Here is a 72,089-nt window from a genome sequence, read left to right on the forward strand (position 1 = left end):
CATGCATGTAAACTCAGGATTAACATTGAATGAATCAGTGTTAGGATTATTAATATTACATACTGGAATAGTCATTTAAAAATCGAAACGAAGAAGGATGTCTCAGTGGCAGTTGAAGTAGGTGCACCCTAAAAGTAAACAGCACAAGACAGGGAACTCCTAATATTATACAAAAAAATATAAAAGAAACCACAAAATTGGAGACATGAGCCTCAAATTCCACTTAGGTAAAATGTGAGTCCCTCCCCTGTTTCCCAGGTCTGTCAAGAGGCATTTCAGATGTCATCTGAACTCATTCTAGAAATGGGTGGCGGCGGCGGCATATTGCCCATATCAACAACTGCCATTGCATCTATCAGTCTGGAAAGGGTTCTAATGCTTTAGGATTTCAGTGAAGCATGGTCAGAGTCATTATCTCCAAATGGGGAAAAAAACATGGAACAATGGCGAACCTTCCCAGGAGGGGCCGGCCTACAAAAATTACCCCAGGAGTACAGCAATGACTCATCAAGTAGGTCACAAAGGAACCCAAGACAACATCTAAAGGACTGCAGGCATCGCTTGCCAGTGTTCATGGCTCAACAATAAGGAAGAGACTGGGCAGCAATGGCATCCATGGCAGAGTTCCAAGGCGAACACCAAAAAGAACAGGAGGTCTTGTCTTATTATTGAAAATAATAATAATAATCTGAATGATTCCCAAGACTTCTGGGAGCATATTCTATGGACTGACGAGATGAAAGTTGAACTTTGTGGAAGGTGTGTGTCTCGTTACATCTGGTGCAAATGTAACACAGCATTTCAGAAAAGGAACATCATACCAACAGTCAAACATGTTGGTAGTAGTGTGATGGTTGCTTCTTCAGTACCTGAACAACTTGCCGTGATTGATGGAACTATGAATTGTGCTCTTTCGCAGAAAATCCCGAAGGACAATGTTCGACCATCAGTTGGTTGGTTCAAGTTGGAGCACACTTCGGTTTGGCAGCAGGGCAATGATCCAAAACACATCAGCAAGGCAACTTCTAAATGGCTTAAAAAAGAAGAAGAAAAAAAAAGGTTTTGTCGTGGCCTAGTTAAAGACCGGACTTGAATCATGCTGTGGCATGACCTTAAAAAGACAGTTCACGCTTGAAAAACCCTTCACTTTTGCTATATTAAAAGTATTCTGCCTCGGAAGAGTGGGCCAAAATATCTCCACAAAGATGCAAAAGACTCATTACATGTTATAGAAAACGCTTGATTTCAGTTGCTGCTGCTGAGGGTAGTCCAACCAGTTATTAGACTTAGGGGCCATTAACATTATAAACTGCATTTTATGATTACTTGGGTTATCCAATTGTCTGATATTTAAATTTGTTAGATGATCTTAAACATTAAACTGTGGAAACGCTGCATAAAAAAACAAAAAACTGAGAAAGGGGCAAACTTTTTCATGGGACTGTAGCAACATCTAAAAACAACCTCCATTATGTTGAAACTTTATTCAATATAAATTCAATATAACTTTAATCCACAGCAACCATTCCACGTCCATTATAATTCCATCCATTAAAAACCAATGAGATGTTGAGGCGTCTGTATCCTCTTTGGAATCCACACCTATGAGTTGTAATAGTAACATAATGAAGTACAGTACAAGGTAAACCAAGTAAGTTCAACAAATCCCCAGGTGGGGACACTGTTGTGCTACAATATTTTAGGGTGGCGGCCTCTCGACAGGAAGTAACGGGAGTTAAACACACAACCCGACAGGATTTTAGAGTAAGAGTATGATTACAGTAATACGCACAGGTTCAGTATAACACTGGACAAGAACTTGTGGATTTTATGAACTGGCGAGATTCATACCAAGACAGGTGACCCCGCACAGCTGGTATGGTGGATGCCTTTATTTGAAAGCATGAATTAATGTTTTCCCCGCTTGTATTTCTCTCTAGTTTTCTTTAACTTTTTTTTTTTTTTTTTTAAATTACAGTTTTGGTATCATCAGGCTCAGATGCTCAGGTAGCCAGCATAGAACATTAAGGGTAACAAATTTGACTTTGTTTCCTGTGTGCATGCTATCTACTTGTCCATCATTTTGCAATTGCATGGTTATTTTTTTATGTTTATGTTACCTATGGTACCGAGAGCGTTTATTGTACTATTCTTTACACTGTTGGCTTCAGATAGTCTCCATCATACTGAAGCCCCCCCCCCCCAAAAAAAAAAAAAAAAAAAAAAAAAAAGAACCCTGTAATTTCCAGTTTTATATGCTGTAATCATGAAGAAGGAGAAATTATCTATACAGGTTGGTCAGACAGAGGGCTAAAGATGGCAAGGATGTGCAGCAGGTTTGGGTAATTGAGGATAGAGATGGAACTGTGTTGACTGGTGCCTTTGAGGAGTTGATGAATAAGGAAAATGAGAGAGAAGGAAGAGTAGAAGAGGCAAGTGTGGTGGACCAGGAAGTGACAATTATTAGTAAGGGGGAAGTTAGAAAGGCATTAAAGAGGATGAAAAATGGAAAGGCAGTTGGCCCTGATGACATTCCTGTGGAGGTCTGGAATCATCTAGGAGAGGTGGCTGTGGAGTTTTTGACCAGGTTGTTAAAAAAATAATTCTAGCCGGTGAGAAGATGCCTGAGAAATGGAGGAAAAGTGTGTTGGTGCCCATTTTTAAGAACAAGGGTGTGTGGGAACGATAGAGGAATAAAGTTGATGAATGAAGTTATGGGAAAGAGTAGTGGAGGCTAGACTCAGGACAGAAGTATTTGTGAGCAACAGTATGGTTTCATACATAGAAAGAGTACCACAGATGCATTATTTGCCTTGAGGATGTTGATCGAAAAGTGCAGAGAAGGTATGAAGGACCCCTCCTGGCAGCCGTCACCTTATCGTGGTGGAGGGATTTGTGTGTTCCAGTGATGCCCCTGGTAGGGTCACCCATGGCAAATAGGTCCTAGGTGAGGGACCAGATAAAGCATGGCTAAAAGACTTCTATGATGAAAAATATTAATGGTTTGAGGTTTCCCTTGCCGGGGCCCCCCTCTGGAGCCAGCCCTGAAGGTGGTGCTCAAAGACGAGCGCCTGTTAGCCGGGCCTGCACCCATGGGGCCCAGCCAGGCACAGCCCAAAAGTATAATGTGGGTCCCCCTTCCCATGGGCTCATCACCTGTGGGAGGGGCCATAGGGGTCAGGTGCCATGTGAGCTGAGCGGTGGCCGAAAGCAGGGTCGTGTCATCGGACTTGCAGCCACATGTCTTGGACACTCGGGTGAAGAGAGGGGCGGAGCTGTCAACTGATCAGCACCTGGTGGTGAGATTGGCTCCGATGGTGGGAGAAGATGCCTGTCCGATGTGGCAGGCCCAAACGTATTGTGAGGGTCTGCTGGGAACGTCTGTCAGAATCCCCTGTCAGAAGGGAGTTTCAACTCCCACTTCCGACAGAACTTTGCTCATGTTCCGGGGGAGGCGGGGGACATCGAGTCCGAGTGGACCATGTTCCGCGCCTCCATTGCTGAGGCGGCCGACTGGAGCTGTGGCCGTAAGGTGGTCGGTGCCTGTCGTGGCGGCAATCCCCGAACCCGTTGGTGTACACCAACAGTAAGGGATGCCGTCAAGCTGAAGAAGGAGTCCTATTGGACCTTTTTGGCCTATGGGACTCCTGAGGCAGCTGATGGGATCACACTCCTCAGCCTCCCTGGTAAGGTGTATTCAGGGGTGCTGGAGAGGAGGGTCCGTCAGGAAGTCAAATCTCCGATTCAGGAGGAGCAGTGTGGTTTTCTTCCTGGCCGTGGAACATTGGAACAGCTCTACACCCTCGGCAGGATCCTCGAGGGTGCATGGGAGTTTGTCCAACCAGTCTACATGTGTTTTGTGGACTTGGAGAAGTGACCCTCGGGTAGTCCTGTGGGGGTGGCTTCGGGAGTATGGGGTACCGAACTCCCTGATATGGGCTGTTCTGTCCCTGTACGACTGATGTCAGAGTTTGGTCCGCATTGCCGGCAGTAAGTTGGACTTGTTTCCGGTGAGGGTTGGACTCCGCCAAGACTGCCCTTTGTCACCGATTCTGTTCATAAATTTTATGGACAGAATTTCAAGTTGCAGCCACGCCGTAGAGGGGGTCCGGTTCGGTGGCCTCAATATTGCATCTCTGGATTTTGCAGATGATATGGTTCTGTTGGCTTCATCAAGCCGTGATCTGAGTGTGAAGCGGCTGGGATGAGAATCGGCACCTCTGAATCTGAGACCATGGTCCTCAGTCGGAAAAGGGTGGCGTGCCCTCTCCGGGTCGGGGATGAGATCCTGCCCCAAGTGGAGGAGTTCAAGTATCTTGGGGTCTTGTTCACAAGTGAGGGAAGAATGGAACGGGAGATCGACAGGCGGTTCGAGGCAGCGTCTGGTTGGAAATGTGCTTTCTGATTAATTAAATATGATATTAAAGTTTAACTTGGCATTGTGGATAATTGTTACTAAAAATGTTTTGAAACTCAATGGAAGAGAAAGTAAGTGACATATTCGTTATACATAGCTGACATCTTCAGCATCTTCTTTGCCATTGTGTTTTGATCACCATTTTTTTTTTTTTTTTCATTAGGTTATTAGTTAATTTTCTGCCATTACAGTCAGCTTACACTCACGATTCATTGACCCACCTGATTTGTGATATTACTGTGTCTGTCTCATTGTATTCTTTCCTATGTTACTGCAAGCAAACAAAGCCTTTCAGGACCTTCTCTGAGCCTACTGCTGTCAGATTTTAGACTAGCAATGTGGTCACAACTTCAGTGTATCGCTTTTTATACCCACCTAGGGTGGGACTTCACAGTAAGTCAGAAATGGTTTTCAGTGTAGGGGTGATATTGTAACATGGAACAGGGCATGCTGAAAGCCTCATGTTGTAACAGGTTATTTTCCTTGCCCAAAAATGTTTACTAAAACTAGGCAACCTACTTGGCATGTACCTGGAGTACCGGTATATTGTATGGAGGATTTTGTTTACATTTTCAGGAACAAAGTGCCTTTTATTTATGTTATGTTCAGTGACAGTTTTGTTGATACGTATTAATTCCTAAGGGAATATTTTAATTATTGATGTTAAATTACTAAAGAATGTAAATATTTTATTATTGTTAAAATAATTGTTTTTTTTTTTAAGGGCGATTTTATTTAATTTTTAACCAATGTCTTTGTCATTTGCTTTTTCTTTTTATTGAAGGGGGGAGAGAAAATCTGCATCTTATCAATATAACTGACTTCTATTCCGTGTTTATAGCACTTTGTCGGGTGAGAAACCTATTTTGTATTAATAAGTCTTTGCTGTATCTGGTCTTGTGGGTACTGTAATTGTGTTGTCAGCAGTGCGACAGATTGCAACTCTTGTGATTACAAAGTCTTTTTGACATTCCTGACAGTGGTTATAATGACAATCTAGACAGCAGGCAGAGTTACAACCCTGATCTGTTTATCTGGAGTTTCCATTTAGTTAGAATCATTATTCAGACAAAGAAAAGCTTTAACTGCCAGTTGCAGCTTGCAGTTCCATCTGTTTTGTGCTATTGCTATATCTGCTCCGACCTGCTATGCAATTTAGGTTTCAACCATTGAAGAGCATTGCAGGAAAGGGGAATGTAAACAAATATACGGAAATGCGCACAGGAATGCAAATGCATATTGCCACTATGTTAACTGCACACACAAATACACATGAGCATAATGAGTGTGGCAAAGAGCAACAGAGCCAGTTTCAAGAATGTTGTTTTCAACCACAGGTGGTTCTACTTTATCCTCTCAGCCCATTCCTAGCCCACCTTCCCTCATCACCCCATCTATGTTGTACACTCTTTGCTTGGCTTCTTCTCCCTTTATCTGCCTCCTGTCTACCAATTTCTAACTCCTCTTGTGCATTTCAGGTTCAAGTTGCAGGTTGCAATTTCCCCTCCTTTCCCCTCCCCCTCTTGTACACAAACCCCTTCAGAACCCGCCCCCATGTTTACATTCCCTTCTCCATATTTGAGCAGCTCAAGGCCTTTGCACATGCTTTTTTTCTCATGTTGATGTTCTTTTGTTCTTTTGACTCGTGTGCAGCATGAGCTTGTTTACCTGTTTAATTCAGTATGTGATGGTGTTTGAATGCTAGATAGATGATCACCCTTTAACCTCACTCTACCCCAGAGACAAAAAAGCACAAGTGCCTACTTACTCTTACTCTCTATCTGTGTCAACTGGGACAGGATGCAGGGGGAGGAAAAGGGAAGCAGAGGAAGGGACTCAGCTATCTAAGCAGGCCCTTTTCAAAACGGTGGTCCCGGTGAAGGCGGAGATTAATTGGGACGGAGGAGGCAAGGAAGAAGCGTAGTCGGGACATGGGTGGGGGAGAGACGGACAGGAGGGACTGGGGGTGGTCTGTTGGCACCTTAAGAGTAAGTTCTATGCTTGTTTTCCTGTGTTGACTGCCTGCGAGTCAGAAAGGACGATAGAGGAGGAGGACAGAGCAGGTACTCTGAATCATTGCATCTCCCTTGCAATCTCAACTTTTTTTCTTGTCCTTGCATCGTTTTCCTTCCAGCTTGTCATCCTCTGTTCCTGTTTCATGAACTGTGAGGAAAAGATCAAGCAGTAACTGTATTGTTCTACTCTGTCTGCAGAGGGAATAGTGAACGTTTTCTCCTGATTGCAGGTATAGTAGGCTGCTTTTCATAGTGTTGATGACAATTTCCTATGTGGTGTGTCTGTTATTGTATTTGTAATATAACATTTGATCCTGTAACAGATGTTCAAAATCAACTTTTGAATGTACTGTGTTATATCTGTATATGGGCACATCTAAAAGCGATAGACCTATTAGACCAGCTGTGAGAGCTTACCATGCATGTCTGGAATTTATTGGCTCTTTGGACTTAAGAGGCCGTGCTCATGTAGTCCTGGTATGCACTGTATGCATTGCTGCAAGAAGTACATGGCACACTCTTACAAACTCTAAGCGCAAAAACATTCATCAGAAAACAACATGATTGGTATTTTCCTTTCTAGCGTATTTCAATCAAAAAGCGTATTGTGTTGAGCGAGTCTGTTAAAGTATCACAGTAAGCGTGAGTGTAACTGACTGACTGTGGTTTCTGTTCGTGTGAATAATCAACAATCAGTTTGGTCTGACCTCAGGCAGATTTCTGTGACAGACATGTTATTTGCGTGACACACACATGCATGTGCGTGCCACCTTACACCCCTTATCTACTTGTAGTGTGTAAAGGGAGATGGCAATGATTCAACATTTCTTTGCTTATGTTTGCTTGTCATAATTAATCATTAACAACAGTGATGCAAGGCATAAAGAAACAATATAAAATTAACTGCAAAGCATGCTCTTTTTTTCCCTCAAGTTCGATGCTTACATTTTTACAGTAGAGTCTGTATCTTTATAGCTGATACTGAACTCGAAAAAAAATCGGAACCTTATACTGTAGTATATATTTCCCAGGGACCAAAAGTAGAGGTAGGATTTAAAAGTCGAGTGTCGAGGGTACAAAAGCAATACATATGAGGGTTGACCAAGTGAGCCAAGTAAGTCAATGGTGCAATTGTGTACTTTTTATTTATATTGACTTCAGTTTCGTTTTTAGCAGCCACTGTGATTTGTTTTATGTCGTGATCACAGTTTATTTGTATAAAAACAAAAAAAAAGATTTTCACATTACTCATGCCAAAAATGTCTTCCTGGATCTGCACCAAAATATCATAAGTTCTTCCTTGCTCCAGACTTACTCTTACATAAACTTTAGTGTAAATAATTTATAAGTAGATTTTGCATGATCCTGCTCACAAACAAACAAATCAAATCAAATGAAACACATGCTTTCTTGGGTGTAATAATGCATGAACCTTACAAATTTCAGGCATATGCCAAAGATGCTAATTTAAATTATGAAGGTCTAAAACATCATTGGAATGTATTTATTAGTATTTATTTATCCATTCATTCATTCACTCATGCATGTATTTAGGGTGAACCCGCATTTATCGCATTGGATACATTCCAAATATGCCCGGAATAGGTAAATATTTGTGATATAGAGATTATAGAAATTATTTAAATTTTAACAGTCCCACACAGTTTCAATACATCTAAACTTATTAAAACACACTTTTTAAAGTATTCCTTTCTCTTCCTGTTCTCACTGTCTTACCCACTCAATCCTCCAAATAATGACCCGCGATTTAGCAGGGGAACACTGTATTCCCCAAAACGAGTACCATAACATCATTGGACTGGATTCACTTCTGATCACCTCTTTGAACACTGCAATGAAAGAAATTATTGTGTCTTCACAGCTAAACACCTACAGCTCATGCCCCAGAATGACACTCGTTTGTCAGAGCGAGGAAAAGGAGTGATGACGAAGAATCTTCCCTTCTCTTGCTCCAGTGACCAAATGCCATCTCCCAGCATTCATTCAGGCCTTTGTGTTTCGTTCTAAAGGTGGACTAGCAGCACAAGACACAGCTAAATAATTATTTCTCAGCCTCTACCAGTGGTCATGACTGAGCTGGCTACATGTGAAAGAACAAAGGAGGGGGTGTCTAAAGATGAGTCTTGCTTGGGACAAACTATGACTGGAGAGCGTTCATCTAGCGAAAGGGAGACTGATATATTGGAAGATGAGGATGATGTAGCAGCTCCTTTTTCAGACACGCCATGTAGCAGTAATATTTGCTCCCTTTCAACTGAGAATCTTCCCGAAGGCTCGATACTGTCCCATGCTGACTTTACTAACGGTTGGATTCAACAGCAAACAGAATCCAAAAATAACTTGGTATCCAATGGAGAATACAGCTCAGGTAAATTGAATGAGAAGCCATCACCATCGGTGGCTCCTTATACACCAACCAGAGGACACTGCAATAGGCTAGAGGTGCAGAGAGGTGGACTGGAAGAGGCTAACGCTTGCAGTGTTTCACAAAACTCCGATATTTTAGACACTATACAGTCAATACATTGCACAAATGCATCATCTGGCCAAGAAGCAGAGTTAGCTTCATTATCTATAGAAATAGATGACTCAATAGAGCAGTTGAACCAACTGGTTCTGGATTTGGACCCCACCTTTGTTCCTGTTCCTACTGGCTGTCCCCCCCTGTCACGGTCCACCACCTTCAAAAGCAGTGGCCTCAGAGATAAAAGAAATACCCATCTGACTGGTAAGACATTTCTTACTTTCTCACTCTATGTAGAGGACATTAGATTAGCTTATATAGTAAGTCTATCACATTTAGATATATGGGTGGGTCACCCAGTTAGTACCCTGCTTTGACCTTTACTCAATACTCACTAACACCTATAGCCAAGAAGGGTACCAAATAGGAGTTGAACAACTTCAGATTTTTTGTTGTTGACGTGGAGGTCATCCAATCACTTTCAGATGCTTGCTCATCTAACCACATTCAAATACCTTCGTGGCCTAGCAGACAGTATTGTAAAACTCTTAACACCAAGTCACATAACACAACTGCAAGATTGTTACTCTCTGCAGTGTATAATACTAGCAAATAATTAAACAAAATATAGAAGGGAATGCTTTACAATAATATATTGTAGCAAGTTGTGTTACGTGGATTGTTGCACGTTTTATAAGATCTGACTGTCTATGAGACAATGAAGGTGTCCGAGTGTGATTAGTGATTGGATGGTTGAATCGGGGGTTGGGGTGATGCCAAGGAAGAAGAAGAAGCTGCGGAATGAAGGCTTGAGCAAAAAACTAGTTGTTGACGACAATAACCGTTCATAACGGTCAAGTTATTGATCAACTAATGGTTGTCCTGGTTTTGTTGTCGAAGCAGAGGCTTCAGTATATTGTCTGTTTTTTCACTGTTACGGGAGAGCGTTTGGTGAATTCACTGATGGGTGACAAGAATTTAGGCTGATCCTCAGCTTGTGATAGCGATAGCCTTTTCAGATGGGCGTTCATAGCACTTGTGCTTTTGTTATATTTCAGGATAGACTTGCATATGCTTGATGCACCGCTGCTAGTTTGCTTCGCTGAGCGACCACCTGTTGATTTCAGTGAGGCATCCGTTTGTTAATTACAAAAGACGTGATTGGCGATGAATCGACTTCAAGCTATAATTGTCATTGTCATTTGTTAATTAAAAGCATCAGTTCAACCCCAAGTACTGTATAGCACGTACAACTGCTTCTGCTGGTTATAAAGAGCTAACAATATTTGTGCTGTAAGAGACATATTACACACACATCTTATTTTGTTAAAAAGGAAGAGCCTCCTTGAGCCGTCACCTTATCGTGGTGGAGGGGTATGTTTTTCCCAATGATCCTAGGAGCTAAGTTGTCTGGGGTTTTATGCCCCTGGCAGGGTCACCCATGGCAAACAGGCCCTAGGAGAGGGACTAGACAAAGCACGGCTCCAAAGATCTCAATTATGTTTAAAAATACAGGAGGATGTTTTGCCTTGCCCGGACGCGAGTCAATGGGGCCCCCCTCTGGAGCTAGGCCTGGAGGTGGGGCTCGAAGGCGAGGGCCTGGTGGCCGGGCCTACATATGCGGTACCCGGCTGGGCACAGCCCAAAAGAGTAACGTGGTTTCCCCTTTCCATGGGCTTATCACCTGTGGGAGGGGCCATAGGTGTCGGGTGCAGTGTGAGCTGGCAGGGACCTTGGCAATTCAATCCCCGGCTACAGAAGCTGGCTCTAGGGATGTGGAATGTCACCTCTCTGGCAGGGAAGGAGCCCAAGCTGGTGTGTGAGGTCAAGAAGTTCTGTCTAGATATAGTCGGGCTTGCCTCCACACACAGCTTGGGCTCTGGTACCAGTCCTCTTGAGAGGGGTTGGACTCTCTTCCAGTATGAACTTGCCCACGGTGAGAGGCGCCGAGCAGGTGAGGGTATACTTATTGCCCCCCGGCTCCGTGCCTGTACATTGGGGTATCCTCCCTCCGCACTACTGTTTTGTGCCTATGCACAAAACAGTAGTGCAGAGTACCCACCCTTTTTGGCGTCCTTGGAGGGGGTGCTGGAGTGCGCTCCCACTGGGGACTCAATTGTTCTGCTGGGGGACTTCAATGCTCATGTGGGCAATCACAGTTAGACCTGGAGGGGCGTGATTGGGAGGAATGGAACCCCGGTCAGAACCCGAGTGGTGGTCTGTTATTGGACTTCTGTGCTCATCACGGATTGTCCATAACGAACGAATGTTCAAGCATAAGGATGTCCATACATGCACTTGACACCAGGACACTTAAGGTTGCAGTTCGATGATCAACTTTCTGGTCATGTCATCGGCCTTGGAGGCGCATGTCTTGGACACTGGGTGAAGAGAGGGGCGGAGCTGTCAACTGATTACCACCTGGCGGTGACCTGGCTCCGATGGTGGGGGAAGATGCCGGTCCGACCTAGCAGGCCCAAACGTATTGTGAGGGTCTGCTGGGAACGTCTGGCAGAATCCCCTGTCAGAAGGAGTTTAACTCCCACCTCCGACAGAACTTTCCTCATGTTCCGGGATAGGCGGGGAACATTGACTCCAAGTGGACCATGTTCTGCGCCTCCATTGCTGAGGCGGCCGACTGGAACTTTGGCCGTAAGGTGGTCAGTGCTGGTCGTGGCGGCTGGTGGGTACCGGCTGGCCAAGCGGAATGCAGCTTTAGTGGTCGTTGAGGCAAAATCTCAGGCAAGGGAGGAGTTCAGTGAGGCGACGTCTGGGCGGCTTCAAGGAAATTCTGGTTCACCATATGGCGTCTCAGGAGGGGGAAGCAGTGCACCATCAACACTGTGTATAGCTTGGATGGGGCGCTGCTGACCTCGACTTGGGACATTGTGAGTCGGTGGAGAGAATACTTCGAAGACCGCCTCAATTCCCCCAACACGCCTTCCCATGAGGAAGCAGAGTCTAGGGTCTCTCTGGCTATCTCTGGGGTTGAGATCACCGAGGTGGTTAAAAAAGCTCCTCTGTGGCAAGGCACCGGGGATGGATGAGATTCACCCGGAGTTCCTAAAAGCTCTGGATGTTGTGGGGCTGTCCTGGTTGACCCGCCTCCGCAACATCGCGTGGGGATCGGGGACAGTGCCTCTGGATTGGCAGACTGGGGTGGTGGTGTCCGTTTTTAAAAAGGGGGACCGAAGGGTCTGTTCCAACTACAGGGGGATCACACTCCTTAGACACCCTGGTAAGGTCTTTTCAGGGGTGCTGCAGAGGAGGGTCCATTGGGAAGTTGAATCTCAGATTCAGCAGGAGTAGTGTGGTTTTTATCGTGGTCGTGGAACAGTTGACCAGCTCTTGACCCTCAGCAGCGTCCTCGAGGGTACATGGGAGTTCGCCCAACCAGTCCGTTACAGATGATTTTGTTATATTGAAGCTATATCCACCCATAGTACTGTACAATACAAAAATTATTGTTTTGCACCTTTTTTCATGGACTAAAATTCCCATTAGAGGACAAATTTATGATCAATACACATTAAAAAAAGCTTGAAAATGTTTGAAAAGTTTTTGATTTTATCCAAACTTACCACGCTGGTGTGCTTGATGGTGACATTGTTGGGTAAATTCATTTTCTACGTGAACTAGTTCAAAGTTCAGTTCACTGTTCCAAAATTTAACTCGCTCAGCTCATAGTTCCTAATAATTTTTTTTTAACTAAGTTCACCGTTCCAAAACCTTTACGAGTCTGTAGTCCTTTTTTTCACCCTATACTCTAAAAAACATGAAGACTTTTGTCTTCATGTCAAGTCTGGCAACAAGACTTTTGTCTAGGCGTGTCCCGACCCGATCTTTGAGATCGGAAATTGGTCCGATGTCAGCAAGAAAAATGAGTATTATATCGGCTCTGACTAGCTCTATAATCTCTGATTTTTCCATTCTTATACAATCAGTCCATTCCATGCTCCGCTTCAGCACTTCTATGCAGCAGCGCCCGGACAGCATGCAGAGCCCACGTGATCACAACAACATGCTGCTAAGGTGCTTACATAGTCGCAAGGAGTGAATGTTGCTTGCTTGAAGTCGTGTATTGACACTCCAGTTTAAGTTCACTGTAAAAGTAAAGTCACATACAAAAAGAATGACACCTATTGAATGTTCAAATACATCACAGCCTTCGTTTCTTTCTTCGTTTTTATTCACAAAAATTGCTAGCTCAAAGCTAATACACAATGAATGAAAAACACCATTGACGAGCTAATGAAAAGTGGCATTGAATTCAGAATCAGAATCAGAATCATCTTTATTTTTCCAATTATGTCCAAAAAACACACACGGAATTTTTCTCCGGTAGTTGGAGCCGCTCTAGTACGACAACTACTACAACTCCAACAACAATTTAGGGCACTTATCTCTCAAAATAATGAAAATTGATAAATAAAAGCTTCATAACCACAAAGAAACAGTTAATATAACAACACTCTCTGGTATGTAGTCTTCAAACTCTGTGAAAAACGAGTTGTAATAACAATATTCGATAGTGACTTCTACTGACTTTGTTACTGCAAGTGTATATCTCATTGCGTGTATCACACTGCCCCTCACAGGCCAAGACATGCACAGCAGGAACAGTGATCGTCAATAAAACTAAACCCCAGTTGCATCAAGAAGTCCAATAGTGTATTGTCGTACAGGTGGAGAAAGCAAGGGATGTTCCACCATAAACTGACAGTAAAATAAATAACTGAATTGAGCTTTCTTATTTTGCACTTTGAAAGTATAATTTGTATTTATTATTTGTTGAGATAATTTGTTGTGGTTTTCTAATTTATTTGTTATTTAATCTAGTCACATGTAGAATATGCATACTGTATTTTTAAGTTAAGCAGTGATTATGTTCCAATTTAAATATATATTTGTGTTACTGGTTTTATTGAAGTTATTTTTCAGGATTTCCCAATATAATTTTGTATTCATTTTATTCAGAAGACTCTATATTGTCCACAGGTGTGAATGTGAGTGCTAATAGTTGTTTGTTTCTATGTGCCCTGCGATTGGCTGGCAGCTGGTTCAGGGTGTACCCCGCCTCCCGCTAAAGATAGCTGGGATAGGCTCCAGCAGCCGCGACCCTAGTGAGGATAAGCGGTAAAGATAATGGATGGATGGATTTATTTTATTCAATTGTAGCACATACTTATTTTTAAAGTAACTTTATGTAACCTGTTGGTTAATAATAAATGGGTCAGGTTTTCTCATACTTACAGTTGCTGGTTATTGTTCTCTGTTTGAGTGATATCACTTCATCAAGCCTTTTCTAACATTCCATACTAAAAAAAAACAAGTAAAGCATGTATGATTATTGCTAATATCGGACCGATATCGGTATTGGCCAAAATTCAAGGCTGCAATATTGGTATCGGATGTGAAGGGAAAAAGTTGGATCGGGACATCCCTAACTTTTGTCCTTAATGTGCAAACAAAAACATGCAATACAGTATGACAAGAACGATGGTGAAAGGACATTGATAACTTTGGCTTTGGCCTCTGGCTAACTATATTAACAAAACATTTGATCTTATCTAGTCTAATATTACAAAACAAAATAATTGGTGGCCAACAACAGTTGTGAGGACCGGGGTTCAAATCCCAGCCCCGCCTGTGTGGAGTTTGCATGTTCTCCCCGTGCTTGCGTGGGTTTTCTCCGGGCACTCCGGTTTCCTCCCACGTCCCAAAAACATGCCCAATGATAGCTGGGATAGGCTCCAGCACGCCCGCGACCCTCGTGAGGAGAAGCGGCTCAGAAAATTGATGGATGGATGGAAGAAAGAACACTTTCTTTTGCATTTACGGAGTGTCCCTGAAAGCACCTCGCGCATGTAAACATGAATAGCAGCCGCACTTAATCGGTTGCCAAATACGGCGTTTTACCCTGACATATGAAGTCTTGTATGTAGTGCATTCAGATGTGTTTTATCCTGGAAGTTCCTAACAAAACCTGGCACTCTCAAATGAAAATTAACTTCAGTTCGAAAACCGTTCACAGACGCCAGAATGAGAGGCATTCTCAATCACGTGCATCAGGCAGAAATGATCTACTGTAAGTTCAATTCACATTCGCCCAAAATATGAACAAGTTCATTAACTTCCGTTCATTGAACTCGTTCGGGTACAACATTGGTTGTCGGAGTCATCGGCGAGTGGAGGAGTGCCTCCTATTTCCAAATCCGTTGCCATAGACAAACAGCTTGACAAAAAACTGTTACTGTACCAAAAATAGGAGGTTCCAGACTCCAGAGACCTGTGTGTCATATTCCTCTTAAACAGCGCCGCCATGCTGCTCTATCTCTGCGCAGAGCTCTATGCGACAATAGATAGAACTCCAGCCATCATGGCTGCCACGTCAATTCAACATGGCTGTCATATTTCAATGCATTTGATGGAATGTCACCACATTCATGATGGCCTGTTTGGTGGATCTAGTCATATTGTATGTCTGTGACACGGAAATACGTGTGTCGCAGTCTCTGCCTATATTGCACCACAGCACCAGTAAACAACAGCAGCCAATTCTGGAAGTAACAGACTTTATCAAAGCCAGTTTAACTGACAACTGGACACATGTACTGTCCAGACAATCTGTTACTTCCGATATCTGTTAAATCAAGGTTCTGCTTTATAGCGCTTTTCTACCTTCAAGGTATTCAAAGCACTTTAATACTTGTCTCCTCATTCACTTACTGATGACACAGGATCAGGAGCCACTGGGGGTTCAGTATCTTACTCAAGGACACTTGGACATAGTCACAGGGGCTCAGGATCAAACCTTCAACCATTTGTATTGGGGGACAATCACTCTACCACTTATTTTTCCTATGGTTAGTTAGTTAGTTAGAGCTGTTAGTGCCATGAGGCACACATAGGCCACAATTGTGGTTTCTGTAATCTGTAGGTTTTTACAGGAGTAGGTGATTGGTCCACTTCCCAACCCCAGCACCTGGTATTCTTAAGTGGTCTCCCATCCAAGTACTAACCAGGACCGACCCTGCTTAGCTTCCGAGATCGGGCACTCCCAGTGTACCGTGCGGGTGTTTCCTCTGGTGCATACTGTAAATTTGTTCAATTTGTGGAGGATAAAAACGTGTTCATTAGGTGTTTAGATGTACAGTATCTCGGTCACAGAGTCTGTCACAGGGATGTTGATATATATACTCAAAGGCATAGTTGAAGTAAACGCTTGTATTTTATTGCATAGATGACAATGACTGTGCATGGACGTCTCTGTATTATATATTTTAGACAGATATTTTGTTACAGGTATTTGCAAGTGATTAGGAATGCTTTGGAAGCATTCAACATGTTTCCCACTGTGTTTAAATGAGGCCTTCCTCTTCGTCTCTTAGAGTTGCATTCTTCACACTGGAGGACCACTTTTTGCTGTTACATTAGGAATCAATTACATGTCGGCAGGCAGAGGAAAAGGAATTCTCATTAGAATAAATGAAGACTGACACAAACAAGACAAAGATTCTTGAAGCCTTTGTCTCTGAGAGGTAATAGGATTGTTGTGGAGCAACATTTTTCTCGTCCATTTTCCAACAGCCAAAACAGCTTAGGGTGTAACCTAACCCAGAAAAACCTACTCCATGCATGCATAGGAAGAACATGCAAACTCCACTCAAAAACATCTAAGTGTATACACTGTAGTAATGTATTGGTTGCGAATGAGCTGGTTCTTAGAGCCAGTTCTTTGAAAAGAATGATGGGACCCAATTTGTTGTTTTTTTTCTCATTTTTTTTCCTGTTAATGCCACATATGATTCTTCAAAATATATGGCAGCTTCTGTGTGCCCTAGACCTATGCACAAATCAGTGGTGACTGAAATCGATATTCGAGTCTGCCCAAAAACAAAATAATTTTCAGATTCGAATCATAACAAATCAAAGAATAACGTACTACTACTTTATTCTGACGAGAGCTGCAATGCTGCCACGCTGCATTTACTGAAAAAATTACAACCCCAATTCCAATGAAGTTGGGACATTGTGTTAAACATAAATAAAAACAGAATACAATGATTTGCAAATCATCCATCCATCCATCCATTTTCTGAGCCGCTTCTCCTCACTAGGGTTGCGGGCGTGCTGGAGCCTATCCCAGCTGTCATCGGGTAGGAGGCGGGGTACACCCTGAACTGGTTGCCAGCCAATCGCAGGGCACATACAAACAAACAACCATTCGCACTCACAGTCACACCTACAGGCAATTTAGAGTCTCCAATTAATGCATGTTTTTGGGATGTGGGAGGAAACCAGAGTAAGCGGGGAAAACCCACGCAGGCACGGGGAGAACATGCTAACTCCACACAGGCGGGGCCGGGGATTGAACCCAGGTCCTCAGAACTGTGAGGCTGACGCTCTAACCAGTCGTTCACCGTGCCGCCTGCTTTGCAAATCATGTTCGACCTATATTTAATTGAATACACTACAAAGAAAAACTAATGTTCAAATAAAAAAAATAAAAACGTAAAAAATAAGCAAATAATCATTAACGTAGAATTTTATGGCTGCAACACGTTCCAAAAAAGCTGGGAAAGGTGGCAAAAAAGACTGAGAAAGTTGAGGAATGCTCATCAAACACCTGTTTGGAACATCCCAAAGGTGAACAGGCTAATTGGGAACAGGTGGGTGGCATGATTGGGTAGAAAAGGAGGTTTCCTGAATTGCTCAGTCATTCATAAGTAAAGATGGGGCGAGGTTCATCTCTTTGTGAAGTGCGTGAGAAAATAGTTGAACAGTTTAAGGACAATGTTCCTCAACGTACAATTGCAAGGAATTTAGGGATTTCATCATCTACGGTCCATAATATCATCAAAAGGTTCAGAGAATCTGGAGAAATCACTGCATGTAAGGGGCAAGGCCGAAAACCAACATTGAATGCCTGTGACCTTCGATCCCTCAGCAAAAACCAACATCACTGTGTAAAGGATATCACCACATGGGCTCAGGAACACTTCAGGAAACCAATGTCAGTAAATACAGTTCGGCGCTACATCCATAAGTGCAACTTGAAACTCTACTATGCAAAGCAAAAGCCATTTATCAACAACACCCAGAAACGCCGCCGGCTTCTCTGGGCTCGAGCTCATCTAAGACGGACTGATGTAAAGTGGAGAAGTGTTCTGTGGTCCAACGAGTCCACATTTAAAATTGTTTTTGGAAATTGTGGACGCCGTGCCCTCTGGGTCAAAGAGGAAAAATACTATCCGGACTGTTGTGGACGCAAAGTTCAAAAGCCAGCATCTGTGACGGTATGGGGCTGTGTTAGTGCCAATGGCATGGGTGACTTACAAATCTGTGAACGCACCATTAATGCTGAAAGGTACATACAGGTTTTGGAAAAACATATGCTGCCATCCAAGCAACGTCTTTTTATGGACGCCCCTGCTTATTACAGCAAGACAATGCCAAACCACATTCTGTACGTGTTACAACAGCGTGGCTTCGTAGTAAAAGAGTTGAACAGCTGAAGCTGTACATCAAGCAAGAATGGGAAAGAATTCCACCTACAAAGCTTCAAGAATTAGTGTCCTCAGTTCCCAAACGTTTATTGAATGTTGTTAAAAGAAAAGGTGACGTAACACAGTGGTAAACATGACCCTGTCCCAGCTGTTTTGGAACGTGTTGCAGCCATACAATTCTAAGTTAATGATTATTTGCTAAAAACAATAAAGTTTATCAATTTGAACATTAAATATCTTGTCTTTGTAGTGTATTCAATTAAATATAGGTCGAACATGATTTGCAAATCATTGTATTCTGTTTGGCGGCACAGTGGTCAACTGGTTAGAGCGTCTGCCTCACGGTTCTGAGGACCGGAGTTCAATCCCCGGCCTCGCCTGTGTGGAGTTTGCATGTTCTCCCTGTGCCTGCGTGGGTTTTCTCCGGGCACTCCGGTTTCCTCCCACATCCCAAAAACATGCATGCAGGTTAATTGAAGACTCTAAATTGTTCGTACGTGTGAATGTGAGTGCAAATGGTTGTTTGTTTATGTGTGCCCTGCGATTGGCTGACAACCAGTTCCGGGTGTACCCCACCTCCGCCTCCTGCCCGAAGAGAGCTGGGATAGGCTCTGGCACGCCCCCGTCCCTTGTGAGGATAAGCGGCTTGGAAAATGGATGGATGGATGTATTCTGTTTGTATTTAAGTTTAACACAACGTCACAACTTCATTGGAATTGGGGTTGTAAAATGGAACAATTTAATGTAATCATAAGGTTTTGATGTTTGTTGTAGTGGAAAGGAAAGACCACCAGGGGGCAGGGCGGCTCTGCCTCACTTGCCTACCCTGACGCACGTTACTGGTGATGGCTTTCCAAGTCTAATTCCTTAATATGATGCTGTCGTTGTACGTTGTAGAAGAATAAAATGATGTCGTCTACAAAATGAACATGGCTCAAATAAGCGCCGTTAATTTTTAGTCCTTCTTTTTCCCAATTGAGCTTTTTAAATATTTCTTCAAGGCAAGCTGTAAATAGCTTCGGAGACAGTGTGTCACCTTGCCTGACGCCTTTTCCTAGACTTATTTGCACTCTTTCATCATCAATTCGTATTGAACCTGAAGAATCGTTGTATATTGATTGTAGAATGTTGATACAGGTCGGCTCTATCCCTTGATTTACCAGCGCCTGCAGTATCGAAGTGGTGGTGACTGAGTCAAATGCTTTTTCATTGTCTACACAGAGAGGGATTTCGTACTCGTGTCGTTCGATTATTTGATGAACTGTCTGTATGTGGTCCATAGTATTAAAACCGCTACAAAAACCCGCTGTGCTTCACTGCATTTGATTCCCAATTCGTTTGTCCAATATCTTTGTAAAGACTTTATAAATCGTTGCGAGCAGGTTTATTGGGCGATAATTTCTTATAGGTCCATTTTATCGCCTGCTTTATGTAGCAAAATGATTTCTGCGTCTTTCCATGTCGTCGTTACTTCTTGCAAGTCCAAGCAGTTGAAATAGTTTTACAAGGATCTTATTAAGTTCGTTGCCTCCTGCTTTAAGTATTTCAACAGAAATTTTATCTAGACCACAAGCTTTTCCAGCATTAAGTGAACTAATAGCACTTTCAACCTCTTCATTCGGGATACATGGAACTGGGTCTGCTTCTAGCTTTCCAGTAATCATTCGTTGAGGGTCATTGTATAGATTTGTATAAAATTCTTTAACTCGTACGATTTCTTGGCAGCTGTGACATATCATTCCATCTGCCATTTTCAAATCAAAAATTATTTTCTTGTGGCGAATTAATGTGCGTTTAACGTTTTTTATTCCATATCCAGCTTCAAGCGTAATCTGAACAACACGAATGTTGTAAATTCTCAGTTCTTCTCGTATCTTTTTCCGAATCGTCTTGCACTATTCACCATATTCAATTATGTTGATAATGCTGCCCCTTTTCTTCATTTCTCATTGCTTTTTCATTAAGTCGAAAGGAGCTTTAGATATTCTGGAAGTTATCGTCTTTCTCGTTGATGGTGCTACTGGAGTTTGAACAATGTCGTTTACAATTTCGTCGTTGTGTGTTGACAAATCTGTGTTTTAGGATTATAAAAGCTTTAAAGCAATTAGCCAAACATATTTGAGAAGTTTAGATTGGTAAGCTTGCGCTTTAGAAGTTTATTTCGTTCAAGTTGGCAGTTGATATGACCCAAACCAATCTGTGGTCACTTCCAATGACAAATTTGTTTAGGGCGGTGCAATCCGTGAATACCGTAATTTCTCGTGTATAATGCGCATCCCCCTGCCCCCCCCCCCCCCCAAATTGTCAAAAGTCAATAGTGCGCATTATACATAGGCATAGGGGAAAATGGAAAAAAACGTTCACATTTTTTAAATTTATGTAGCCATCTAGAGGTTATTAAAATGCTGTACACTTTCATTCCAAAACGCCACCGCCACCTAGAGGTTATGAGTAAAGGGTTCAGTTTCATTCTAATATGCCACCGCTACCTAGAGGTTATGAAAAAGGTAAAGCCTACACTTTCATTCCAATATGACAGGGGTACGTATGGCTGCATATATGTACAGCTGTGCTCATAAGTTTACATACTCTGGCAGTATTTGTAAAATGTTGTTGTTGTTGTTTTTTTTTTTTTTTTTTTTTTTTAAATACGACAACAACCGGCTGGTTAGAGCGTCAGCCTCACAGTTCTGAGGACCCGGGTTCAATCCCCGGTCCCGCCTGTGTGGAGTTTGCATGTTCTCCCCGTGCCTGCGTGGGTTTTCTCCGGGCATTCCGGTTTCCTCCCACATCCCAAAAACATGCATTAATTGGAGACTCTAAATTGTCCGTAGGTGTGAATGTGAGTGCGAATGGTTGTTTGTTTGTATGTGCCCTGCGATTGGCTGGCAACCAGTTCAGGGTGTACCCAGCCTCCTGCCCGATGACAGCTCGGATAGGCTCCAGCACGCCCGTGACCCTAGTTAGGAGAAGCGGCTGAGAAAATGGATGGATGGACGACAACAACCATCATCGATTTCTTTATGGTTATATTTTGTTTAATGCAAATGCTTCTCTGAAATGATTGATAGTTTAATTTGAATCCCATTAAAATAATAATAATTAAATGTGTTTCGCTCCTTCATGTTTTCTTTAAAGAATTGTACCCATCTTACAAATTCTGCCTGGGTAATCAAACATATGAGCACAACTGTTGTTTTCTCATTTACTAAATAAAAGTAGGGCTGTGAATTTTTAAATAAGAGCAAGTAAATAAAAAGAAAGTATTACATGTTCCAATAAAGTGCTTAATTTCAGAATAATTATTTGAAAAAAAAAACTAACAAAATACAGATGATACTTAATGTTTTGATCATATGGGTAGAAGCAAAATCATGCATTGTAAAAATGCATTATACATAGGTAGAAGGGTTTTCCAGAAATTTTCAGGTCAATTTGGGGGTATTATACATGGGTGCGCATTGTACACAAGAAATTACGGTACCCCTTTGTCGTTGGACAGGAACTCGTCTATGATGCTTTTCCACGTCCAGTTTCTGTTCAATTTCTTGTTAAAGAACGAATTCATTAAGTATAAGCCTTCTTGTTCAGTAAATTCTATTAAGCATTCTCCTCTTTCGTCTCTTGATCCTATTCCATCCATCCATCCATCCATTTTCTGAGCCGCTTCTCCTCACTAGGGTCGCGGGCGTGCTGGAGCCTATCCCAGCTGTCATCGGGCAGGAGGCGGGGTACACCCCGAACTGGTCGTGATCCTATTCCGTAGAATCCAATTGATTTCTCGCCAGAGTTAAAGCCAATCCTGGTGTTAAAGTCACTCATGACTATTCAAAATTTGTGCTTCGATTTACTATAGGATAGATAGCTAGAGCTCTCAGTGCCAAGAGGCACACAAGGCCGCAATTGCGGTTTCTGTAATCGGTAGTTTATTTTTACGGGAGCAGATGATTAGCCTACTGCCCAACCACAGCGCCTGGTATTCCTAGTTAGTCTCCCATCCAAGTACTAACCAGGACCGACCATGTTTAGCTTCCGAGACCATTTCTCTCAGAAATACTTTGATGCAGGTAACGTAATTGGCGATACGTTTAATTAATAATGAAACCAACTCCAGCATTGCGTCCGCTTTCTGGTCCCCTGTAATAAAATAGATGGCCATAATTGAGAGTCAATATGGCTTCATCTTTCCGACATATTTCAAAAACTATATCCCATTTGATGGCTTCTAGGTCATGTTGTAGCGCTTCTAGTCGAGAATCATCCTTTAGCATTCGCACGTTGAGCGTGAAATAAGATTTCCTGTGTTATGTCTTTTTAGCTTCTTTCTTGCTACTTCTAAAGATTGTCTTTTGGTTTCACCTAAAATGTTTGTAGGAGTAACCGTATTCTGGTCTAGCATAGCCAAGTCCATTGTCCGTAAGCAGCCATAATTAACCCGGTGATTCTTAGCACCCTCTGCCGCCAAGGTTGTCTGCCCACTGCCATAGACAGAGGCTCTTTGACCTCCGGGGAATGAGGGCCATGCTTTTTGTGGTACTGCCATGAAGAAGATAATAGGCCCTAATTTGCCGAGCTGGCCCGATGCGTGTTGGCAGATCGCCCAAATTTAGTCCCATAGTTTTACTTACAGTTAAGCCCTTAAGCGATGACAATGCGTTGGGCATATATATATATATATATATATATATATATATATATATATATATATGTATATATATAGAGAGAGAGAGAGAGAGAGAGAGAGAGAGAGAGAGCGAGAGAGAGAGAGAGAGAGAGAGAGAGAGAGAGAGAGAGAGCGAGAGAGAGAATATAAGTGATTGAGGAAGGTAACGACCGACATTAAGTCAATATTTATTTCAGCAAATATTTTCATGTATTGACCATAAAACTAGTGTAAGAATGTTGCACAAATACAAATATATACAGTATACTGTATGTGTGCACTAAGGCTGATCACCTGTCTACTCCCAAGAATGCTTTTTTGTCTCAACCAATGTTCGACCATCTATTCACAGTGATGCCTTCTTTAGTCATAGAGTCCATCTTGATGAAAGGAACATCGCAAGCTGATAAACACACTGATAGGGATGTTTTTTTGAACGCAAGCAAACCAAACATCAGCATCTGTAGCAAGCATCACCTTAGAGTACATTTTCAATGCCACATTGGGTTATAACAGCAGTTCATGATATTTAATGTACTGGGGTTTTAGAATAACAGACATATTAGTGGAAATTTAATTTCACATAAAAACACAAAACTGGCTAAATATTATTTTTGCCTCTCACACTGCTGTTTTCCATAGCTTCACCTTTTGGTTTGTCTTTTTAACTCGTGTACAGGCTGGAAGCGGAAGAAGCAGATCAGTGATGTGACTGACCACGCTAGTCTTTGGACACTCAACACAGGTCTTCATGGTCTTGTATCAGGAGGGGAAGGACCTCAATGGTTGAGGGACTACCTGGTCAGCACTCCTTCCCATTTCTCATCACAGGTAAACAGCTAAGCAGCTCGTTTCACTAAATGGAAGCCTCCAGTATCCCAATATCACAAATGTATTTTCAGATGCATGTTAGTAGTGATGACTATGTTGATAACCAGTTTCTTGAAAAATCAAGCCTTTTTGGTGTGCTAACTGAAAGTGTGTTGCATCTCTTAGCCTCATGATTATGGTGACCTTCAATGACATTTATGATGTTTAACTCATAACACACAGCATCGTGGCCACATTCTAAGCTTTCCCTGGTAAAAAAGTGATAAGGTGCAATATTAGTGTTTGGTGGGCTTAAGAATGATAAAAATTTAGGGATGTAATTTAGAAAAGAAAATGGGTGCGATCCAATTTGATTTTGAGTTAGCAATTTTCTATGTATGTTCTAATTCATATTTCTTAAATCACACAACTAGTTACTGTTTATATGATCATTATGGAATTAAAACAACAAATCTTATGGTGCCGAAACTTGCTTAGTACTGCATGTTCTTCTCTTTGTCTCTAATTTCCTTTGAGTTGAGCTTTCTGCTCTTCTGTTTCTTCTTGAAGCTGGCTGGCATGAATAGCCTGCGTGTTTACACAAAAACACAGTCTCTATCCACACACACACACACACTCACACACACACACATCACAAGACTGATATCTGCTGGTGTGTGTGGATTTATCACCTCATAAGACTTTGGAAATAATATTGATCCTGCCCTGTCTCATTCCTTCTTCCTTGTTGTATCTTTGTAAGCACAATTGTAAGCAAAATTGTGTAGACTACAGCGACCAAAGTGATAGCTTGGAATCTGTCCCACCAACTCCAGCCTTTCCAGTGTCTCCTTCAACGCCTTATGGTAAGAAATAATGTTAACATGGAGACATCTTACTGTGGGTAGGTGTTGCTGTTTTGTGGCATCTTATCGGTGTCCTTTTTGTGTTCCCAGTGGAACACTTTTCAGAGTTTTCACATATCAGGTCTGGTGATCAGAGGGCCCAACACAGCTGGACACAAGGTAACCTTTCTCAGGAGTGTGTGACCATTCACATATGCAGCAGTCAAGCATATACTGAAGACTAGATTTTCTGCTTGACTGGTAAGGAATAAGTTTGAACTCAAACATATGCTGATGGCTGCCAAACAGGGTTCAAGAGGTGGCTGGAATGTTGTCTTGACATAACACACACGCACGCAAGCACGCACGTATGCACGCATGCATGCACGTATACACACACACACCTAGACACACACATGCACACACACACCTGGCAAGGACGTTGCTGCTATTGGTGGACAATGATGGCATGACTTTGTTTTTGGTAAATCATGAGTTGACAGCAGAAAAAAAGTCTCCTTCCTGTGGTTTAAAATGTTACAGTTGTCTTACTTTATTTATTTCTATATAAAATAAGCAAAAGCATATTTGGAGATTTGTTAAAAGCAAAATATTATGGAAAATTACTTTAGTTGTTTGTATACAAATAGTAAAGTTTCAGTGTGAATTGACACCGTATACATCTTTTGTGAGTTGCTTATTTATGAAAATATGTCTGTGAGAAAACTGTTTTGAATTTGGTCAAATTTAGATATAGTTTGGCTAATTCACACAATACTGCCTCCACTCATGTTTCTTTGCTCATGACTTGGCAGCTAGAATGGGCGAAGATTTGTCGTTTTCAAGCAATGGCCGGACTCTGTGTAAATACTACCATTATGTGAAAGTCACAAGCCATTTAAGGCTATATATAGCGTTGGAAGCACAAAGTATTGCTAGCCTACGCTAATAAGCGACACGAAATTATTCAGTGAAGTTTTCAACATGGGGTTGTGGGCATCTGTTTTTGGCGATGCGACATGCACCGCATAGAGGAACACACACGTGTAATTTGGCAGCATTGAGATTAAGTGTTGTTTCCATTAGTGGATAGTTACTGTATTGGATCTCCTCCCGAGCTCACTTGCATGAGACAGGGCTGCCCTTTTCAAATTTGGTTGAGTTCCGTGTGAACAGTGTGTTATAAGTCTTAATCTTCGGCATATTTTGACGAAAGCATGCCACAGGCAGAACAGCTGATGCTGGATGTCTAATAATAGTTTGGGGTGATAAAGGAAGGCCACCACTGACAGGATGTCCACGCACATCCTGTTCTAGAAGGGATGGGGGATCAGGTCTTTTGTTGCAGGGACATCCGGAGGGACCAGAGTGGGAATTTTCAGTTATGTCAGAAATTAACTTGAGAGTATTAATAACAATATTGAATTGGGTATGGTTTGTACTCAGTTTTGCATTTGACTGAATAGACATACTGCCAGTCTCACAGTGCTTTATTTGAGAACCATTTTTGAGTACTGCCCAGAAGAAACCTTACATATAAAAACAAATTAAAGCTTCAACTGAAAATAACAAAATAGAAAAAAAATTAAAATGGCACTGTTGAATTCCTCTCTGCTAAACTAGTGGCCAGTGTAATACCGTATGCAAGACAAACAGAGACACATGGAAATGAAGAGTTGAAATAAGGAGTTTTGTCATGGTAATATGGCATGACTCCTTCTTGTGACTGGTACCAAGTCAACCCTTAGATCATTCAGAAGGTCTAAATTTGCATCGCTGAATAGACAATAAGTCACGATATTTTTTGTTTTGGTTTCGTTTTACATTTCAAAACTGTTTACACGAGTGGAAAATGTCTCCCTGCCGCTTCTCATTTTGCCTGCGCTAAGATGGCAATGCTAAGAGTGCTGGTTTGCACGCAAAATCTGCCAACGCAATACATCTCAGGTTTGATTAATCTTACGTCCGAAAATAATTTGCATATACTCCAATTTCTTGTGTATCTTTTTCTTTTCTGAGGGGTCGCCACAGCGCGTCATCCTTTTCCATGTAAGCCTCTCCTGCATCCTCCTCTCAAACACCAACTGCCCTGATGTCTTCCCTCACGACATCCATCAACATTCTCTTTGGTTTTCCTCTAGCTCTCTTGTGTCAGAGCTCCATCCTCATCATCCTTCTACCAATATACTCACTATTTCTCCTCTGGACGTGTCGAAACCGTCGAAGTCTGCTCTCTCGAACTTTGTCTCCAAAACATCGAACCTTGGCTGTCCCTCTGATGAGCTCATTTCTAATTTTATCCAACCTGGTCACTCCGAGGGCAAACCTCAACATCTTCATTTCCGCCACCTCCAACTCTGCTTCCTGTTGTCTCTTCAGTGCCAGTGTCTCTAATCCGTACATCATGGCTGGCCTCACCACTGTTTTATAAACTTTGCCCTTCATCCTAGCAGAAACTCTTCTGTCACATAACACACCTGACACCTTCCCCCACCCGTTCCAACCTGCTTGGACCCGTTTCTTCACTTCCTGACCACACTCACCATTGCGCTGGACGGTTGACCCCAAGTATTTAAAGTCCTCAACCCTTGCTATCTCTTCTCCCTGTTGCCTCACTCTTCCCCCACCACCTCTTTCATTCATGCACATATATTCTGTCTTACTTCGGCTAATCTTCATTCCTCTGCTTTCCAGTGCATGCCTCCATCTTTCTAAATGTTCCTCCACCTGCTTTCACTGCTTTCACTGCTTTCCAACATCATGGTCCAACCTCATCTGTCAGCCTATCCAACCTCATCTGTCAGCCTATCCATCACCACTGCAAACGGGAAGGGGCTCAGGGCTGATCCCTGATGCAGTCCCACCTCCACCTTAATTTCGTCTGTCACACCTACAGCACACCTCACCACTGCTGCCCTCGTACATTATATTGCCCTGTATTATTCTAACATACTTCTCTGCCACTCCAGACCTCCGCATGCAGTACCACAGTTCCTCTCTGGGTACTCTGTCATAGGCTTTCTCTAGCTCTACAAAAACACAATTTACCTCCTTCTGACATTCTCTGTACTTTTCCATCAACATTCCCGAGGCAAATAATGGATCTGTGGTACTCTTTCTAGGCATGAAACCATACTGTTGCTCGGAAATACTCACTTCTGTCCTGAGGCTAGCCTCCACTTCTCTTTTCCATAACTTCATTGTGTGGCTCATCAACTTTATTCCTATATAGTTCCCACAGCACATCACCCTTGTTCTTAAAACTAGGCACCAGCACACTTTTCCTCCATTCCTCAGGCATCTTCTCACACGCTAGAATTCTACTGAACAAGCTGGTCAAAAACTCCACAGCCACCTCTCCTAGATGCTACCATACATCCACAGGAATGTCATCTTGACCAACTGCCTTTCCATTTTTCATCCTCTTTAATGCCTTTCTAACTTCCCCCTTACTAATCATTGCCAGTTCCTGGTCCACCACACTTGCGTCTTCTACACTCCCTTCTCTTTCATTTTCCTCATTCATCAACTCCTCGAAGTATTCTTTCCATCTATCTAGCACTCTACTGGCACCAGTCAACATATTTCCATCTCTATCCTAAATCACCCTAACCTGCTGCACATCCTTCTCATCTCTATCCCTCTGTCTGACCAACCTGTGTAGATCCTTTTCTCCTTCCTTAGTGTCCAACCTGCCATACATGTCATCATATGCCTCTTGTTTGGCCTTTGCCACGTCTACCTTTGCCCAATGTCGCATCTCAATGTATTCCTTTCGCCTCTCCTCTGTCCTCTCAGTGTCCCACTTCTTCTTAGCTAACCCTTTTCCTTGTATGATTTCCTGTACTGTGAGGTTCCACCACCAAGTCTCCTTCTCTCCTTTCCTGCCAGAAGATACACCAAGTGCTCTCCTGCCTGCCTCTCTGATCACCTTGGCCGCAGTGGTCCAGTCTTCTGGAAGCTCCTCCTGTCCACCGAGAGCCTGTCTCACCTCTTCCTGAAAAGCTGCACAACACTCGTCCTGTCTCAGCTTCCACCACATAGTTCTCTGCTCTGCCTATGTCTTCCTAATCTTCCTCCCCACCACCAGAGTCATCTTACACACCACCATCCTATGCTGTCTAGCCACACTCTCCCCTACAACTACCTTACAGTCGGTAACCTCCTTCAGATTACATCGTCTGCACAACATGTAATCCACCTGCGTGCTTCTACCTCCGCTCTTGTAGGTCACCCTATGTTCCTGCCTCTTCTGGAAAAAAGTGTTTACTACAGCCATTTGCATCCTTTTTGCAAAGTCTACCACCATCTGTCCCTCCAAGTCCCTTTCCTGGATGCCGTACTTACCCATCACTTCTTCATAACCCCTATTTCTTTCACCAACATGTCCATTACCAATCACCAATCACGACTCTCTCGCTCTGTCTGAGATGCTCAGAACTACTTCATCTAGCTCCGTCCAGAATTTCTCTTTCACCTCTAGGTCACATCCTACCTGTGGGGCATAGCCGCTAACCACATTATACATAACACCCTCAATTTCAAGTTTCAGCCTCGTCACTCGATCTGATATTCTTTTCACCTCCAAGACATGCTTAGCCAGCTCGTCTTTTAAAATAACCCCAACTCCATTTCTCTTCCCACCTACACCATGGTAAAATAATTTAAACTCTGCCCCTAAACTTCTAGCCTTATTGCCTTTCCACCTGGTCTCCTGCACACACACTATATCAACCTTTCTCCTAATCATCATGTCAACCAACTCCCGAAATTTTCCTGTCATAGTCCCAACATTCAAAGTCCCCACATTCAGTTCTAGGCTTTGTGCTTTCCTCTTCTGTTTGTGCCGAAGAACCCGCTGTCCACCTCTTCTTCTTCTTCGACTTCGACACACAGTAGCTGAATTTCCACCGGAGCCCTGCAGGTTGACGCCGCCGGTGGCGGATGTTGTTAACCCGGGCCGCGACCGATCCGGTATGGAATTCTTTGGATGAACGCTCATATTTGTTTGGCAAAGTTTTAAGTCGGATGCCCATAGGGCTGCATTACTCCAATTTCTTGTGTATAATACGCTTTTTTTTTTGTAAATAAAAATGCATCAAAAGTCAATAGAGCGTATTACACATAGGTGTAAGGAAAAAAAGTGTAAAGTGTAAAGTTTTTGCATGCACAAACCTTTAGAAAATCAGGCCCAAATTTGATTCTTTGGGAGGTAATTTTTAAGATGATGTTAATACAACCCCAATTCCAATGAAGTTGGAACATTGTGTTAAACATCAATAAAAACAGAGTACAATGATATGCAAATCATGTTCAACCTATATTTAAACGAATACACTACAAAGACAAGATATTTAATGTTCAAACAGATAAACTTTATTGTTTTTAGCAAATAATCATCAACTTAGAAATTTATGGTTGCAACACGTTCCAAAAAAGCTGGGACACGTGGCAAAAAAGACTGAGAAAGTTGAGGACTGATCATCAAACACCTGTTTGGAACAACCCACAGGTGAACAGGCTAATTGGTAACAGGTGGGTGCTATGATTGGGTATAAAAGGAGCTTACCTGAATTGCTCAGTCATTCACAAGCAAAGATGGGGCGAGGTTCACCTCTTTGTGAACAAGTGCGTGAAAAAATAGCCGAACAGTTTAAGGACAATGTTCCTCAACGTACAATTGCAGGGAATTTAGGGATTTCATCCTCTACGGTCCATACTATCATCAAAAGGTTCAGAAAATCTGGGGAAATCACTGCATGTAAGCGGCAAGGCTGAAAACCAACATTGAATGCCCGTGACCTTCGATCCCTCAGGCGGCACTGCATCAAAAACTGACATGAATGTGTAAAGGATATCACCACATGGGCTAAGGAACACTTCAGAAAACCAATGTCAGTAAATACAGTTCGGCGCTACATCCGTAAGTGCAACTTGAAACTCTACTACGCAAAGCAAAAGCCATTTATCAACAACACCCAGAAACGCCGCCGGCTTCTCTGGGCCCGAGCTCATCTAAGACGGACTGATGCAAAGTGGAGAAGTGTTGCGTGGTCCGACGAGTCCACATTTCAAATTGTTTTTGGAAATTGTGGACGTCGTGCCCTCTGGGCCAAAGAGGAAAAGAACCATCCGGACTGTTGTGGACGCAAAGTTCAAAAGCCAGCATCTGTGATGGTATGGGGCTGTGTTAGTGCTAATGGCATGGGTGACTTACAAATCTGTGACGGCACCATTAATGCTGAAAGGTACATACAGGTTTTGGAAAAACATATGCTGCCATCCAAGCAACGTCTTTTTCATGGACGCCCCTGCTAATTTTAGCAAGACAATGCCAAACCACATTCTGTACGTGTTACAACAGCGTGGCTTCGTAGTAAAAGAGTTGAACAGCTGAAGCTGTACATCAAACAAGAATGGAAAAGAATTCCACCTACAAAGTTTCAACAATTAGTGTCCTCAGTTCCCAAATGTTCATTGAATGTTGTTCAAAGAAAAGGTAATGTAACACAGTTCTTTTTGGAACGTGTTGCAGCCATGAAATTCTAAGTTAATGAATATTTGCTAAAAACAATAAAGTTTATCAGTTTGAACATTAAATATCTTGTCTTTGTAGTGTATTTGATTAAATATAGGTTGAACATGATTTGCAAATCATTGTATTCTGTTTTTATTTATGTTTAACACAACATCTCAACTTCATTGGAATTGGGGTTTTATGTAACTTCTTGACTTAGATCCATAAGATTTCTACCACTCATATTCGGGGTAGAGGGTGGGCTGGAGCCTTTCCCAGCTGACGTGTGAGAGGCGGGGCTCACCCTGGACTGGTCATGAGTCAGTCACACTGTAGCTCAGGGCTGGGAAACGGTTGTGCAAAAGATGAACATGTCACCTTTGGACATCTGTTTATTCATAACATAACAAGGGTGATATTTGTGATGGTATTTTTTCCTTGAAAGGTTGCCTGTGTTTATTGTACACGTGAAGAAGAGGATAGAGGCAACAATACAAGTATGACTTTGTCTGTACCTTTTTTCAAATGGCTGAGCTGTTTGAGAGGGGGAAAAAAGACCCTTTATTTAAATAGACAATGACTTCCTGTTTAGCACTTTAAAGCCAGTTGACTGTCTGGGAAAGAATTTGACCCTTCGGGACAGTTAGATTCCTGATTGCAATTATTTTCATGTTTACAGTGATGACTGTAATTAAAAGGGAACTGAGGCAATGGCAATGTGAGAAGTAATTACTGAGCTTAACCCCGCAGCAGAGTTCCACTGTATCATTACAAGAACAATTACATTGTTTCAATATTTGTCGGTATTTTTTTGTATGTCGCAAATTTAAGTGTTTCATTTCTATTCAAAGCATTTAAAAATTAAGATCGGCACTATAAAATCCTAAAAACATAAACTAAAATAGATGTTCTTCGTGGTCAGTCTGAAGGAATTTGGGCCTACTTTCCATTGAAAGGTGTACATATGTAATAGTGGCTTTCAAACTTTTGCCACAGGACTGTATTCCAATTCTACCCATGTACTGTTCTAATGCTATAACTACTCGAGGGCTGATTGCACCAACATAATGCTGGATAGAGAGACACTAATGAAATTACAGCAAAATCAACAAGGATTGAGTTGTTTACAGTAATTTCCCTTATGTACTCATGTCAATTAAAAAAAACAGAGAAGAACTCTGCCAACGGAAATAGGGTTCAGCCAAAGGAATGTCAACAGCATAAACTAGAGCTTTTGAGCTTTAACTTGGGCAGATAGTATGCTCAGACAAACACTTGACTGTCTGAACCTCAGAGGTTAAAGGTCAGGAGAAAAGAAAGTAAAGGGAGTTGGCTTCGACTGCTTTCACTTCTTCAGATGTTTGAATTGTTAAATTGACAATGAAATAAGTGACGGCTCGGAGTGCTGTTGTCAATTCTGAACAAATTTACAGATCATTATTGATATAATGAGAATGCTATGGTTAAAACTAGAGCACAGTCTTGAATCGCAGTATTTTTGGTCAGCAGTATAAAAACACAGGCATCATGTAATTCACATATATGTTTTTTTTTTTTTTTTTGTATATTTCTACAAAATCCAAACACAAATGTTGGATAATCACTGTAAGTATTAAGTAAGTATTGTTAAAAGCGCTTATGTTATATTTCCATTTTTCACTCACAAATGAAACAAACATTTTGAAAGATATTCCACAACAGGATCAAGACAAAATAGAATTTGGGTTTTCAGTTATATGCTTTATTTATATTCACATTGTGCAAATGAAATGCAACTTGACATATCAGCATTCTGATTATATTTATATTTATTATATTTATCATTGAACAACAATATTTGATACATCACCAAATGATTTGCTCAAACATGAATATATTGTTATTTATTAATACAGGCACTAAACAAACATCTTTTAATCTATTAATTTTCTTCAACATTTTTCCTATTTGTGGGTGGCGTGAGTAAAGCCCAGGCAAATGGACAGTGGTCCATTTCAGTTCATTTTCTGTGTCATAGGGGTTAAACACAAGGCAGATGCATTCACTGAAACAAAAGTGAATGTAACACAATTCTGTCAGGCGCTTTGGGGAGAAATGTATGATGTGCTAAGATTTGACACATGGCAGAAGACATGGTCAGTTTGTGTCTTCATGCCATTGTCTCTGTGTTGGAGTGGACAAACATGCCCTAACAGAGAAGCCGTAGAAGCCCCCAGATGACCCACCACCCCCACCCTCCCCAAATCACCCCCTTTTCTCTCTGTTGCCCATAAAAGGCCACATGTAGTAACCTTTGAACCCCCCACCCCACCCGTAATTCATTCTGATTGGGGGAAAATGCTCAGTGTCCGAGAATGAACAATGCTCAGTGGTCAGTCAGAGGAAGAGGGTGGAGGGGAGGTGGATTTTCGTCTGTAACTCTCAGTTCTCCCTCCCCTTCGTTGTGTCCCGTCCTCCATGGAAACACAGAAGTCGAGCGGTGTCCCAACAAGTAGGAACAGAGAGCTTATTTTTCCATCTGTGGGACGAAGGAATTGGCCATGGCGGCGCAACGATCCAGCCCCTGAGAAATTGTTGCGTGAGACGGGGTCCAGTTTCTTCTTAGTGTACTGAAGTGAACAGAAGGAGAAGAAAGTGTGGTTGGAGGGAGTGCTCCATTCACACTGGAAGCCAGACTGTACAACACAGAGAGATACACAAAGAGGCAGGGATTTGGGGGCAAACAGGAAACCTGCATAGTGTCATGACCGCGTCGCTTGGTATGTATGTGCTCATACGTACGGTATGTCAGCGATTCCATTCCCTATCCTCTTATTATTCCTTTCTCTCTCAAGAGGCATTTTCATTCTCTCTTATATTCTCTTCTTTCCGCAACATTATAGAGTATCTCTCTGTGAATGAGTGTAATTTTAAGAGTTTTTACATTCACACAAAAATTGTCTTCATTCTTCCAAGACTGCTCAAGTAGAGGACAGATTTAGGATTTATTTTATGCAATTCCCCTTGTTTTTAGATTGCACGTGCTTTATGCAGTTGCTCGCATTTACTATTCTACAGAATATCGCCGCTTGACATCTATTTCATGCTTAGCTTGAACTACTCTAGCATGGTGATGTGGTTTGTTTCAGTACTATGTTCATGATCTCATCCTTTTCAAGGCTATTTTGGGTGATAAATTGGTGTTAAAATAAGGGAGGCCATTACCTGGCCATTACATTCACAGGAATTGAAGTTCTGATGGATGGAGAAAATTCAGTTCCCAGGTATATGGGTGTGAGTCTGTAATTTGTTCGGGATTGTCCAGTTTAGTCGTGTTCGGCCACATCTTTCAGCCTAAGACGTTCACTGCTATTAATTTGTCATAAAGATGCATTAAATTCCATCCATCCATCCATTTTCTGTACCGCTTATCCTCACGAGGGTCGCGGGCGTGCTGGAGCCTATCCCAGCTATCTTTAGGCGAGAGGCGGGGTACACCCTGAACTGGTTGCCAGCCAATCGCAGAGCACATACAAACAAATAAACAACCATTCGCACTCACATTCAATTTAGAGTCTTCAATTAACCTACCATGCATGTTTTTGGGATGTGGGAGGAAACCGGACTACCGTGAGAAAACCCACGCAGGCACGGGGAGAACATAAAAACTCCAAACAGACGAGGCCACCGTGCCGCCCCTGAATTAAATTATATAACTATTTGTGGACATACAGTAAACAACTGACAACTTCATTTTGCACTAAGATAGCAAGACAACAGGAGTTTTATGGTGACATCTTTCAGAGCATCTCAATTGAGCAATGCTCATGACTGTTACTGCTCTAGAAAGGAAACTGTATACAATTGGAGTTAAACTTTTCCATGCAGTCATCATGGGTATGATTATCATATTTTTTAATAATAAAGTCACTTTGAATTACTGACCTTGAAACCTGGAGTTGTTTAGAAATGGCGCCAAGAGACTTGGCGGGTATAAATCTAGAATAATCCCTCTTAGATCCTCACTGACTTCCCATTGTTCTGAGTATTGGTTGTTGATCCAATGAGTGCAAATTGTTTGTTGGAGAAACTAGCAGCTGCAATCAGTCATGATCAGTAACAAGAAGTTAATAGGGCTTGACCTTGTAAAGTTAAGACATTCTAGAACCTTGACCACATTAAAAGATTTAGGTAAATGTATGTATTTGATCCTGTATGCATAATTTTGACCCTGTGTGGATTAGAGAACAATCAAAAATGTATTAAATAGGGAAAAAAACGGATCGGGCGGCACGGTTGACGACTAGTGAGCACATCCGCCTCACAGTTCTGAGGACCGGGGTTCGAATCCCAGCCCCGCCTGTGTGGAGTTTGCATGTTCTCCCCGTGTCTGTGTGGGTTTTCTCCGGGTACTCCAGTTTCCTCCCACATCCCAAAAACATGCATGGTGGGTTGATTGAAGATTCTAAAAAGGTGTGAATGTGAGTGTGCATGGTTGTTTGTTTGTATGTGCCCTGCGATTGGCTGGCGTCCAGTTCGGGTGTACCCCGCCTCTCGCCCGATAGCTGGGATAGGCTCCAGCATGCCCGCGACCCTAGTGAGGATAAGCGGAACGGAAGATGAATGAATGAATGAAAAAACGGATCAAATATATATGTTGTAAATTCATTCCACCATTGTATACTGGATGTTGAAGTGATGCTACTCTGCTTCCTGAGTACTGTTGAGGTGCCCTTGAGCAAGGATCAAGATAATGTCTGTGGTGTGCAACACAAAAATATAAAGAGCAAAGTAAGTAAGATCAAGTCCTCTTTCAGTTGGCTCGTCATCAGACCCTAGCTTGGCATTTGAATAGCCTAACGGTCATGGCGCAGATGTGCCAATCATTTCATCGGCAGTTATATAATTTAGCCCAAGGAACTCTGCCTTGCAACAAGCGGATTTGACTTGGAAAAAGAATATGAGCATTTCTTTATCTTCACCTCTTATGCATCTTATAGATCCAGTAACTAGGTTTTATGCTGAATTATGAATGGTTGTTGTCTAGTGATTTCTTGCAATGACATTGGAAGAGTATTAGACATTTTAAAACAATCACATCAAACTAAGTGAGAAAGAAGTATACTGTATTATTAATTTATCCAATAAGCGTTTTAATTGTAGTTTTTACTATTGGACACCTACCTTACGTATACAGGATGTCCTCGAGTTACGATGTATTCGACCTATGTTTCGACTTTACGACGCCAGTGCCTCGTCCGCCATTTTGTCCCCAGTACCATAGTGTTTCTGCTTAGCTCGTGCATAGTGCTTGTCTGTTTGTGCGCCGGGAGTATCTTTGCCTTTTTCGCCCTCCTTTTTTTCACACTCTCAGCAGTAATGGTAACTACAGCATCTTGTTTTTTTTTTTATTTTAATGTATTTTAGTTTCTTTATATGAAGTGTTAACCTTTCCTGCTACGGTCACCTGACCGTGGTCGGGAGACGCAGGGGTCAACTCCCTTCTCTCGTTGCACAGCTGAGCTGGGTGGTGGCAACAATAAGGGCCGATTTGCTGCTTTAATGGCTTTATTAGCTCCTCTGCACATTCAACGTCAACGGGTTCTTTGCTAATCGCTACTCTTCCCCAGTCGCCATCACTACACTCGCCACTGTACACACTCCCACCTGCGCGCACCCCTTCCTCCTTCACAGTCCCATGTCACTCACACATCGACGCACACGCCCACACACACTGAGCTGGCTGTCACAATCACGTGGGACAATACCCGTATTTCAACGTATATTTCGACTTTAACGGTGAAATCCGACTTGCGCGGAAATTCGGGTTACGTCGCTAGCGTAGGAACAGAACTCGTTCGTAAATCGAGGACTTCCTGTATATCAGTTGTTATTGAATCCAAACTGCGTTCAAGAACAGTCACGTTTACCGTCTTTGATTTAAATGTATTTTCCGGCATTAAAAACTACATATATTAAAGCTTTAAATTGTATTTTATTATTATCATACTTTCCTTTCTTCAACCAGATGGAATAAAGAAGTGCCTGCAAACTAAAATTGTAAGGCCCCGTCCTCCATGATTACCTAACCAGATGGGCAAAGACTCAGGAATTTTTAATCTGCTGAAAAACATGGTCAAATGTCTGGAACCTTTTTCCATGGAATTTATTGACTCTTTTCATGGATTTAACTTGAAGGCATTCTACTACGTCATCAATATAAGCATGAGTTAGTTATTGTCTCTGAATGTTTTGAAACAAAACAAACAAAAACAATCTGTCAGCAAGACACGAATTCAGATGTTTGTGATGGTACAATTTTGATTGACAATTATTTTTTTCTGGCCACTTTATGTCCCATCACCAAGTTTCCCATCTCTCATATGGGTATGATTCCTTACTCTCTCCTCAGCTGCCTGTAACTTGGCCTCCTGTCTGCCACGCAGGCATGCCAACAAAGCTGGCTGTCCAAACACCAAGGGAGGACAATGGAATCTGATTTACACATGCCTACTAGTGTGCTCTGTTGGATCACTTGGCAGTTTTGAATAGGAACAGGAGGGAAGGCACAGCAGGCACTGAGCTTGATTGACTTTTACTGAATTTGGGTCATCCAAAAACTGATCGCACTCTGTTGCAGTGCGAACTCCTAGGAGAAAGAATTTGGCCAAAAAGCTTCAAGCAGCTTTTATTTTCAATGTTTCATTTCAATATGTGTATAGCATATTTATACATTTTTGAAGTTGTTTGTACGTATGTTGTGGGATTCTGTAATATTTTGGTCCCATTTTGGATAAGTAGTGCTTCTTGGTTTGTATCATTCTTGGTTGAATCTTTCCTTTTTGGCATTTGCATGTTTTTCAATTGTTTTTGTGGGTTTTCTCTGTGTACTCTAGATATTAGGTTCATTGGAGACTAAATTTCCTATTGGTGGGTACTTGTGTGTTTCCTTTGATTGGCTGGTGAACAGTCCAGGGTGGAGCCCATCTCTCTCCCAAAGTGAGTTGGAAAGCAGTATCCAAAATGGATTTACTGTATAGAAATGTTTCAACACTGTTTCAAGTGTTGTAGTGTATCATCCACATAATACTAGTACTTACAATGTGCAACATGAGGAAATAGTAAATCATATATACACAGTTTACCATGCTGATGTTTTTTGTCACACGGTGTTCACTTTATTTAAACGTCATGTGAAGTCTGTTTTTGCTGCAAGTAGCTACCTTCATCACTAAAATGTGAATTGATATAATGCTATGCTACAAGGTATTCCTCTTGTATACACTGAATTAGTTAATGTCCAAGCTATAATGTTGTTGTGGCATTTATTCCATATCCCTGTGTGAGAAATTGCAACTGATCACATCATCCAATTACAGTATAGGACTTCGCCAATTGCAATCCGAAATGAATTCTTGGCATATTGTGTGCTTATACTGTAGTGTATGTGTGTGGGTTTATGTGGGTTCACCACTGCCAGCTGTCATGCTGTTTTGCAGGAGCAGAAATGAACATGCTTCTTCGTCAGATCAAACAGAAAGCCTTAAGCAGCACTGAACATGTGATGTTTTTCACACTTTTCTCATGCTCACCTGCTTAAGCAAAAGCTGATGGGGTCAGCAACTACAGCAATATGAGGGCAAATATTTTTCTGTTTTTGTGTTATATATGTAGATTTTGCTGGACAGTTTTTAAGTCTGAGCTATCTGATTGTTTCTCCTTTTTTTCAGATGGTACCGTATGTCTGTGTGTACTGTATATTTGGGGTTAGGGGGAGGTTGTACTGTGGCTGTTGACTAAAGGAGGTTGGCATGAACACATTGGTATGTGCCATCTGGAAGTGGGTTAGTGGAGCTCAACCCAAACTAAACAGGCTTTTTGTTCACTCAGAGTTGGGCAAGAGAACACAAAACAAAAGACAAGCAAACTTGGCATAAAAAAACATGTCTGTGTTTTGAAAAACACACAGTCATTCCAACACTTACAAGGTGCATTCAGAATACTAATAAGCAAGATCATTAATTAATTGATGGGGGCACAAAACAATGCAAACCGTAGGGTGGTGCCAGGCCTGTAGCCCTGCAGAGGGTTACATCGGGAAGGGCATCGGCCTGGGTTACAACAACGACCGCCATCAGCGCCATTAACCTACAGGGCACTGGTAAAAATTCAGCTACTCTGGGTCGAATACGAAAGAGAGGAGGAATGCATGGGTCTAGTCAGAAAGACAAAAGGAAAGTGCGTAGCCTAAAACTGAAAGTAGGGACATTGAATTTTGGGACTATCACAGGATAAGCTAGGGAGTTTATTGACATGATGATTATGATAAAGGTACGTAGATACACTGTGTGTCCCGGAGACCAGTTGGAAATGCAGTAGGACTAGAAGCTTAGGAGCAGGGTTCAAATTGTTTTACCATGGTGAAGATGGAAAGAGAAATGGAGTTGAGGTTATCCTAAAGGAAGAGTTTATGAATGTCCTGGAGCTGAAAAAGTATCAGATTGAGTGATGAGGCTGAAGCTTGAAATCAAGTGGGGTGTTATGTTTGATGTTATTAGTGAGTTGGATGCGAACTACATAGAAGACAAACATCCTGGAAGCGGTAAATCAGGGGGGTCAAACATTTTTGTCTCGGGCCACATTGTTGGTAGGGTTTTCCTCAGAGCGCTGTTATGACTGTGAAACCATATACATGGTTCATCGCCTCATCATAATATTACATTCACACAACAAATTAATGGATAACTAGTTTTGAAATCATTAGTCAAGGATAATAGTTTTCTCAACTATTCTTCAAGTGACTGTAAAAAGGGGTTTGGTAACAAAACAATGCTTGTAATGTCTCAAAGTTATTATTTATTACATATGACGAAACCAAATTTTGGTACAAATTTGAGCAAGAATCATGGAAGTTGACTCAAATTATTTGCTTTCGCGGGCCACATAAAATGATGTGGCTGGCCGGATCTGGCCCCCGGGCCTTGAGTTTGATACCTGTAGGGTAAATTATGTAGTTAAGAGTATCCCAGGCAATAGTCATTAGGGAATAGGGATTTGGGCAGCTTTTAATTGACATGCTGGTGAGACAACATGGGTGAAAAAGAAGTGAAGGCATTGAGGAAAAGAACAGAGAGGGACAAATGGCGGTCGACTTTGCCAAAAGGATGCCTGTAGTGAACACTTTCTTCCAGAAGGGGCAAGGACATAGTGTGACCTACAAGAGTGGCAGTAGAAGCACACAGGTAGACGATGTCATCTGAATGAGATTGGTGACTGTAAGGTAATGGTTGGGGAGAGTGTAACTCGACATCATAGGATGGTGGTATGTTAGATGACTCTGGTCATGAGGAAGATGAAGAAGAGAAAATCAGAGCAGAAAACCATGTAGTGGAAGCTGGAAGAAAGGAAGATTGTTGTGAGGGTTTTACAGAAGAGGTGCGACGGGCTCTCGGTGGGGAGGAGGAGTTTCTGGAAGAATGGACCACTACTCCCACACCTACTCTTACCATGATTATTTGTTTTATTTCTAATCAAAACTCTCAAAACTCACCTGATTACACTTAAAATAAGATTTATCACCTATACAAGTATTTTTAAGGACAATGTTCACTACATTCAAACTAATTGTGACTTGAAATAAGTCGAAGAAAATGCCAGTAGAGTAAGTTTTTTTTTTTTTTTTTTACTCCACTGGCAATTTTGTTTGCTTGAAACAATTGAGAATGTTCAAAAAACAAGTTACTTTTTATGTGAGGCCTCTTATTTTAATTAGTTGTGACTAGAAATAAGACAGATATTCTTTGTAAGATTTTGAGTTTTTGCAGTGAAGGTGATCCAAGAGACAGGCAGCAGAGTACTTGGTGTGTCTTCTGGTAGGAAAGGGCAGAAGCAGACTTGGTGGTGGAACCAGGAAGTGCAGGGTCGCATACAGGTTTTGCTAAGAAGAAGTAACACACTGAGGAAATGAGAGAAAAATACAGCAAGATGTGACGTAAGGTACAGGCGGTTCAGGCCAAACGATGTGTATAATGACTTGTATGCCAGGCTGGAAATCCACTAGTGACAAAAGGATCTGTACAGGTTGGCCAGGGAAAGTGATAGAGATGACAAGGATGTGCAGCAGGTTAGGATTATTAAGGATACATATGGAAATGTGTTGACTGGTCTAAGTAGTGTGTTGGATAGATGGAACGGATGCTTTGAGAGTTGATGAATGAGGAAAATGAGAGAGAACGAAGAGTAGAAGAGGTGATTGTTGTGGACCAGGAAGTAGCAATGGTTGGTAAGGGGGAAGTCAGAAAGACACTGAAGAGGATGAAAAATGGAAAGCCAGTTGGTCCTGATGACATTCCTGTGGGGGTTTGGAAGCATCTAGGAAAGGTGGCTGTGCAGTTTTTGACTAGCTTGTTCAATCTCCTTGCGGTTTGTAGCTGCAGGCGGTTGTAGCTCCTAGCAGTTTTAGCATCGCAGACAAGCAACAAAAGTCTAAAGCTACATTCACACTGCAGGGCATGATGCCCAATTCGAATTTTTGGTCTTTACACGTATTGGTTCATATTACAAGAACAAATGAGACTTCTACCATGGACAGAATGAGTCCTTGACGTCACACACATGCACACAAAACAAGATGTCACATTGCACATGCACACAAACTGAAGGCGCCGTGTTTACGAAAATAAATATGGCCCCACACATAGGTCTCGCCAGGACGCATTTGTGGCAATTTCAAGAATTTTGTGCAACCGGAGCCAGTACTTTCTTATATTTATTCGTTTGAAGCATCTTCTTTGTGCCACTGTTTTCTGCTCCTTCGCCCGCTCTTACATTTATAGCGTCTGTGTCGTCGAACAGTTGTGATGTCTGTTGCCTTTTGATGACGTATAGGTTGGATGAGCGTGACTTGTTATGATTGGCGCAATGCGCTAAAACGTGGACCCCAAGAAGCAGACACAACTATCAAAATGAGCAATTCATCAAGGTTCTATTAAACAAAGGGAGTACAAACATATGCGAATAACAATCAGAAGCATAAAACAAAAATAGAAGAGGACATAAGGTCAACACGACTTTGTACACGAGAATAACTACAGTATAAACACAAAGTGGTGGTGTAACCACAGTACTAAATACTACAAACCACAATCAAAACTCCGGAATTTACCCTATACTAGCCATAAAACCCAAAAAAACACAAAAGGAAAAAAGATGCACTTGCGTTCAACAAAGGGTCGAACAAAACGGCAAGTGCACCGGCACAAAAACTACTACAGACTAGAAATACTTGAACGAGGAACATCAACGCAGTGGTGGCAAGCAATGAGTAGTGAGCATTCACCCAACCCCTTCCTGCAGGTTCCTCAGATCCTAAGTACTCAGCTGATAACAATGGGCAGCAGGTGTGGTGCCGTAGGCTCCGCCCACCAATGGTCATAATGAGGACTGGGGAGATGCAGAAACCAGCAGTACCATCAGGGACAAACAAGAACATGACATGGCTTGCATGTCCATACTGCACTAGCATCGGATACTGTTCACATTGACATGAAAAAAATCAGTAACATGTCACATTGTGCAAGAAAATTTGAATTGGCCTGCAGTGTGAACATAGCCTAATAGCGCTGATGTTCTCCGCTCAATAAAAACGGGGCTGTTGTAAACAATCTGCTGGTTGAAAGTGCATCCAACAAGCGTCGATACACTCCCCCAAAGAATGTCGCGACCAAAATCGCCGAAAACAGTCGACGAGGGGTTTACAAAGACGCACAATGCACATGAAATGACAAAAAGAGTGGAAAGGTACATCAGGTGAAAGTTGCTGTCACTCCTTTGAAATCTCTTTTAATGGATTCCGAGGAATCCATTAAAGGCCCAATCTACTCAAGGCGATGTATTGTCGCTTGTCGCTCTCAAGTTAGTTGAGACAAGGCTGGTTTCAAAACCAAATTCCTCCATCTCAGATTCCTTGACTAAAAAGAGTGGCGGGGGACGATTGGTGGGTGTGGTGGTTGGGGGGGGGGAGTTGAGTGTGTCTGAACAAGGAGCCCTTTGACTCTCTCTGCAGTGACTCATGGTACTTCAGGCTTGCTTGTGGCCTGAGGAGGCATGCATTCATGTCTTCTGCATGACACACATTGTTTGAATGTCAAGATGTTGGGATGTTTTGAGCCTAAATGCCACTTTTCTGCATCGCTTGTATTATGTCGTAGAAAGTACAGTATATGTAATGTAACCCAGAATCTGTGTATTTTTTTTTTTTTTTTTACTATTGAACTTCTGTTTTAGTTTTAGATATTTTATGTAGGTGCTGAATTGATTAGTTGCAGTGGAATAATATAACCGTACGATATCTGCTGCTGTTAATAAAGTCTAATTATGAAGTAGCTTTAGTTCACGCAACAGTGACACATCCTTTGCAATTCTACAGTATTGTAGTTACATCCAGTTAGTACTTCAGTATCAGATCCCCCCCAAAAAAAGACCCTGGCTATCTTTCTGTTTTTTTCTAGAGTCCTGGAGTTTCCTCGATAGTGCAAACCATACTGGTAGCTCTATTGATGGAGAGCTGTTCAGATCAGACGTGTCTATGAGCTCTGCTTCCTGTCCTCGGGTATTTGGTTCCATGTGTTCCATGTCATCAAGCAGCCCCCTCCCACACAGAGACAGGTATCCACATATCAGGCATATATATATATATATATATATTTTTTTTTTTTATTAATAAAACAAATAATACATACAAGGCGGCATTGTGGACGACTGGTTAGCACTCACAGTTCTGAGGACACAGGTTCAAATCCGACCTGGCCTGTGTGGCCAGGACACTAGAGAAGATAAGCGGTATGGAAAATGGATGGATGGATAGTACATACATAGGAGCGAATGTCTCCTATTTGTGCAGTACAGCACAGCTCTTCACCAAGGCTGAACCAATATATCCTTATACTGTTGACCAGCACAATCTCTTTTAAAAGCCTGTATTGTCATTAAAATCCTGTAATCTTAAAATCCTGGGTCCACACCATCTTTCTTAGTCCGTCCCACCACTCTTCAAAGTTTTGTAGATTTAGGTTATTATTATTATTATTATTATTTTGTGTACGTTAATATATAAATAGTATGAAAATCCTGTCTACCAAGAAACATATTTGTATCCCCAAAACGTTAAAGACATTAGTCTTAAAGCATTGATAATTGGATCATGGGATTGAGCTGAACTTGTACAGTAATGCTCAAAGACTAAAGTACTGATTGTAACTGTACTGATTGTTTTAAAGGTTTCCTCTAATTCCAGTCGTTCCTCTATCTCCTGTACAGCTGCACGCCGTCTCCTGTGTGGCAGCAGCCAACTTTGAACTCCTCACAGCCCTCAACTCCTATCAAGCGCAGCACTCCTAATGATTCCCACAGTTCACCTTGGGGGCCTCCTGGTGTGCCTCCAGGGATCCACATGGAGACAGATAGAACAGACTTGCCCTCCTTATTGACGGTAAATGGCAACCTAGAGCACAGCCTGCTGGAGGCAATGGGGGACCTCAGGCTCCTGAACCTTGGTGGAGATGGTGACCTCCCGCCACTGTTGCCTGAAAAGAGGAGAGTGGGTGAAGGTGGAGACCTTGGCTCCTGCTTGCCTTGTTTGAGCAGGTTTTCCAGTCCTCACAGTGAAAGCAGTCTCAGCCTTTCTTTCTCATCACTGACCCCTGACCCTTTCAAAGATTTAAGTGGGAGCACATCACCTGGAGCAGGTACATATACAATCTAGGGTTCCTACTTTGGCAGTATGTTTTCATGGATGTGTTTTATATTTCAGCTATAATACACAAGTGATTATTTCTTACAACAACAACAACAAACAAGCTGAAACCTAAAATTGTCTCAACACCTACAGACTAGACACCATCCATAATGATGTCAATTTATGGATTTTTGTAAATGATAAGATTGGTTGAATTGCATCATTAGTGACTGATGAGAATATTGCAAGTGTGTTTTTTCCAGAAAGAACATAGCAAAAGTATATTGTTGCCATGCTGACTGCCACCACATGAAACAGCATCTCCTTTTGTTGTTTGGGTTTAGTGACCCTTTATGTTTCACTTCTATTTTGTTTTAGAGTTTGGCAGTAAGCAGGACACTGTGAAGTTTGTTCAGGACACTTCCAAGTTCTGGTACAAGCCTGACATTTCCAGAGATCAAGGTAAATATTGGTCTTTTCACGGTCACATCCAAACCGATAGTAGGTCCTGATACAAAGTGTTTTACCATGTACAGCATGGACCTTACCATTCTAACCACTGCTTTATCTTTCTGGCCCTGTTCGGTTGACCTCCTGCTAGCTATTTCAGTGTTAAAGGATAAAGAACCAGGCTCTTTTATTGTCAGAGACAGCCATTCATTTCGCGGGGCTTATGGATTGGCTATGAAAGTGGCCACTCCCCCTCCATCTGTGCTGCATCAAAGTAAAAAAGGTAGGTGCAAAATGAAAACAATGCTATATAGTCATCAATTTTGCTGGATTTGGTCTTCTGAGTATACACAGTTACCTTGGTTAATGTACTATCTGTAAAAGTATTAATCAAGGGGATCGTGATGTACAATATGTGCATAATCAATGCAAAGTCTTGTAAGTTTGATGAAAGTTGAATTGGGTTTCAAATAAAGTTGCTGATTGTCTGGATTCTGGAAGATGCTTGAAACGGTATTTGTCAAGGCCTTATCTGTGAATGAATGTAAATATGTAATATGGACTTTTCTTTTTTTTGTTTTTGTTTTTTTTGTCTTTGCAGTCGGAGTTCCGTCCAATGAGCTGGTGAGACATTTCCTGATAGAGTGCACACAGAAAGGAGTCCGTCTTAAAGGCTGCCCCGATGAGCCATTCTTTGGTGAGAAAACCCCCAGCTGTTATCAGACATTGACTGGCGAATATAGCTAAGAAATCCCAAATGGTCCCAAAAGGTATACAATGAAACATTAAAAGAGTTAGCGCCAATAAAAAATGTTTTTTGTGTGTGTGTGTGTGTGCGGTATTTGAAGCAATGCAGTGGACCCTACCTCAGGATTGTGGTGTGAGGTTATAGCAACACGCACGCGCACACACTCATACGCACACATGCACCACTACATCAGTGACAAAAGATGGATATGAGAGCAACATTTCAACTTTTATTTCTCTGTCGATTATTTACATCTGCATCTGATCCACAACTTCTGTTTGAATCCACCCATTGTTCATGTGAGCAAAAGTACTGGAACACGTGACTGTCAAGTGTATTTTGTTGCCCTGGTTTGTCCTTTTACATTGAATATTTAAATATACTCTATGTTAACACTTAGTTTTAATCTTCATCGATCTAACACGTTGATGGCAGCCAGCGAAATGAACTCAGAAGTGTACAGAAACATTTTGTCTGGTCATTTAAAGAAAGATGCCACCAAACTGATCAGAGAAGCCTTCATCATGTGGAAAAATAATGACCTCAAATCACATACTGTGTCTTTTATATCATTGGAACGCCAATTAAAACTCACTGATTATTAATACATACATTTGCTTCCCATCATCCATCCAGTTTCTATAGCACTTATCCTGTTCAGAGTCACGGGGAGCTTGAAGATTATCCCAGCTTTGGACAAAGGGCAGACCACTCCCCAGACTGGTCACCAGTCAGTCATAGGGCCCATTCAGTACGGAGACAGAAAACCATTCACACTCACGTTGTCACTGAGTGACAACTGAACCCTCGTTAGCTGCAGAGAAGTCAGTGGACTGAACCACTACACTTGCAGTGATTGTACTGAACTGATACGTACAAAATAGTACGATAAATTAGACAATAAGAAATCCAAATTTTAATTTGCCAATTTTGGCACCTTACACATAATGATTTTTTTGGGCATATGGGCTGGGTCGCTTAAATCACAAGGAATGATGAAATTTCAATTGAATTTAACCTCTAAATTTTACTCTAATGGTGAGTGAGCACTGTCCCAAACTTTACACTGCTGTACTCTATTTAGGTTTCTATGTCAGGAGTTTAATGTGGCTTACTGGTTCCCCCTACTGGTTTCTGCTATTAGGCGCAGCTCTACTTTTAAAAAAAAAATAATAATAATTTTTGACTTATTGAAACATTTCTTCTGTTGGTCTTTTTGCTTGTTCTGTTGTCTAATGTTCATCATAGATTTATGTTGGATTTTTCTGCCAGGGAGCCTCACTGCTCTGGTGTGTCAGCACTCCATCACACCTCTGGCTCTGCCCTGCAAACTCATTCTGCCTAACAGAGGTAGGATGAACATTAATGGAATGTCAAATCGGTCATAGAAGAATCAATGAACAACTTTATTTGGATGATCAATAACCCCAGTGAGCTAAATAGAGCATGTTCATACACAGCAATTTGCCACCAAATTTGCATTATTTGAGACCAATACCGAAGTTTTAACTGTGCCGAGTGTCATTGATCATTAATCTGCGAGAGACCGTAACTCGTTTATTTCTTAGTCATTGACGACTTGTGTCTTTCTGTGCCCGTCAGACCCGTTTGAGGATATGAGTGACTCTCCTGCAAAGACAGCAACAAACTCAGCAGCTGAACTTCTAAAGCAAGGAGCAGGTACAAAAAAAATAAAAAATAAATCCCCAAACTAAACGTGTTTTACTTAGATTCTCACCGACTGTAATTGTGGTTTAACGAGTTTCGTGGTTTAGCTGATACTTAAGAGCTAGTACAAGATCTGTTTCAAATATTCTGCCCGGTCAGTTTTGATTAACACTCTCCGTTTTGACTGCATTATACAGTAAGCAGTGATTCTCAACTAGGGTACTTTGATCTCGTGTGCTGAGATCATCGTGAGTGCCGCTAGAAATGATCCAAATTCACTTTAATTTGTCCACATTAATTAGGAAATATCTTTGGTCATCTATCTATGCCAGTGATGCATAGTGACAGGCAGAACAAGTAAATGCTCTTCCACTAGATAGAAGAAGGTACAAACAACCTTTGTATTCACCTGTTGCCATTCATACAGCAGAATAAGTCATGGCTTTCTGCGGGAAAACCAGCTTTGTATTCAATTAAACAGGCCCAAATTTCACACTAAGTAAATTTAAATTGAGGCAAGATCATCATTTTCTTATTATTCATACTTTTTGGGACATTTTTGTTTGGTGGTGCACCATGGGATTTTTGTGATGTAAAATGAGTGCCTTGGCTCAATAAAGGAAACACTGCCATAGGGAGTAATGCAAGGGTTATTTTTGTGTACTGTTGTGTGAGCAGTATAGCAAGCACGAGAAAGAGCAGTATGTCCAAAAGTGACAACTGGTGTCCATGTTCGAGAAGATGGAGATTTGTCCTTAGGACCATATGACTTAATTGTTTTTTAGCACACACTTTACACTTGCAGCAAAAAACATTTAAGAAACAAAATTAAAAACACTGTAGATATGTTTTTCTTGTGTTTATTATACAGTCATTATGTGTGGCTATTTAATTGTATTTATGTTTATAATTTTGTTTAAGGAGGCACGGTGGACGACTAGTTAGCACATCTACATCACAGTTCTGAGGACCGGGGTTCTAATCCTGGCCCCGCCTATGTGGAGTTTGCATGTTCTCCCCGTGCCTGCGTGGGTTTTCGCCGGGTACTCCGGTTTCCTCCCACATCCCCAAAACATGCATGGTAGGTTAATTGAGGACTCTAAATTGCCCATAGGTGTGGTTGTGAGTGTGAATAGTTGTTTCTCTATAAGTACACTACAATTGGCTGGTGACCAGTCCAGGGTGGGGTTGGATAAAATAAATACAAAATAAAATTATGGTACACAGCCTAGGTTAGCCTATTGGCGTGGCACTCGATGTAATTGCCAAACCCTGATCTTACGAAATAAGGTAACCAAAATATTCGAAAAACCTCTCAGGCATGATCGCCAGCTTCTATCTTTTTATTTATTTGATGTTCTTTTACTTTTTGGTAGCATGTAATGTGTGGTACCTTGGCTCTGTGGAATTGGAGTCTTTAACGGGACACCAGGCAGTGCAGAAAGCTACCACGGTGACACTCAGCATGGATCCTCCATCGGCCTCGACTGTTGTCCACTTTAAGGTGTCGGCGCAGGGCATCACACTCACTGACAACCAGAGGAAGTGAGTATTCCTACTAATCCAACATGTGGTTGGCTCAGAATTCATACTATCACCTTTAACCTAAAAAAATCAATGTATGTGTTGTCTCTCCAGGCTGTTTTTCAGAAGACACTATGCAGTCAATACAGTCATTTTCTGTTCCTTGGACCCACAAGGCAGGAGGTGAGTAATGTGGCATTTACAGTACAACAAGCCATAACATGCTCACCATTTTCGGTGAGGTATGGTCTTGACAAATAAGAAAGAATGTAGTAATATTTTATCAAACACATTACTAACTATCAAGTCATCTGTGTTACTCTGATGACTGATATTTAGCAATATCATTCAACATTTAAGTGTAGTTCCTATATTGGAATCAGTATGGCAATAGGTAACGTAGTATTTATTAGTGTGAGTGCTCGAGACCACACTATCCGAGACCGAGACTTGCCCAAGACCAGAACTCACCGAGACCAAGACGATACCAAGACCAAGATGTTTGGGAGTCGAGACCGAGTCAAGACGAAGACGGAGACGAGCCGAGACCGAAACAAAACCAAGACCGAGTTAAAACAAGACCGTGACAGGACCATAAAAATCAAATTTAAAAAAGGTTGAATAGTTACAGAGCATTCTCTTTTGAAATTTTCTTTTAGATACTTTTGACAGTCAAAAACACAGTCTCTGCAACTTTTTCAAAGAATAACATGCAACAGTCTCCCCAAAAATTTTTCTTTACTAAATTCTTGGGAAAAAAATGCTTGGATGCATTTAAAAATGAAGATTTAAAGAGGAGCATGGTCACGTTTAAGAAACTTAAAAGATTGCAGCATTGTGTGACCAAAACATGCACGGTGGGGTGTCATAATAATGCCAAAATAAGGTGGAATTAAACCGTTTTTCCTTTAATATTCATCGAAGAAAGACAAAATTCGATTTGCTGGTGTTACTAACAGTTAAAGATAGCTTACCTGTTTATTTTCTTTGGAGATACCGACTAAAGTTTGACGTTGTCCCCAAAAAACTTCAATGGAGTTGAAGAATAGCTGATCAGTGCTGGTCTCGATCGTTCTTGACAGAAAATCCCGTTTCCGAGACAAGACCTTCAAAATGTGGTCTCGAGACCAAGACTGGTCTCAAGTGTTACAAACACGAGTATCTATGGGGGGAATCCAACAGTATAAAAATGAATACAGAATTAACTCAGGGAATAATTAGCTACAGATTTTGGTGGTGAGTCAAGTATTATGTTTTATTTACTTTGCTGTTTCAACAGTTTCAAATATTAATAATAATATATTTGAATTTGCATCAATTTGATTCTGAATGAATTCTGTAGCCATGTTCTCAGTTCATATACGTTTGATTGCTTCTAATTGTTTATTCCATAATGTCGAAGCCATATTGTATGAATCCCAAAAATGAAACGCAAAAGTTGAGTCACTCCCAGTGCTTTTGCCCATGACTGCGTAGATTTGTAATTGGATCAGAATCAGAATCATCTTTATTTGCCAAGCATGTCCAAAAAACACACAAGGAATTTGTCTCCGGTAACATCCTTAGATCTAAGATCTTGTATGCATTTGAATTTGTCCTTGCTATTTGGGAATGGCTGTGCCTAATAAACATTTCGTTCCACACAGATGGACGAGAGGCAGTGGTTCTACTGCAAAGTAAGTATTTTCTTCAGGAAGCAGTATTTTCCCCTTTCCCATCTGTGATCATGTCATCAAAAATCAGATTCCAGGAACCCGGTGGAAAATTCTACTCATATTTTGCCATCAAAAGTGACTACTGTATATGATGTCCCTGTTACATGTTTGGACATACAGTACGACTTCCTCAAAGTGTCAGAGTCATTCATTTCAATTGATTCAAAGAATCCATTCTCATATTGCACTGTACGCGTTTGTCTTTCTTCCAGGATATTTGGGTTCGTCGCACGGAAATCGCAGAGTGAGACAGAAAATATTTGCCATCTGTTCGCTGAACACGACCCGGAGCAGCCAGCGAGCGCTATCGTCAACTTTGTCGCAAAGGTTATGATCGGGTCACACAAGAAGTGAGGAGCAAGCATCGCAAACGTGTAAAGTAAATGAAACGGACAGATTCCCACGTCGCACATTATGATGGTGGGATGCACAAGTCAAAACCGGAACAATAACACCAGCAGCTAACAAGAATTTCAGAGCAGAACTCAAAACACTCCAGCATATCCTTAATATGCTAATACTGAGTGTGCTGCAGGATCTTGCCGTTAGAGAGAGCCAACGCTATTGTGTATGCTGCGAACTCATCATCGCTCATCGTGAAACCGTGGCGCTGCTGGCAAAGGCTTGTTGGATAGATGGGGACAATTTAGCACTGAAGATCTATGGTGGAAACAATTTACAGTGCGTTACTTTTCTTGTTGACAGTCTCAGCGAGCAACAGTAACGAATAACATAATTAGATGAAAAACATGTTTATAATTTGATTGGTAAAAAGATGTGTTTTCAGATTTAAAAGGCTTATTTAATGCAGAAAAGAGAGCAACTGTAAAGACTGATTTTTTTTTAACCTTGTATGTCGGACATGTTTTTCCTTTGTGTTTACTCTTTTAAAACTATTTATCTAAATGTATTAAAATAGTTTTCCTCTGCTTTATATGTCACAAACTGTATTTTTGTACATAAACATATGCTGTACATTATGACAAATAATGTACCTCAGGATTCGTGCTATTATGTTACATGTTTTTAATGTAATCTGATGTACTCTGTAGCTGATTAAAAATACAATCTTTATTTGTTATTATTGTTATTATTATTTTTGTATACTTGTCATAGCACAGTTTTTAGTGAAATGCATTACATTGTAGAAATTGTCGAAATGCTTTCCTACCATACACACGTTTCAACACTTTAAGCCAACAAAATAGCATTTGCTTTCTGGCTTGTAACATTATGAGATAAAGGAAATCTAATAACCTCCACTTTCCCTGTTTGGTTTGTGTGCCGAGGGCCTCTACTTTAAATTATTCGACGCCAGCTACTGGATTGTACAGTGCACAAACAAATAAAAAGAGGAAAAAGCGATAGAAGCCCAATGTCCAAAAACGTTCTGTTTTGTTTATTTTGACTCTATCCTAACTTAACTTTGATGACAGTGACGTCAGTCAGCCATTCGAACTTTCCGCATGCACTCCTTAAACAAAAAAACTAAAAAAAAAAAAATCTTAAAACTTGGCAAAAATAAACCACGTTGTGTTCCCGTCTTCATTTGGCTGACCCTTTCCTATGTGCTGTACAGCTTGCTGGCCATTAGATGGCAGTAATTCGCCACCTTTTCTAACAGCATGGAGTGAAACGTGGATGACTCAATTCAATACATTGCAACATTTTATGGCACGTGTTTGTCACAAACTTAGTTTATGGATAGAATAAGCAAAACTAACCGAAGAGCTTCAATGATGCAAACTCGATGTAGAAAAATAATCATCTTTGTGTGGAAAAATTGGCCTCCTGGTAGCACATAGGTGACTGTCTCTTATCTTTTTATTTACTTTTTAGATTTTTAGGGGAGAGATAATCCGATACAGGCTTTGAATTGGGGTCTATTCAACATCCTCCATGCGGATTGCTGTGGAACTGGAAATAGGGCAGAGACGTGGGGGATATCTCAGTCCAGCCAGGTCAGGAAAAAGGGGAACAGCATGTGATGTTGGGTTGGGGGAGATGTGATGGTGTGAGAATATGTGGGGGGGCGGGTGTCTGTGGTGGATGACCTCACCATTTCAGGAAACTTTCCCACAGCCTGCACACAAAGAAGGGCCGTCAAAAAGTAAAAAGGATGAGAAAGAATAGAAATTCAACACACTTTGTAACAAGGAAGCAAAGTATGGAAAAGTGACTGACTGATTAGAGAGATGCTTTCGAGGAGGACACCTCTTCCCTTTTTTGGGCTTCTGAGATTTTCAGGGAGGATAGAAGCTCTACTATTGCAGCAAAAGGCTTGAGGGAGAATCAGATGGCAGCAATAAAAGCTGCTTGGCCTCATGTCCACTTTCTACTCCCTCAGCTGCCACCATTTTGTCCGTTTGCTGGACCTCTGCTTGAACTTCCTCTTACATTTTCTGTTGAGTCGCTCAATGGCACCTGGCGGCTCACTTTTCACAGCAGCCGCCGCTAGCTGCCGTCGGCAAGATCACATTCCTGGAATTGCAATCACACAGAATGGTATTTGTAAATCCAAATGCCGGCTTCCGTTTGGGAATGCCTCTCTCACAGAGTCCCTCTCAGCCTCTGATCCTTGGCCTCCTCTTACTTTATGTGAGTTAAGCTATTTTAAAGCTCATGCTAAGTGTGCTACTGTAGCACTGCACACAGTACAGCCACAGTGGCCCAAAAATAATTTCTCTTCTATTTTTAATTTGTTGGGCTCAACAGAAACGGCCTGCATGGTCAGCTGCAATAAAGCAGACACAGTGCATTATGTCAAATTCTTTTACTGAGCCTGAAGGTTTTTTTTTTTTTTTTTTGACATTATTCTTATTATTTCATTACTGCCACTGCGTGATAAAGGATACCTATTTTTGTAACATTTTATACAGTTTCTGAACATAAAATACTTTGTGCATCCACTCAACCACCTCAGAGCTTAACAATGTATTTTACATACTGTGTATATATACTGTACGAGATGTGTTGGAAAAATTCCAGAACTGGGGTAAAAAAAAAGCTATTTCAAATCTAAACTACAAGTTTTGGCCTTTGAATTAATTTAACAAACACCCTGCCCTCTCTGCCGTGCCGTCATGCACACCTGGAAGGATTCTTCCAGGATCCTCCGCAGCCGTGTCGTCACAGCAATCTTGATATAGTTCATATCTTCAATGGGTTTTGTTGATGACCCGCTTGACTTGAGGAACGTGAGGTGAGTAGGAAGGTTGCTGTAGCACAGTGATGTTCTTCTTGGCTAGGAACGGTCAGATGCTCAAGGCATTGTGAGCAGATACATTGTCATGATCAAGTATCCATGAGTTGTCCTGTCACAACACTTGCCCATCTCACACTCTGAATGAAGCAAACACCAAAGGATCTCTTTGTGGATGTGTTGGTTGATCTTATTTTCTACACTGAAGGGGAAAACATATCCTAGATCATATTAAGACTTGAGATTATGAGTCACGGGATGCAGATGTTATGGAAAAAAATAGTCCCAGCCCTGGAACAATGAGTCCCTGCAACTTGTCATCGCGGAATACCGTACAGTAATACTGCGCTACGTCACGGTTGTGCTTTGGCAGTCCCGCTTTTTTGCAATTTTTTTATGACAGTTGTTACTCTATCTTTTATAATATTTGTTCAATATTTTTGCTATCCATTGCTTTCGGTCTCTCTCAAAATATTATGTGTTTTGGGCCTGCCACGATAGCAATTTTTTGAGAACGATATATTTTCCCAAAAATGTCCACGCAAAACGATAGTTGCGCTGAAGGTTTTTTTTTTTATAATCCCACTGATATAATGATTTTAAAACAAAATAAAGAATTGTACACCTCTTGCAAAATCTGCCCTGGTAATCAAATATGTAAGCACAAATGTGCCATGTTCTCACGCTTACTCAATTAAAGTAGGGCTGCATTTCACAATGAGAGCAAGTAAATAAAAAGAGAAAGTTATTCATGCTCAAATAAAGTGCTAAACTTTTGTGAAATCCTTGTTTGGCATCTTGACACAACAGTGAAGTCTCAAGGCAGCAGGGACTCATGGGCAGCAGTGGCCCAATGGTTAAGATCGTCGCCTGCCACCGTGGGGGACCTAGGTTCAAGACCCCAACTGGACCATCCCCCTGACTCACGGCTGTGGTGTCCTTGAGCAAGACACAGATACCCAGAAATGCTCCCCTGGCGCTTCAGCTGCCCCCTGCTCCAGTGTGTTCCACTAACGTGTATGTGTTCACTGTGATGGGTTTAATGGAGAGAAAAATTTTTGTGTGCATGCATGCATGTTCATGACAATAAAATGTGTTTCTTCTGCAAACAATTGTACATATTTTAATTCAACAAATCTTAACAACTGAACCATTTTACAGGTTATGTTTGTTCAAAACCTTTGTTTTGTTTCATAACGGTGTTTCACATATACTGTATGCACTATTAATAAGTGCTCCCAGTGGGAACTTCCCACTGAGAAGTACAACCCCAACTCCAAAGAAGTTGGGATGTTGTGTTAAACATAAATAAAAACAAAATACAATGATTTGCAAATCATGTTCAACCTATATTTAATTGAATACACTACAAAGACAAGATATATAATGTTCAAACTGATAAACTTTATTGTTTTTAAACAAATAATCATTCACTTAGAAGTTTATGGCTGCAACACGTTCCAAAAAAAGCTGGGACAGGGTCATGTTGACCATTTTGTTACATCACCTTTTCTTTAAACAACATTCAATAAACGTCTGGGAACTAATGCAGCCCTATAGGGGGCACAAGCCAGTGCAACCTGTAGGCCGGTCCCAAGCCCGGATAAATGCAGAGGGTTGCGTCAGGAAGGGCATCTGGCTTAAAACTTTGGCAAACAAATATGAGCGTTCATCCAAAGAATTCCATACTGGATCGGTCATGGCCCGGGTTAACAACGTCCGCCACCGGCACCGTCAACCTGCAGGGCGCCTTTGGAAATTCAGCTACTTTGGGTCGAAGTCGAAGAAGAGGTCAAAAGCGGGTTCGTTGGTAGAAAGAAGAGGAAAGCACAGAGCCAGAGAGAAATTCTGGAAGGAACTAGACAAAGTAGTTCTGAGCATCCCAGACAGAGAGAGAGTCGTGATTGGTGCAGATTGTAAGGGACATGTTGGTGAAGGAAATAGGGGTGATGAAGAAGTGATGGGTAAGTACGGCATCCAGGAAAGGAACTTGGAGGGACAGATGGTGATAGACTTTGCAAAAAGGATGGAAATGGCTGTATTGGACACTTTTTTCCAGAAGAGGCAGGAACATAGGGTGACCTACAAGAGCGGAGGTAGAAGCACGCAGGATCTTGTGCAGAAGATGTAATCTGAAGGAGGTTACCGACTGTAAGGTAGTTGTAGGGGAGAGTGTGGCTAGACAGCATCAGATGGTGGTGTGTAAGATGACTCTGGTGTTGGGGAGGAAGATTAGGAAGACAAAGGCAGACCAGAGAACTATGTGGTGGAAGCTGAGACAGGACGAGTGTTGTGCAGCTTTTCGGGAGGAGGTGAGACAAGCTCTCGGTGGACATGAGGAGCTTCCAGAAAACTGGACCACTAAAGCCAAGGGGATCATAGAGGCAGGCAGGCGAGTACTTGGTGTATCTTCTGGCAGGAAAGGAGAGAAGGAGACTTGGTGGTGGAACCTCACAGTATAGGAAGTCATACAAGGAAAAAGGTTAGCTAAGAAGAAGTGGGACACTGAGAGGACTGAGGAGAGGTGAAAGGAATACATTGAGATGCGACACAGGGCAACGGTAGAGGTGGCAAAGGCCAAACAAGAGGCATATGATGACATGTATGGCAGGTTTGACACTAAAGAAGGAGAAAAGGATCTATACAAGTTGGCAAGACAGAGGGATAGAGAGGGGTAGGATGTTCAGCAGGTTAGGCTGATTAAGGATAGAGATCGAAATATGTTGAGTGGTGCCAGTAGTGTGCTGGGCAGTTGGAAAGAATACTTTGAGGAGATGATGAATGAGGAAAATGAGAGAGAAGGAAGAGTAGAAGAGGCGTGTGGTGGACAAGGAAGTAGATATGATTAACAAGGGGGAAGTTAGAAAGGCATTAAAGAGGATGGAAAAATGGAAAGGCAGTTGGTCCTGATGACATTCCTATGGATGTATGGAAGCATCTAGAAAAGGTGGCTGTGGAGTTTTTGACTAGCTTGTTCAACAGAATTGTAGCGGATGAGAAGATGGCTGAGAAATGGAGGAAAAGTGTGCTGGTGCCCATTTTTAAGAACAATGGTGATGTGCAGAGCTGTGGGAACTATATAGGAATAAAGTTGATGAGCCACAAAATGAAGTTATGGGAAAGAGTAGTGGAGGCTAGACTCAGGACAGAAGTGAGTATTTGCAAGCAACAGTATGGTTTCATGCCTAGAAAGAGTACCACAGATGCATTATTTTCCTTGAGGATGTTGATGGAAAAGTACAGAGAAGGTCAGAAGGAGCTACATTGTGTCTCTGTAGATCTAGAGAAAGCCTATGACAGAGTCCCCAGAGAGGAACTGTGGTACTGCATGCGGAAGTCTGGAGTGGCAGAGAAGTATGTTAGAATAATACGGGACATGTACGAGGGCAGCAGAACAGTGGTGAGGTGCTTTAGGTGTGACAGACGAATTTAAGGTGGAGGTGGGACTGAATCAGGGATGACCCCTGAGCCCCTTCCTGTTTGCAGGGGTGATGGATAGGTTGAAAGATGAGGTTAGAGTGGAATCCCTGTGGACCATGATGTTTGCTGATGACATTGTGACCTGCATTGAAAGCAGGAAGCAGGTGGAGGAACAGTTAGAAAGATGGAGGGATGCACTGGAAAGCAGAGGAATGAAGATTAGCCGAAGTAAAACAGAATATATATATATATAAATATATATATATATATATATATATATATATATATATATATATATATATACCAGGACAATATGGTAGTACAAGAAAGAAAATGGTCATAAAAATCTATCGTGTAGAAATACTGACCACTACCGTTGCAGGAAAGCATTGTTGTATATGCTTATCCATCCATCCATTTTCTGAGCCGCTTCTCCTCACTCGGGTCGCGCTGGAGCCTATCCCAGCTGTCATCGGGCAGGAGGCGGGGTACACCCTGAACTGGTTGCCAGCCAATCGCAGGGCACATAGAAACAAACAACCATTCGCACTCACAGTCACACCTACGGGTAATTTTAGTCTCCAATTAATGCATGTTTTTGGGATGTGGGAGGAAACCGGAGTGCCCGGAGAAAACCCACGCAGGCACGGGGAGAACATGCAAACTCCACACAGGCGGGGCCAGGGATTGAACCCGGGTCCTCAGAACTGTGAGGCTGACACTCTAACCAGTCGGCCACCGTGCCGCCTGTATATGCTTATATTATACGGTATATACTGTATTTTCACGCAGTTGAAAGTCTTACATTTTCTCCAAAATGGAAGGGACGCCTTATAATGCGACGCGCCTTATATGTGCACTGAGTTCCAACATCTATAAATGTGATGAGCGCTCCGCTTGACTTTTTTTTTTTTTTTACCGCTTGACTCACTGGGAGCATTTCCGGGGGGTGCATTGTGCAAAACAACATCGGTTTGCCTCAGGACCCCTGAAAATGTCACCTACGAAGAGACACGCTTACGAAACACAGTTTAAACTGCAAGCTATCAGTTACACCAGAGTTGGAAGACCAACTCGAGCAATGGATTAATGAGCAAAGAACAGCCGGGAGAAGCGTCTCTACAGTCACCATTCGATTGAGTGCAATAACTCGGGGGTTGCCATCATTCCGGGAGGCTTGACGAACTGCTGGACATCTGTGTAAACAGGGCGTTCAAAGTGAAGTGAGCAGCGTGGGAGCCATGGATGACAGATGGCGAACACAGCTTTACTAAGACTAGGGGGCAGCGCTGGGCGAGTTACGCCACAATTTGTTAATGGATTGTGGATGCTTGGGCTAACGTGTCTGCTTGCACTGTTGTTCGAGCTTTCGTAAAAGCCGGCATCATTTCTGAGGAGCCGCACGGCAATAAGACTGACCTGGCGTGTTTGATTGAGAGCTTGCCCAGCTGTTCATTTCGGATACAGAAGATGAGGACTTTGATGGATTTGTGGATGAGGATTGATCAAAAAATAACGTGAGTACATTGTTAAATACTTCAATAAAGTACAACCAAACTTTTGCTCCCGCTGCCTTTTTAAAAACATTGTTTTAGCGTGCATGCATGCTACCGTATGTTTTAAGCTAGCATATGTTTTACCATGCCTGCGCCCAATAATATGCCTTATGTATGTGTTAAATATAACAGAAATAGACCCCGTAACTGAGACTATCCATCCATTTTCTACCGCTTATCCGGGTCAGGTCGCGGGGGTAGTAGATTTAGCAGGGACGCTCAGACTTCCCTCTCCCCAGCCACTTCATCCAGCTCTTCGGGGGGGATCCCGAGGCGTTCCCAGGCCAACCGAAGGACGTAGTCTCTCCAGCGTGTCCTGGGTCGTCCCCGGGGTCTCCTCCCGGTGGGACGTGCCCGGAACACCTCACTAGGGAGGCGTCGGGAGGCATCCGAATCAGATGCCCCAGGTACCTCATCTGGCTCCTCTCGATGTGGAGGAGCAGCGACTCTACTCTGAGATCCTCCCGGATGACCGAGCTTCTTACCCTATCTCTAAGGGAAAGGAGGAAACTCATTTTGGCCGCTTGTATCCGGGATCTTGTTCTTTCGGTCACGACCCACAGCTCGTGACCATAGGTGAGGGTTGGAACGTAGATCGACCGGTAAATTGAGAGCTTCGCCTTTCGGCTTACTCGTGAACAAGAACCCAAGATACTTGAACTCCTCCACTTGGAGCAGGATCTCATCCCCGACCTGGAGAGGGCACGCCACCCTTTTCCGACTGAGGACCATGGTCTCAGATTTGGAGCTGCTGATTCTCATCCCAGCCGCTTCACACTCGGCTGCGAACTGCTCCAGTGAGAGTTGGAGGTCACGGCTTGATGAAGCCAACAGAACCACATCATCTGCAAAAAGCAGAGATGCAATACTGAGGCCACCAAACCGGACCCCCACTACACCTCGGCTGCGCCTAGAAATTCTGTCCATGAAAGTTATGAATAGAATCGGTGACAAAGGGCAGCCTTGGCGGAGTCCAACCCTCACCGGGAACGAGTCCCACTGACTGCCGGATATACGGACCAAACTCTGACTCCGGTCGTACAGGGACCGAACAGCCCGTATCAGGGGGTTCTGTACCCCATACTCCCGAAGCACCCTCCAGAGGACTCCCCGAGGGACACGGTCGAACGCCTTCTCCAAGTCCACGAAACACATGTAGACTGGTTGGGCGAACTCCCATGCACCCTCGAGGACCCTGCCAAGGGTGTAGAGCTGGTCCACTGTTCCACGGCCAGGGCGAAAACCACACTGCTCCTCCTGAATCTGAGATTCGACTTCCCGACGGACCCTCCTCTCCAGCACTCCTGAATAGACCTTGCCAGGGAGGCTGAGAAGTGTGATCCCCCTGTAGTTGGAACACAACCTCCGGTCCCGCCCTCCCACCCCAGTCTGCCAATCCAGAGGCACTGTCCCCGATGTCCACGCGATGTTGCAGAGGCGTCTCAACCAGGACAGCCCCACAACATCCAGAGCCTTTAGGAACTCCGTGTCATGGTCTGTGTTTTGGTTTGGGTTGTTTAGTTTTGTTCCATGTTTTCCTGTGTTCCATGTTTGTTGTGTGCTCATTAGGTTGTTGTGTCCACCTGTTCTCGTCTACTTTGTGTTGACCAATCAGCTCTCTCTAGCCACTCGTCTTGTCCAGGTGTTCCTCGTTGTCTCGTCAATTTGTTTGTATTTAGTTCCCTGGTTTCTTTCAGTTCTCGTCGGTTCATTGTCGTTGTCACATGTCTTGCCATGTCATAATCGCCAGTTGTTTTTGTCATAGTCGCCTGTTGTTTTTGTCATAGTCGCCAGTTGTTTTTGTCATAGTCGCCTGTTGTTTTATCATTGTGATTAAATATTATTATTTTGAGATTCCCGCACTCCTGCCTTGCCTCCCTGCTTCCCTGCAATTGGGTCCACCATGTTCTTGCCTTGCGTTCCTCGCCGTCGCCCTAACCATGTTCATGACAGAATGAACCGACCAGAACAGGACCCAGCGGGAAGAACATGGCGTCACCCTGGACGCCACCAAACTGGCTCCCACCGTCCTCAGCCTGCCATCCATACCTACCCTCCTCCAGTAAGCCCTATCATTCAGTCTTTTCTGTCCCCCCACTTGTCCTAGCTATTCACCATGCCCTACTATTGTACATCCACATGTTTCTTTAGATTCAGATTTTTCTGATTGTGAAGATGGCCCTGATTTAGTTAACCTCCTGTCGGATTCTGACTCTGACACAGATTTAGATTTTTCTGGTTCCTTCCCTAGTTTATCCCGTCCTCGTCAGTTTTTGTCACGTTTCCACGTTTCCAACCCCAGTGAGTCCAAATCCTTTCCCTCTGACCTTTTCTTGGGCACCCGTTTGGCCATCTACCCGGGACCGCCGCGTGGTGGCCAACGGAGGCGCCCAAGTAAAGGTCAAATTTTGCCCCCTCGTTTTTTCCCCCCTGTTCACAAATCACTTGATTTTTCACCTGTTCCCACACGTTGTTCCACGGCTCCAATTAAGTCACGTCTAGTCAAACCTGCCCCCAAGCCATGTTCAGTACCAGCCATTTTTCCTAGTTCACCTTCCCGAGACCTTGTGCACTCTTCCACTCCCGTACCCTCTACTCCCATACCTCAATGGCGGCAGGCTGAGGAAGCGACTGCAGCTCCCGTTCCGGCTAATCGGCAGCTGCGCCAGGCTCCCGTTCCGGCTCCTCGGCAGCTGCGCCAGGCTCCCGCACCGGCGGCGCTCGTCCAGCGGCCGCCACCCATCCTTGCTCCGGCGGCGCTCGTCCAGCGGCCGCCATCTGACCCTACTCCGGCGGCGCTCGTCCAGCGGCCGCCACCTGACCCTTCTCCAACGGCGCTCGTCCAGCGGCCGACACCCGTCCTTGCTCTGGCGGCGCTCGTCCAGCGGCCGGCACCCGTCCTTGCTCCGGCGGCGCTCGTCCAGCGGCCGCCATCCGACCATGTTCCGGCGCCGCTCGTCCAGCGGCCGCCACCTGACCCTGCTCCAACGGCGCTCGTCCAGCGGCCGCCACTCATCCTTGCTCCGGCGGCGCTCGTCCAGCGGCCGCCACCCGTCCTTGCTCCGGCGCCGCTCGTCCAGCGGCCGCCACCTGACCCTGCTATGGCGGCGCTCGTCCAGCGGCCGCCATCCGACCATGTTCCGGCGCCGCTCGTCCAGCGGCCGCCACCTGACCCTGCTATGGCGGCGCTCGTCCAGCGGCCGCCACCCGTCCTTGCTCCGGCGGCGCTCGTCCAGCGGCCGCCACCTGACCCTGCTCCAGTGGCGCTCGTCCAGCGGCCGCCACCTGACCCTACTCCGGCGGCGCTCGTCCAGCGGCCGCCACCCGTCCTTGCTCCGGCGGCGCTCGTCCAGCGGCCGCCACCTGACCCTACTCCGGCGGCGCTCGTCCAGCGGCCGCCACCTGACCCTGCTCCAACGGCGCTCGTCCAGCGGCCGCCACTCATCCTTGCTCCGGCGGCGCTCGTCCAGCGGCCGCCACCTGACCCTACTCCGGCGGCGCTCGTCCAGCGACCGCCACCTGACCCTACTCCAACGGCGCTCGTCCAGCGGCCGCCACCTGACCCTGCTCCAACGGCGCTCGTCCAGCGGCCGCCACCTGACCCTGCTCCGGCGGCGCTCGTCCAGCGGCCGCCACCCGTCCTTGCTCCGGCGGCGCTCGTCCAGCGGCCGCCACCTGACCCTACTCCGGCGGCGCTCGTCCAGCGGCCGCCACCTGACCCTGCTCCAACGGCGCTCGTCCAGCGGCCGCCACCCGTCCTTGCTCCGGCGGCGCTCGTCCAGCGGCCGCCACCCGTCCTTGCTCCGGCGGCGCTCGTCCAGCGGCCGCCACCCGATCACGCTCCGGCGGCGCTCGTCCAGCGGCCGCCACCCGACCACGCTCCGGCGGCGCTCGTCCAGCGGCCGCCACCCGACCACGCTCCGGCGGCGCTCGTCCAGCGGCCGCCACCCGACCACGCTCCGGCGGCACTTGTCCAGCGGCCGCCACCCAACCCTATTGCCTGGCCCCTGCATTACCATTGGGTTCGGCACCGTGGCCGTCCGCCTGAATGGCCCTGTAAAGACCCTGGTGCTTGGCGTCCTGGACGACCTCCTGACCCGCTCAGCCAAGCACCTCACCTCGGGTGGCCTGGATGGCCACCAGACTGACCTGAGGGGTGGACTCTGTACCCTCCTCCAGGCCCCCTTCCGCCCACCCTGGGTTGGTGACTTTTTGGTTGTTGTTTGGGGAACGTCTGGGATCCGTTCCTTTAGAGGGGGGGTACTGTCATGGTCTGTGTTTTGGTTTGGGTTGTTTAGTTTTGTTCCATGTTTTCCTGTGTTCCATGTTTGTCGTGTGCTCATTAGGTTGTTGTGTCCACCTGTTCTCGTCTACTTTGTGTTGACCAATCAGCTCTCTCTAGCCACTCGTCTTGTCCAGGTGTTCCTCGTTGTCTCGTCAAATTTGTTTGTATTTAGTTCCCTGGTTTCTTTCAGTTCTCGTCGGTTCATTGTCGTTGTCACATGTCTTGCCATGTCATAGTCGCCAGTTGTTTTTGTCATAGTCGCCTGTTGTTTTTGTCATAGTCGCCAGTTGTTTTTGTCATAGTCGCCTGTTGTTTTATCATTGTGATTAAATATTATTATTTTGAGATTCCCGCACTCCTGCCTTGCCTCCCTGCTTCCCTGCAATTGGGTCCACCATGTTCTTGCCTTGCGTTCCTCGCCGTCGCCCTAACCATGTTCATGACACTCCGGGAGAATCTCATCCACCCCCGACGCCTTGCCACCGAGGATCTTTTTAACTACCTCGGTGACCTCAAACCCAGAGATAGGAGAGCCCACCTCAGAGAATCCACACTCTGCTTCCTCATGGGAAGGTGTGTCATTGGAATTGAGGAGGTCTTCGAAGTATTCTCCCCACCGACTCACAACGTCCCGAGTCGAGGTCAGCAGCGCCCCATCCCCACTATACACAGTGTTGGTGGTGCACTGCTTTCCTCTCATGAGACGCCGGATAGTGGACCAGAATTTCCTCGAAGCCGTCCTTTCTCCATGGCCTCACCGAACGTCTCCCATACCCGAGTTTTTGCTTCAGCGACCACCAGAGCTGCAGTCGGCTTGGCGAGCCAGTACCCATCAGCTTCCTCAGGAGTCCCACAGGCCAAAAAGGCCCGATAGGACTCCTTCTTCAGCTTGACGGCATCCCTCACCGTTGGTGTCCACCAACGGGTTCGGGCATTGCCACCACGACAGGCACCGACCACCTTACGGCCACAGCTCCGGTCGGCCGCCTCAGCAATGGAGGCGCGGTACATGGTCCACTCGGACTCGATGTCCCTCGCCTCCCTCAGAACATGAGCAAAGTTCTGTCGGAGGTGGGAGTTGAAACTCCTTCTGAACTGCAACCTAGGATGTCCTGGTGCCAAGTGCACGTGTGGACACCCTTATGCTTGAACATGGTGTTCGTTATGGACAATGCGTGACGAGCACAGAAGTCCCATAACAGAACACCGCTCGGGTTCTGATTGGGGGGGCCGTTCCTCCCAATCACGCCCTTCCAGGTCTCACTGTCATTGCCCACGTGAAAAAAAGGGTGGGTACTCTGAAAGGCTGTTTGGTGCATAGGCACAAACAACAGTCAGGACCCGTCCCCCCCACCCGAAGGCGGAGGGAGGCTACCCTCTCGTCCACCGGGGTGAACCCCAATGTACAGGCGCCAAGCCGGGGGGCAATAAGTATACCCACACTTGCTCGGCGCCTCTCACCGTGCGCAACTCCAGAGTGGAAGAGAGTCCAACCCCTCTCGAGAGGACTGGTACCAGAGCCCAAGCTGTGTGTGGAGGCTGTATCTAGTCGGAACTTCTCGACCTCACACACCAGCTCGGGCTCCTTCCCTGCCAGAGAGGTGACATTCCACGTCCCTAGAGCCAGCTTCTGTAGCCGGGGATATGATCGCCAAGGTCCCCGCCTTTGGCCACCGCCCAGCTCACACTGCACCCGACCCCTATGGCCCCTCCCACAGGTGGTGAGCCCATGGGAAGGGAGACCCACGGTACCCTTTCGGGCTGTGCCCGGCCATGCCCCGGGTTTTCTCTTGCCCCCAGGCGGTCGCCTTTGAGCCCCACCACCAGGCCTGGTTCCAGTTGGGGGCCCCGGTGACCCGCCTCCGGGCAAGAGAAAACGAACTCCATTGTTTGTCATCATCATTAGGGGTCTTTGAGCCGTGCTTTGTCTGGTCCTTCACCTAGGACCTGTTTGTCATGGGTGACCCTGCCAGGGGCATAAAGCCCCAGACAATTTAGCTCCTAGGATCATTGGGACACACAAACCCCTCCACCACGATAAGGTGATGGCTCAAGGAGGAGGTAACTGAGACTGCACCTTTTAATACGGTGCGCCCTATGGTCGTGAAAATACAGTATGTGAGTTCGGTAGTAGTAGTATGTTTCCATTGGAGGAAGCTCAATGTAGAGGTCAAAGAAACAGGATCCAATTGCTGCTTTCACAGAGTTTCACCTGATTCAGGTAAGCTAATCAACTAGTATTGAGCAAAAAATTATTCACAGGTGGTGAATGAGTATGATGTATCAATTGGAGCATGACTCCAGAATTCAATTCAGACTACTCACCTCCCACTTTTTTAGGCTTTTTTTGTTTTGTTTTGTTTTGTTTTACAGTAACTCACTGTAAATGTCTAACAGTGGGTCTCGAGCTCCAGCTTTAGATGTCAGACAAGTGGAACAAAAGGGACGCTTGAACGCTACACAAAATGGCTCTAACGCAATGGGAACTTGAACACCTTTTTATGCACACACACACACACACACACACACACACACACACGTCTAGCCTACGTGCTCTGAGGCACATGCTGAGAAAGTAGTGCCTTTATGGCTTGCGTCTTCATTGTATTGTCTCTGGCATAACTGACTCTCTCTCACACACAAACACACACGCACACACACACACACGCGTGCACACACACACACACACACACACACGCGTGCACACACACACACACAAAAGACCTGGGTACTTGGGTATCAGCGTCAGTCTTAATGAATCTGTCTCCAGGGGGCGGGACTGGGGCAATGTCCTACACAAAGAGCTCCCGCTGGCCCACTGAGCCAACCAGAGGCCTGCAGATTAACTTGCATTACATCAGCATCCCCACAATGCACGTAATGAGGGAGGGATTACGTGTGCGTATGTGCGTGGGTGTGTTGGCTCTCATACTATTGCATCACTAATTAAATACTCATTTATGCTGATTCAGTCAATATTCAGCTGCATGAACATGGATGTGCTTGGTCATCCTTAAAAGCTGCACATATTGATATTTTTATATTTCCAATGTGCCCTATGCAAAGTAGTATGAAAAAAATAAACCTTTAGCAATAAAGCATGCTTGTGAATATTTGCATTCAACCAGGTCATTGTATTCTCAGGGCATTGAATCTATGGGAACTGGACTGTTCTGGTTGTTTTGCCTCTAATCTGAGCAGGCTTCATCAGTTCATGCGCAAGAAAAGAAGAAGGCACACCTATAACAACTGAATAATAGTTGGTAAGGAAAAGTTGTACGTGTTTTAGTTGAAGGATGTGTTTGTTCAAAATCATACATTTGGTTAAAGTGGCGCCTGGTGAAGTTTTCACATGTACTGTAGGTAGGTAGATATGACCTGGACCTAACTGTGGCGTTTGACACTGTAGACCACAATTTCTTATTGGCTCGGTTACAGCACTTGCTGCGCATATCACACTTTGTAATTTTTGTTTAGGTCCTATGTGGAAGATAGAACAATGTGTATAATCCTTGATAGTTCTGAGTCCCACTCTGCCCCACTCCTTTGGGGTTCCACAAGGTTAAATTTTACGGCCACTTATTTTCTTTTTGTATTTGGTGGCCTTTGGTTCCATCTTGAGAAAGCAGGGAATTTATTTCTATTGCTATGCTGATGAGAGTCACTTAAGAAGAAAAAATGCCTTCTTACAACTGCTCTTATTATAGATCCGTTCAAAAAAAAAATTTAATATCATGGAATATTATTTATTTCCATAATTGCATTCAAAAAGTTAAACTTTCTTAACGTTCTTAACTTGCATAATTTGGGCTTCCAGCTCATAAAACCCACGAAATCAGGAATTAAAAAAATAGAATACTGTGAAGAAATCATTTGCTTCTCAGTTTTTGAAGAAAAAAAAGAAATAAATTAGGGTCACATTAAATCAATCAAGATATGGTACTTTCAAAACGATAAGTTAATCTTCAACACTTGGTTGGGAATCCCTTTGCTTGAGTCACTGTCTCGATGCCTTGATAATACCCCATAGATTCTCAATGGGGTTTAGATCTGGTGAGTTGGCTGGCCAGTCAAACACTGATGGCATGGGCATCAAACCAGTTTTTGGTGGTTCTGGCGGTATGGGTAGAGACCAGGTCGTGCTGGAAGATGACATCTGCATCTCCATACAGATCCTCAGCAGAAGGAATCGTAAAGTCCTCTACAACATTCTGGTAGACTGTTGCGGTAACCTTGGGTTTAAGGAAGCATTGTTTATCAACACCTGCACTGGACATTGTCCTCCAAATCATGACTGACTGTGGATATTTCACACTGGACCTCAAGCAGCTTGGGTTCTGTTCTTCACCCGTCTTCCTCCAAACCCTAGGACCTTGATTGCTGTATGAAAGGCACACTTTACTTTCATCAGAAAAGAGGACCTTGGACCACTGGCCAAAAGTGCAGTCGTCCTTCTCCTTGGCCCAGTTGCGACGGTTCCTACGTTGGCTCAGGCTCAGAAGTGGCTTGACCCAAACCGACAGTTGTAGCCCATCTCCTGGATGTGTCTGAATGCGGTGGTTTTTGAAGCTGTGACTCCCACCTCATTCCAGTCTTTATGGATCACTGCTAGATTTTTTAATCTTCTGTTTGATAATCCGCTGAAGCTCACGTTTGCCTCTTTTGCTGGTGCATCTTCTCCTGCCACATTGTCCATCCACTAGACTTTCCATTGATATGCTTGGACACAGCACTAGGTGAACAGCCAGCCTTCTTAGCTATGAATGTTTGTGGCTTACGCCTTCTACGGAGGGTATCAATGATGGTCTTCTGGCCAGTTGTCAAGTCCCCAGTCTTCCCCAAACTGAACCCAACTGAGACAATTGAACCAAACTGAAGCAATTTAATGACACCTGGGGAAACCTGTGCAGGTGCTTTGTGTTTAGTAGATGATTAGTGTGTAACACTCAGTTTAAAACATTTATGGCCTGCAAAATTTGGGCTGATTGCTTCACAGTATTGTAATTTTTTGAATTCCTTATTTTGTGGGTTTTATGAACTGGAAGCCCAAATTATGTAAAAATAAACAAATAAATATTTTAAATTGTTTAAGTGGTGGGCCCTGAATCTATAATCTATGAAAGTTTAACTTTTTAAATTGAGTTATGGAAATAAATAAACATTTTATGGAAAGGGTCTGTATGTCCCCCTCCTTGAGCCGTCACCTTGTCGTGGTGGAGGGGTTTGTGTGTCCCAGTGATCCTAGGAGCTAAGTTGTCTGGGGCTTTATGCCCCTGGCAGGGTCACCCATGACAAAAAGGTCCTAGGTGAGGGACCAGACAAAGCACGGCTCAAAGACCCCTAATGATGACGACAAACAATGGACTTCGTTTTCCCTTGCCCGGACGCGGGCCACCGGGGCCCCCCACTGGAGCCAGGCCTGGTGGTGGGGCTCGAAGGCGAGCGCCTGGTGGCCGGGCCTGCACCCATGGGGCCCGGCCGGGCACAGCCCGAAAGGATAACGTGGGTCCCCCTTCCCATGGGCTCACCACCTGTGGGAGGGGCCATAGGGGTCGGGTGCAGTGTGAGCTGGGCGGTGACCGAAGGCGGGGACCTTGGCGATCCGATCCTCGGCTACAGAAGCTGGCTCTAGGGACGTGGAATGTCACCTCTCTGGCAGGGAAGGAGCCCGAGCTGGTGTGTGAGGTCGAGAAGTTCCGACTCGATATAGTCGGACTCGCCTCCACACACACCTGGGGCTCTGGTACCAGTCCTCTCGAGAGGGGTTGGACTCTCTTCCACTCTGGAGTTGCCCATGGTGAGAGGCGCCGAGCAGGTGTGGGTATACATATTGCCCCCCGGCTCGGCGCCTGTACGTTGGGGTTCACCCCGGTGGACGAGAGGGTAGCCTCCCTCCGCCTTCGGGTGGGGGGACGGGTCCTGACTGTTGTTTGTGCCTATGCACCAAACAGCAGTTCAGAGTACCCACCCTTTTTGGAGTCCTTGGAGGGGGGGCTGGAGAGCGCTCCCGCTGGGGACTCCATTGTTCTGTTGGGGGACTTCAATGCTCACGTGGGCAATGACAGTGAGACCTGGAAGGGCGCGATTGAGAGGAACGGCCCCCCCGATCAGAACCCAAGCGGTGTTCTGTTATTGGACTTCTGTGCTCGTCACGGATTGTCCATAACGAACACCATGTTCAAGCATAAGGGTGTCCACACGTGCACTTGGCACCAGGACACCCTAGGTCGCAGTTCGATGATCGACTTTGTGGTCGTGTCATCGGACTTGCGGCCGCATGTCTTGGACACTCGGGTGAAGAGAGGGGCGGAGCTGTCAACTGATCACCACCTGGTGGTGAGTTGGCTCCGATGGTGGGGGAAGATGCCGGTCCGACGTGGCAGGCCCAAACGTATTGTGAGGGTCTGCTGGGAACGTCTGGCAGAATCCCCTGTCAGAAGGAGTTTCAACTCCCACCTCCGACAGAACTTTGCTCATGTTCCGGGGGAGGCGGGGGACATCGAGTCCGAGTGGACCATGTTCCGCGCCTCCATTGCTGAGGCGGCCGACCGGAGCTGTGGCCGTAAGGTGGTCGGTGCCTGTCGTGGCGGCAATCCCCGAACCCGTTGGTGGACACCAACGGTGAGGGATGCCGTCAAGCTGAAGAAGGAGTCCTATCGGGGCTTTTTGGCCTGTGGGACTCCTGAGGCAGCTGATGGGTACCGGCTGGCCAAGCGGAATGCAGCTCTGGTGGTCGCTGAAGCAAAAACCCGGGCATGGGAGGAGTTCGGTGAGGCCATGGAGAAAGACTTCCGGACGGCTTCGAGGAAATTCTGGTCCACCATCCGACGTCTCAGGAGAGGAAAGCAGTGCACCACCAACACTGTGTATAGTGGGGATGGGGCGCTGCTGACCTCGACTCGGGACGTTCTGAGTCGGTGGGGAGAATACTTCGAAGACCTCCTCAATTCCACCGACACGCCTTCCCATGGGGAAGCAGAGTGTGGGTTCTCTGAGGCTGGCTCTCCTATCTCTGGGTTTGAGGTCACCGAGGTAGTTAAAAAGCTCCTCGGTGGCAGGGCCCCGGGGGTGGATGAGATTCGCCCGGAGTTCCTAAAGGCTCTGGATGTTGTGGGGCTGTCCTGGTTGACACGCTTCTGCAACATCGCGTGGACATCGGGGACAGTGCCTCTGGATTGGCAGACTGGGGTGGTGGTCCCCCTTTTTAAGAAGGGGGACCGGAGGGTGTGTTCCAACTACAGGGGGATCACACTGCTCAGCCTCCTTGGTAAGGTCTATTCAGGGGTGCTGGAGAGGAGGGTCCGTCGGGAAGTCGAATCTCAGATTCAGGAGGAGCAGTGTGGTTTTCGTCCTGGCCGTGGAACAGTGGACCAGCTCTACACCCTTGGCAGGGTCCTCGAGGGTGCATGGGAGTTCGCCCAACCAGAGTTTGGTCCGCATATCCGGCAGTAAGTCGGACTCGTTCCCGGTGAGGGTTGGACTCCGCCAAGGCTGCCCTTTGTCGCCGATTCTGTTCATAACTTTTATGGACAGAATTTCTAGGCGCAGCCGAGGCGTAGAGGGGGTCCGGTTTGGTGGCCTCAGTATTGCATCTCTGCTTTTTGCAGATGATGTGGTTCTGTTGGCTTCATCAAGCCGTGACCTCCAACTCTCATTGGAGCAGTTCGCAGCCGAGTGTGAAGCGGCTGGGATGAGAATCAGCACCTCCAAATCTGAGACCATGGTCCTCAGTCGGGAAAGGGTGGCATGCCATCTCCAGGTCGGGGATGAGATCCTGCCCCAAGTGGAGGAATTCAAGTATCTTGGGGTCTTGTTCACGAGTGAGGGAAGAATGGAACGGGAGATCGACAGGCGGATCGGTGCAGCGTCTGCAGTGATGCGGACTTTGTATCGGTCCGTTGTGGTAAAGAAAGAGCTAAGCCGAAAGGCGAAGCTCTCAATTTACCGGTCGATCTTCGTTTCTACCCTCACCTATGGTCATGAGCTGTGGGTCGTGACCGAAAGAACAAGATCCCGGATACAAGCGGCCGAAATGAGTTTCCTCCGCAGGGTGTCCGGGCTCTCCCTTAGAGATAGGGTGAGAAGCTCTGTCATCCGGGAGGATCTCAGAGTAGAGCCGCTACTCCTCCGCATTGAGAGGAGCCAGATGAGGTGGCTGGGGCATCTGATTCGGATGCCTCCCGGACGCCTCCCTGGTGAGGTGTTCCGGGCATGTCCCACCGGGAGGAGACCCCGGGGACGACCCAGGACGCGCTGGAGAGACTACATCCTTCGGCTGGCCTGGGAACGCCTCGGGATCCCCCCGGAAGAGATGGATGAAGTAGCTGGGGAGAGGGTAGTCTGGGCGTCCGTGCTGAAGCTACTGCCCCCGCGACCCGACCCGGATAAGCGGTAGAGAATGGATGGATGGATGGATGGGTCTGTATGTCTTAAAGTCATCAAAGCTTGGATGGTCTTGAATTTCCATCCATCCATCCGCTTATCCTCACTAGGCTGCTGGAGCCTATCCCAGCTATCTTCGGGCAGCCAGCCAATCGCAGGGCACA

The 72,089-nt window shown here is 44.2% G+C and overlaps 1 protein-coding gene across 1 annotated transcript; it reads left to right on the top strand.

Moving 5' to 3' along the window:
* The first annotated feature begins 6,348 nt into the window (after positions 1–6,348).
* tns3.2 (tensin 3, tandem duplicate 2) lies at positions 6,349–52,154 on the top strand. The gene is made up of 16 exons (XM_061779643.1): positions 6,349–6,383; positions 6,631–6,662; positions 23,769–23,920; positions 24,663–24,765; positions 24,856–24,924; positions 43,750–43,906; positions 44,558–44,985; positions 45,354–45,437; positions 45,577–45,708; positions 46,027–46,122; positions 47,446–47,523; positions 47,776–47,853; positions 49,218–49,386; positions 49,480–49,548; positions 51,012–51,041; positions 51,293–52,154. Exons 1-16 carry the CDS (start codon positions 6,349–6,351, stop codon positions 51,432–51,434), a joined length of 1,854 nt encoding a protein of 617 aa, XP_061635627.1. The 3' UTR covers positions 51,435–52,154.
* The last annotated feature ends 19,935 nt before the right edge of the window (positions 52,155–72,089 follow it).

Source organism: Phyllopteryx taeniolatus, chromosome 7, assembly GCF_024500385.1.
Source record: "Phyllopteryx taeniolatus isolate TA_2022b chromosome 7, UOR_Ptae_1.2, whole genome shotgun sequence".
Taxonomy (NCBI): Eukaryota; Metazoa; Chordata; class Actinopteri; order Syngnathiformes; family Syngnathidae; genus Phyllopteryx; species Phyllopteryx taeniolatus.

Coding starts and splice junctions, on each gene's coding strand:
- tns3.2 (XM_061779643.1), top strand. CDS start 6,349: ATGGGTGGGGGAGAGACGGACAGGAGGGACTGGGG. Junction 6,663..23,768: donor ACGTTTTCTCCTGATTGCAG/GTATAGTAGGCT, acceptor ACTCGTGTACAG/GCTGGAAGCGGAAGAAGCAG. Junction 47,524..47,775: donor ACTCATTCTGCCTAACAGAG/GTAGGATGAACA, acceptor TGTGCCCGTCAG/ACCCGTTTGAGGATATGAGT.